General features: G+C 51.5%; 4 protein-coding genes across 4 annotated transcripts; 2 read left to right on the forward strand and 2 right to left on the reverse strand.

Annotated features, from left to right (window-relative positions):
- Positions 1-14585: 14585 nt before the first annotated feature.
- Positions 14586-47107, forward strand: LOC309684968 (olfactory receptor 14I1-like; the record flags this gene model as incomplete). The annotated part of the gene is made up of 2 exons (XM_082500801.1): positions 14586-14913; positions 46494-47107. 2 exons carry the CDS (start codon positions 14586-14588, stop codon positions 47105-47107), a joined length of 942 nt encoding a protein of 313 aa, XP_082356927.1.
- Positions 29364-30299, reverse strand: LOC309684954 (olfactory receptor 6E1-like; the record flags this gene model as incomplete). Its single annotated transcript, XM_082500788.1, has 1 exon — positions 29364-30299. One exon carries the CDS (start codon positions 30297-30299, stop codon positions 29364-29366), a length of 936 nt encoding a protein of 311 aa, XP_082356914.1.
- Positions 38134-39093, forward strand: LOC309684952 (olfactory receptor 8A1-like; the record flags this gene model as incomplete). Its single annotated transcript, XM_082500786.1, has 1 exon — positions 38134-39093. The coding sequence occupies one exon, from the start codon at positions 38134-38136 to the stop codon at positions 39091-39093; it is 960 nt and encodes a 319-aa protein (XP_082356912.1).
- An 11384-nt stretch (positions 47108-58491) lies between the features above and the next one.
- On the reverse strand, positions 58492-59427 carry LOC309684969 (olfactory receptor 14A16-like; the record flags this gene model as incomplete). The annotated part of the gene is made up of 1 exon (XM_082500802.1): positions 58492-59427. The coding sequence occupies one exon, from the start codon at positions 59425-59427 to the stop codon at positions 58492-58494; it is 936 nt and encodes a 311-aa protein (XP_082356928.1).
- Between the last annotated feature and the right edge of the window lie 11222 nt (positions 59428-70649).

Here is a 70649-nt window from a genome sequence, read left to right on the forward strand (position 1 = left end):
TCCTGCACTGTCATTTCTCCTATTAGGAAAAGATTTTTGTGTTTGAGAATCACCTTTCCTGGTCCCATCATCTGACGGGACACCCAGTCGGCTACTGGGAGGGATCTCCTTTACCCCTGCTGAGGGAAGGGATGCACATGAGTCAATAGGCGCATCTCATTTGTCCGTTTGTAGTCCTGGGGCCAGAAGGGGGCTCAGCTCCCTCCCACGCACAGCACAAACCCACAGGAGGTGGGATTCCTCTTGCCTCAGGTCTTCAGGTGTGCACAAAATCGACAGCTACACGTGAGCTCCTTGCCTCAGCTCCCTTGCCGGTTAATGGAGGTGGAGGGCAGGGTTGGGCTGTTCAGACACAACGCCTGGTCACATTTAAGGTGTCGGGGCTGGACGAAGATATGTGCAGGCAACTGCAAGCCCTACTGGAGCAGTTCATAGCGACAGGGCAACTTCTCTTAAAGGCTGCTGGGAATTTCCTTTGGCCAGCTGGAAGGAGAGCTGATGCCCAAATTATGGCCAATGAACATGTCCCCACTCATTATTTTCAGGGCAGCTTTTAGAGTTATTCGTTTGAACAACTGGAGTCATGTGCCACAGGGAGAGCTCGATCAGCTGTGTTCACCAGGTCTCCACTCACTAGATTGGCAGTTGCTTCATGCTCATCTCCACGTCACCTGTCAAAACTAAATGCTCAATTTGATTTTTAAATGGAGGCACACAGAGCTACTTGAGATGCCAACTCTGTCAGGGACAGCACAGAACCAAGAGGAGAGCAATTCCCATTCAGGGTGGGTGTGCGACAGACACCCCAGATGGCATTGCCAGGAATGAGATTTGGAGCATGTGTGCCATTGACTGATACCTTCAGTCAGAGGCATCCTTGTCAGACGCCATCAGTGAGGCAAGGCCTGTCCCTTCTCTACCCAATAGCTGAGGGCATTGCATGGACACAAAGCACATCACACCGGGGTCTTTGCTCACACCAATGATGACAGAGCCGAGGAACAGACAAATCATTTTCACGGTGTGCCTGGAGGCATCTTGTTTTCAAAGAAAGTATCCTCCAAGCACGGGAATGGTTCATGCCAAAACTCAACTGAAACTGAAAGGCGACTCAAAGGCAACAAGATGAGCTGTTTCTACTTCAGGAACAGCTAAAGAAGAATCAGAAATATTGTGGGACAACAGTTCAATTTAGTAAGAGTAGGTGCAGGTAGATCGAGATATTTGACATCCTCTTTGCCTCAGTTACCGCCAGCAAGGTCTCCCAGGCCTTTGTGCTTGGAGGCAGGTCTCTGGAGGAGAACAACCAGCGGTAGATGAGGATCAGGCCAGGGGTTGCTTGAGCAAACTGCACCCTTACCAGTCCCTGGGACCGGAGGGTTTGCATCCAAAGGTTCTGAGAGAGTGTGAGCCTTACAAGAAACCAACCCTGCTCGATGTACAATGGTTCTTCTGGTCAGGAGGAGGGCTTAGGCTTTCCTGTGAGGAGTCTGTGCTCCACCCTTGTGCCACAGCTGAGCTGCTGCAGCCAAAATGTGCCCAGCCAGGAGGAGGTGGATGGCAGGGAGGAGGAGCTGGAGCCCTGTGGCTTGTCATACCACTGTGGTGGGTTCTGACTCAACGAGATGTGGTGGGACAGCTTGCTCACGTGGGGCTCTGCAGGGGAGGAATACAGGCCCTGCTGGAGAGACTGGCAGGAAGGATGAGTACAGGGGATGTCCCCTGTGTTGAGGGGATGCACCCTGTGATCCCCTTCCGTGGAGGAGGACAACCAGCAGTGGCTGGGGATCACCTCAGGGGTTACTTGAGCAAACTCAACCACCATTACAGAAATAGAGCTGGGTCATTTGATCAGATCCCTGACCACAAGTGTTCATACGCCATGACCTCAGAGATTCCACTTTTCGGTCCAGAAGAGTGTGATGCCCCTTGAGGTGTCCTGGAATATCTCCTGCCCCGTGTAGTGTTTTCGGCTGTGATGAGAATCAAAACACCACCTCTGAGTGGAATAATTTCACCTTCAATGCTGATATGAAGGGCAGATGGAGGGACTTCAGCCCTTCCAGGCGCTTTGATGAAGGGATAGGTCTGCAGAGATCCAAAATGAATATAATGGTGGTGTACTGGGCTCCAACACAAAAATTTGGCCTGCTTTGTGCTTTCCACCAGTTGGGGATCTGTCCCTTGACATTGCTTGGTAAAACAATAAACTCCTCTCACATTTGAAATATGGAGGAAAGAGAGACCGCCAAAATAAATTAGGGGCAACATCGGTGCAGAGGTCTTACCATGAAATGATAAGAACGAGTTTGCAATGAGAGAAAAAGGCTGTTCTAAAAACTTCGTGCCTGAATCTAAATGCTCTTAAGTTACAGCGGTCTTATGAAGTAAGAATGAAGAACGAGAATAAAATGAATGATATTTAATTTGTCGTCATCAAGATGGAAGAGAAATTTCAGTGCACGGAACTGTTACAGCACTGAGTGGAAAGGGAAACATGTCCGCTGAGCCCCGACCCGGCAGCTCGCTCACTCTCCTCTCCTGAGGGATGGGGAGAGAACTGGAAGGGTAAAGTGAGAAAAACATGCATCAAGATGAGAGCACTTGAACAGGTGAAGCAAACACCGTGCCCGCAAGAACAGGAAAGTAGGGAATTCATTCACTGCTTCCCATCGGCGGGCAGATATGGTGCCATCTCCAGGAAAGCGGGGCTTCATCATGTGTAATGGTGACTTGGCAAGACAAATCCCATCACGCTAAAGGTTATCCCTTTCCTCCTTCTTGGCCCAGCTTTTATTGCTGAGCACGATGCCCTGTGGTACGGAAAATCCCTTTGGTCAGTTGGGCTCAGCTGTCCCAGCTGTGTCTCCTCCCAGCTTCTTGTGCACCCCTAGCCTACTCACTGGTGGGGTGGGGTGAGGAGCAAAAAAGGCCTTGGGGCGGTGCAAGCACTGCTCAGCAATGACTAAAACATCGAGGGATTATCAACACGCAAGTTACTAGGAAGATAATTAACTCTTTCTCTTAAGAACGCCCTTGTAGAAAGGCAGCCTCATTAGAGGTAGCTTGTCCTGAGCGTGTGATTGCAAAGTGTGTGTTATTGTTTAGGAAAACTGATTATGCTTTACTTTTCTTTTCTTACAAACAGGAAAAGTTCTCCTGCGCCTGGGTGCAGCCAGGGCTCTGAGGAGCGCAGGTGGGAGATGGGGCAATGGAGCTGTGACATCCAGCTGCAGACTTCAGTGGAGAAGTCTGATGCCAGGACCAGGTGTGTCAGTCCCAGGTGGCCAATGTCAGAAATGGGCAGGGTGGGGAGGTGAGGAGCAAAGCTGTCCTACAGTGTCAGACCTCCAGGGACTGCTTCTCCTCCCTGTCCAGACCCCCTGAAGGGACACCCTGTATCCAGAACAATCAGAGAATGCTTCTATCCTAATCATAAGTGATAATCAGGAGTAATACATTATACATTAAAAATAAAAAAAAGACATTTTTCTTAGGTGCACTTTGAAATCTCCTCCTTAACTACACTCTGAAACCTCTCTAATTGGCTGTACAAGTCTTGAAGATTTGAAGAAAATTACAAGAACGATGAACACCTTGTTATAGCTTTCTGTCTTTTAATAAGCCCCACGGTGTATTTGGTGCTGAGTCCATGAGCCTCAGGCACTGAGAGAAGATTGAACAAAGTGCTCCAGAAGTCCAAGTCAGAAGCAAAGTACCTTGAAGCCTTGATTGGCCCCACTGAGGGTCGTTACTGCCAAAGCCTCCCCAGGGACTCGTTAGAGGAGATAACTGGAGGCTGTGGCTGCAGGTAGGCAAAGGCACTGTGCAGGTGGCTGTAATGCTGAGGAACCCCTTGGTTTGGTTGATGCAGCAGAAAGGCCAACCCCTGACCCCCAGGCCCTGGGAAGGCAGGTCCTGCCCCTCACTGGTGACTCAGGGCTCTTCCTGGGGGCAGTGGGGTGTGAGGGTGAGCGAGGCTGAGTGTAGGAAAATTCTGTGACACCTCCTGCCCTCCCAAAAAGGGGCAAGGACAAAACAAAATCCAGAGTCCCAAAAGAAGCACAGAATCATTTAGAATTGCAAAAGACCTTTAGGATCATAGAGTCCAACTGTAAACCTAACACTGCCAAGTCCACCACTAAACCATGTCCCTGTGTGCCACATCTACACATCCATTAAATACCTCCAGTGACAGTGACTCAACCACTTCCCTGGGCCGCCTGTTCCAGTGCTCGAAAGCCCTTTAGCTGAAGAAATTTTTCCTAATACGCAATGTAAATCTCCCCTGGAGAAACTTGAGGCCATTTCCCTCAAGTCCTCTCTCTCATTACTTGGGAGAAGAGACCAACCCCCACCTCGCTACAACGTCCTTCCAGGGAACCGTAGAGAGCGAGAAAGTCTCCCCTCAGCCTCCTCTTCTCCAGTCTGAACAACCCCAGTTCCCTCAGCCGCTTCCCACAAGACTTGTCCTCTAGACCCCTCACCAGCTTCATTGCCTTTCTCTGGACACGCTCCAACACCTCAGTGTCCTTCTTGTCATGAGGGGCCCAAAACTGAGCACAGTATTTGAGATGGAGCCTCACCAGTGCAGAGTACAGGGGGACGATCACTTTCCTAGTCCTGCTCACCACACTTTTACTGGTACAAGCCTGGATGCTGTGGGCCTTCATGGCCACCTGGGCACACTGCCAGCTCATATTCAGCCACCAACATCCCCAGGTCCTTTTCTGCTGGGCATCTTTCCAGCCACTCTGCCCCAAGCCTGTAGCGCTGCGTGAGGTTGTTGTGACCCAAGGGCAGGACCCGGCTCTTGGCCTTGTTGAACCTCACACCATTTGCCTCGGCCCATGGATCCAGCTTGTCCAGATCCCTCTGTAGAGCCTTCCGACACTCAGGCAGATCAACACTCCCACCTTAATTGGTGTCATCTGCGAACTTACTGAGGGGGCACTCCACCCCCTTGTCTAGATCGTTGATAAAGATATTAAAGAGAACCGGTCCCAGTACTGAGCCCCGGGGAACATCACTTGTGACCGGCCGCCAAATGCATTGGACTCCATTCAGCACCACTCTTTGGTCCCGGCCGTCCAGCCAGTGTTTTACCCAGCAGAGTGTACACCTGTCCAAGCCATGAGCAGCCAGTTTCTCCAGGAGAATGCTGTGGGAAAAAGTGTCAAAGGCTTTAATGAAGCGCAGGTAAACAACACCCACAGCCTTTTCCTCATCCACTAAGCCGGTCACCTTGTCATAGAAGGAGGTCAGGTTTCTCAGGCAGGACTTGCCTTTCATAAACCCATGCTGGCTGGGTCTGATCGCCTGGTTGTCCTGTATGTGCTGCATGATGGAACTCGGGATGATCTCCTCCGTAACCTTCCCCAGCACCGACGTCGGACTGATAGGCCTGTAATTCCCCAGGTCCTCCTTCTGGTCCTTCTTGTAGATGGGCACCACGTTTGTTATCTTCCAGTCAACTGGGACCACCCCAGTTAGCCAGGAATGCTGATAGATGACGGAAAGTGGCTTGCTGAGCACTCCCGCCAGTTCCCTCAGTACCCTTGGGTGGATCTCAAGCGGCGCCATAGACTTGTGTATTTCTAAGTGATGTAGCAGGTTCCTCACCATTTCCCCTTGGATTGTGGGGCTTCATTCTGCTCCCCAACCCTGTCTTCCAGCTCAGGGGGCTGGGTAACCAGAGAGCAACTGGTCTTACTCTTAAAGACTGAGGCAAAGAAGGCATTAAGTACGTCAGCCTCTTCCTCATCCCTGGTCACTGTGTTTCCCTCCACATCCAATAAAGGATGGAGATTCTTCTTGGCCCTCCTGGTGTTGATGGTGTATTTACGAAACATTTTTCATTGTCTTTTATGGCATGGCCAGATTAATTTCTAGTTGGGTTTTAGCCCTTCTACTTTTCTCCCTGCATAACCTCATGACATCCTTGCAGTCCAACTGAGTTGCCTGCCACTTCTTCCAACTGTCATAAACCCCTTTTTTCCCCTCAGTTCCAGCCAAAGCTCTCTGTTCAGCCAGGTCTTCTTCCCTGATGGCTCGTCATTCGGCACATGGTGACAGCCTGCTCCCGTGCCTTTAAAAGTTCCTTCTTGATGAATGTCCAGCCTTCCTGGACTCCTTTGCCCTTCAGGACTTCCTCCCAAGGGACTCTGTTAACCAGACCCCTAAACAGGCCAAAGCCCACCCTCCAGAAGTCCCAGGTGGCAGTTCTGTTGACCCCACTCCTGACTTCACCAAGAATTGAAAATTCTGTCATTTCATGATCACTATGCCCAAGATGGGCTCCAATCCTCACATCCCCCACAAGCCCTTCTCTGTTGGCAAACAACAGGTCCAGCGGGGTGTTTCCCTCCTCTGCTCCCTCCCCACCTGTGTCAGGAAGTTATCCTCAACACACTCCAGGAACCTCCTGGGCTGTTTCCTCTCCACTGTATTGCATTTCCAGCAGACATCCAGTAAGTTGAAGTCCCCCACGAGGACAAGGGCTGGCTATCGTGACACTTGTCCCAGCTGCTTCTAGAATATTTCAACTGTCTCTTCATCCTGGTTGGGTGGTCTATAACAGACTCCCACCATGATATCTGCCTTCTTGGTGTTTAACACCTCCCAGTACAGACTGGGTCCTGTCCCAGTACAAAGTGGATTATTTTAACGTGTCCCAGCATAGACTGGGCCCCATCCCAGTAGCAGTGGGATCCCCTGATCCCCTTGGAATGCAGAATGGGCACCATCCAAGTACAAATTGCATCTCCTGGCAACCTCCCAGCACAGACTTGGCCCTTTCAAGTCCAAAATGGGTCCCTTTGAACTAAGCCCAAGAAGACTGGGCCCCGTCCCTGTACAAACTGGATCCCCAATCCAGTACAGACTGAGCCTTCTCACAGTATAAACTGCACCCCTTTAACCCCTCCCACTACAGACTGATCCCTGTGGCAGTACGAACTAGATGCTGTGGTCCCCTCCCAGTACAGACTGGGTTCCCTCCTGGTACAAACTGGATCTCTTGCTCCACTCCCAATACAGAACAGACTGTCAACAAATAGAGATTTAACCCCTTCGAGTACAGACTGGGTCAATGCCGAGTCCAAAATGGACTCCCCGGTCCCCACCCACTACCAACTGGCCACCTCCAATACAATCTGGATCCTCTAACTTATGCCAGGACAGACTGGGCCCTGTCCCAGTCCAAACTGCATCCCCTGATTCCCTCCCAGTACAGAAGGGGCCTTGTCCCAGTATGAAGAGAATCCCTTTAATTCCTCCCAGCGGAGAAAGAGCCTCTTCCTAGTCCAAAGTGGATCCCAGCACAGCTCCCAGTGCAGACTACTCTGTGTACCAGTACAAAATGGATCGCTTTAACACTGCCCTGTACAGACTGGGCCTCATCTCAGTACAGACTGGATCCCCCAGTTTCCTCCCAGTACAGTCTGGGCCCTCTCCACGTAGAAACGGGATCCTCTGAGCCAATCCCAGCAGAGTCTGGGCCTCGTCTCAGTACAAACAGACTGGGCCCTGTCCCAGTACAAACTTTATCCCTTTAGACCCTCCCAGGGTACACTGGGCCACCCTCCCAGTCCACACTGGAGCCCCTGGCCCCTTCCCACTACAGTCTGGGCTCTGTCACAGTACAAACTGGATCGCTCTAACCCCTGCCAGTACAAACTTGGCCCCTCCCACTACAAACTAGTCCTCTTTCACCCCTCCAAGTACAGGCTGAGCACGCTCCCAGTATAAACTGCATCCTCTCATCCCCTCCCAGTACGACTGGGCACTGTGCCATTTCAAACTGGATTTCATTAAACCCTTCCAGTACAGACTTGGTCCCCTCCCAGTAAAAACGGGCTCTGTTTAGCATCATGGAATGGTCTGGGTTGGAAGGGACCATTAAAGGTCATCTAGTGCAAACCCCCTGCCATGAGCAGGGACACCTTCAACTGGACGAGCTGTCTCCAAGCCCCGGCCAAACTGGCCTGGAATGTTTCCAGGGATGGGGCATCTCCTGTCTCTCTGGGCAACCTGGGCCAGTGTCTCACCATCCTCATTGTTAAAAGGTTCTTTATATCGAGTGTAAATTTCTCCCCTTTTAGTTTAAAGCCCTCACCCTCTGTACTATCGCAACAGCCCCTGCTAAAAACTCTGTCCCCAGCTCTCCTGTAGGCCCCCTTTAGGTACTGGAAGGCCACAATAAGGTCTCCCCAGAGCCTTCTCTTCTCCAGGCTGAACAACCCCAACTCTCTCAGCCTTTCCTCACAGCAGAGGTGCTCCAGCCCTCGGATCATCTTTGTGGCCTCCTCTGGACCCACTCCAACAGGTCCATGTCTCTCCTGTGCTGAGGGCTCCAGAGCTGGAGCAGCACTCCAGGTGGGGTCTCACCAAAGCAGAGCAGAGGGGCAGAATGCCCTCCCTCAACCTGCTGGTGATGCTTCTTTTGATGCAGCCCAGGATACCGTTGGCTTTGTGATCTGCGAGCGCACATTGCCAGCTCATGTCCAGCTTTTCACCCCCCAGTATACCCAAGTCCTTCTCGGCAGGGCTGCTCTCCATCCCTTCATCCCCCAGGCTGTATTGATATCAGGGATTGCCCCAACCCACTCGATCCCACTGCCTATGTCATTGATGAAGATATTGAACAGTACTGGTCCCAGTACGGATAGCTGAGGTTCACTTCTTGTCACCAGTCTCCATCTGGACATGAGGCCGTTGACCACTACTGGATGGGACCATCCAAGCAGTTCCTCATCCACCGAACAGTCCACCCTTCAAATCCACATCTCTCCAGTTTCACAGAATCACAGAGTGGTCAGGGTTGGAAGGGACTTCTGGAGATCATCTAGTCCAAGCCCCCTCCTAGAGCAGGGTCACCTACAGCAGGTTGCACAGGACACGCCCAGGCGGGTTTGGAATGTCTCCAGAGTGGGAGATTCCCCCACCTCTCTGGGCAGCCTGTTCCAGTGCTCTGCCACCCTCAAAGGAAAGAAGTTACTCCTCATGTTAAGATGGAACTTCCTACATTCAAGTTTGTGCCTGTTCCCTATAGTCCTATCACTGGGCACCACTGACAAAAGACTGTTCCCATCCCCCTGGCACCCTCCCTTTAAGTATATATAAGCATAGATAGGGTCCCCCCTCAGTCTCCTTTTCTCCAGACTAAAAAGCCCCAAGTCCCTCAGCCTTTCCTCATAAGACAGATGTTCCAATCCCCTCATCATCTTTGTAGCCCTTTGCTGGACCCTCTCCAGCAGTTCCCTGTCTTTCTTGAACTGGGGAGCCCAGAACTGGACACAGTACTCCAGATGAGGCCTCACCAGGGCAGAGTAGAGGGGGAGGATGACCTCCCTCGACCTGCTGGCCACACTCTGCTTGATGCACCCCAGGATGCCATTGGCCTTCTCAGCAACCAAGACACATTGCTGGCTCCTGGGCATCCTGTTGTCCACTGGGACATGCTGCTGCATGTTCCCCCAAAATCTTCTTTCCTTCCAGCTGGACAAGCCCAGCTTTTTCAGCTTCTTCTCACAGCACAAGTGCTCCAACCCTGACCACCTTGGTGGCCCTCCACTGAACGGGACCCAGTTTACCAGTGTCTCTCACGCATTGAAGGGGGTCAGAACCTGGGGGAGTATTCTGGATCTGTTCTCAAATGTGCTGAGCCCAGGGCGGTAATCACTCCCACTGGCTGTGCTCCTGCTCATACCACCCAGGATGCTTTTGGCCTTTGCTGATGGCTCCATGTTTTGCCTAATGAAACCAAAGGACCACCAGAGCCTTTCCTGCAGTGCTGATACCAACCTAGGCAGTCCCTGCCCTCTGTCACTTCAGGCCCTTAGTCAACCTCAGCGAAAGAACTTCAGATCTGTCCTTGTTGGATAACATGATGTTACTAGTGGCCTGTCCTTCAAGCCTGTCTAGGTCCCTTGGGATGGCAACCCTGCCCTCTAATATAGTGTCTGCTCTCCTCAATGAGGTGTCATCTACAAATGCTAGAAAAAAAGCATTTTCTCATCTCCTTTGGGTAATTAAAAGCCCTTGAAACATGGTGGAACCCGACTAGATACATCCCTCTGGGCAGAACACTATGCGTTCACCACGTTCTTCCAAGCCCGAGTACTGATCTCAGTTATTACCCATCTACTTATCCACCCAATCAGACCACAATGTCCTAACTGGACACAAGAACACTGTGGGGAATGAGGCTGATAGCATAGTGTTTGGCGCACAGTCTAGTTGGAGGCCTGTAAGTAGCAGTGCTCCCCAGGGGTCAGTACTGGCCAGTCTTGTTCAACATGTTAATCAACGTCCTGGATGAGGGCACAGAGTGTACCCTCAGCAAGTTTGCTGACATCTGTTGGAAGGGTAACACAGCAGGGCATAGGCAGTCCAGGAGGTTCTTGGATTGTATTGACAACGTCTTTCTCCCAGTGGTAGAGGAGCCAATGAGGAGAGGAGCTCTGCTCGACCTTGTCCCTACCAACAAGGAGGGGCTGGTAGGCAGTGTCAAGCTCAAGGGCAGCCTGGGCTGCCGTGACCATGAAATGATCAAGTCTGAGATTGTCAAGGCAGCGAGGAAGGTGCGCAGCAAGCTGACCACCCTGGGCTTTAGCAGAGCTGACTGTGGCTCCTTGATGAAACTGCTCAATATAGTGCCATGGGATGAAGCGCTGGAGAGAAGAAGGGCCCAAGTAAGCCAGTTAATATTCAAGGTTCACCTCCTCCAAGCTCAGGAGTCATGCATCCCTACAAAGGAGAAGGCAGGCAGAAAAGCCAGGAGGCCTGCATGGATGAACAAGGAGCTCCTGGACATGCTCACAAGTGAAAAGGAGGCCTATAGTGGGTGGAAACAGGGGCGGGAAGCCTGGGAGGAATACAGAGAACTTGTTCAAGCAGCCCGGGATCAGATTAGGCAAACTAAAGCCCAGACTGAACTAAAACTGGCCAGGGGCATCAAGACAAACAAAAATCCTTCTTTAAGTATGTCAGCGAGAAAAGAAAGACTAGGGAAGATGTGGGCCCTCTCCGGAAGGAAATGCAAGAACTGGTCACCCGGGACAGAGACAAAGCTGAGATCCTCAATGACTTTTTTGCCTCAGTCTTCACTGGCAAAGACTGCAGCCACACTGCCCATGATGCAGAGGGCAAAGGCAAGGAGTGGGAAAATGAAGGTAGGTGTAGGTGCCCACTGTAGGTGAAGATCATGTATAAACCACCTGAGGAACCTGAAGGTGCACAAGTCCATGGGACCTGATGAGACACATCCACGGGTCCTGAGGGAACTGGCAGACGAAGTTGCTAAGCCACTGTCCCTCATATTTGAGAAGTCGTGGCAGTCTGGTGAGCTTCCTGCTGACTGGCCAAGGGGAAACATAAGCCCTGTTTTCAAAAAGGGAAATAAGGAAGACCTGGGGGACGACAGGCCAGTCAGTCTCACCCCTGTGCCTGGCCCGATCATGGAGCAGATGCTCCTGGAAACTCTCCTGAGGCACATAGAAAATAAGGAGGTGATAGGTAGCATCCAGCATGGCTTCACCAAGGGCAAGTCATGCCTGACAAAATTTGATACCCTTCTATGAACAGGTAACATAGTCTATGTTACATGTCTATGTCCTTTGGCATGCCAGCCTTTCCTACCAGGGTAGTGTCTGCAAATCCTATGAAAAAGAACACTTGCATCTTCTCCAGGTCCTTAAAAACATGATAAACAGGGCAGGTGGCAGGACAGACCCTTGCAGGAGGTTTCAAGCTAGATGCCTCAATGCAGAGTACCACGCATTGACCACACACCTCTGAGCCAAATCAGCCGTCTGGTTAGTTACCCATCTCCTTATGCACCCATGCAAGCCATGACATCCTAATTCGGGCACAAGCATATTGTGGGGGAAGATGTTGAAAACTTTGCTGACTTCCAACTTAAAAGACCAGCACTGCTCTCCCTGCACTGAGCAATCGTGTTCTTCCATCACAGGAAGCAGAGAACGGTGGGACACAAGCTGTCCTGGGTAAATCCAGGGTTTCAGACACCCACAAATGGGTTCTGAGCGGACACACTCTGGGGCACAGCCTTGAGTTCCCCTGCTTATCCGTTGGCCATTTTTTTAAAAGAGCATGCAATATTTGGATGCTGCCAGTCATCAGAGCGTTCCCTCCCTCAACCTCCATGGCCTTTCAATGGTTATGGAGTGTCATTGGACATGCTGGGACATTAGCTTACCCTGTCATCTCCCTCAGCTGCCACCCCTCCTGTCCCATAGACTGGTAAGGATTGTCTTAGTTAAGGTGACTTGGGAACAATCCACTGCTGGTGGCGTTCCTCCAGATTCCTGCCCCGAGTCACAGAGCCCTGGGAGACCTTGCTGGGGCAGACTGAGGCAAAGAGGATGTAGAGAATCTTTAATATAGCTCCACCCGCTCTCTGAAACTCAGCAGTGGCCACACAGTGGCTTTGTTTCTCCTCAAACTGTTCCTGAAGGAGTAAACACTCATTCTGGTGCCCTTGAATTGCCTTTCAGGCTTAGATTGAATTGTGATCTGGACTACAGCAGAGCTTGGAGGAGGCTGTCCTTGAAGACCAGCTGGACTGAGCTCTGCCACCGTGTCACAGCTCTGTCTGCCACAGGAACGGCTCCAGCTCGTCCTGTCTGTGCCCCTGGCTGAGATCATTGCTGCACGTTTGGGCTGAAGCCCCCCAGCTGTGGCACCAGGCAAGCGGTGACTTGCCATAAGGACTCCTGGTACCAAGAGTCCAAGACCCCGTGTGTGCTACTGATGGGACAAGAAGAGGAGGTACTCATGCCCAGCTCTTCTTCTGCTGGGAGAAATAACACTGCTGGAAGTAAGTGTCTCTGCACAGCTGAGGGAGGGAACATGAGAGATTGCATCAGCCTTTTTCACAGGCGGTTCCCCTGGAGCCCCAGGGACACCTCCAGGGAGCCCAGAGGGGACAGAGAGAGTGCCACCGTGGGCTGGTCCTCTGCTGCTGAGCTGGGCCGGGCTGCTTGGCCGGAGGGAGCTCCTGGCAAGCGGGCAGCGCTGCAGAGAGACAGCTCTGCCCAGGAGCAGGGCTGGGGGCACTGCCTGCAGGCAGAGAGGGGAGACCTGCGAGGCAGAGAGACCTTAAAGGCAATCTGGAGTGGGGGGTGCTGAGAGCTCACTGGGGCATAAATCTTCACCGGCCTCTGTGTGGTAAGTCTCGGGGTGCCGGGAAGTGCAGCTCCAGTTCCTGGAGGGATCTCCTCAAGCTGGTCCATCTGAGAGCTGCTGGGCTCTGTCAGGAGGACTCTCTCAGTTTCTGTGCTGTAGAGGAGGAGGATGTGCTCCAGAGCAGGGCTTCCCTGCTGCCCGGTGAGAGGGACAGGGCCTGAGGGCTGCCTTCTGCTGGGGATGGTTGTGGAGGTGTGCGTAGGGGTGTGCAGGCAGGGTTGTGCAGTGCTGTCCTTGCCATCAGGGTCCCTGCACCCCGGGGCTGTGTGCCGGGGCAGGGACTCTGCCGCCTGCCAGGGTCAGCTCTGCGCCTGCCCGGGGAGCTCCCACGGAGCTTCTGTGGGGAGAAGCAGTGGGTGGAAGGAGCGACCTCTGGCAGGTCATGGTCGTACTGCTGTTGAGAGGGTGCTTCGTGTTTCAGGGCTGCTCACAGCTGTAGATCACTGCAGGACATTCCCAGGGGACGTTTCAAGAAGCACAGCAAGGCAGGGGCGACCTGAAAGGCAAGGGTACTACTGTTCATCCACTCTTCTAGTCTGGGTTCTCTGTGTGGGCAATGGGACATAGAATTTCATCTCTCAGTGCAGGAGGAGGCACTCAACTCCCAGTCTGTTTCCCTTAGCGGTGAATAAACCGTGTGGTGTCAGGAATCACCACTCCGTGGCTCACAGGCAGCATCAGTGTGGCTTTTGCAGCCCCGCAGGTGTCTGCGCTGTCCCCACGGGAGCCTGCCCAGCCAGAGATGTCCCTGGGCAGTGCCCTGCTGCTGGGAGGGGGCTGCAGGGCAGAGCTGAGCACACAGCGGTTGCGATGGGCTCTGGGAGCACTGGCAGGGGGAGACCTGGGCACAGAGCAACAGCTCCTGGCAGGGACAGCTCCAGGCAGCAGAGAGCTCCTCCACCCTTCTGCATCCCTCTGTGCTCAGCTGCACCAGGAGAGAAAAAACTGTGTGGAGAAATGGGCTTTGAAACTGCACTCTCAAAAAAGTCTCTTATTATTTGTTTTCTTCAAGTACATTTTTAGGGAGACCATTCTCCCATGGAGGCAGGCATAAGGAGGGCTACATGTGTAGAGACCAGCAGGTCACTAGTGGGCAAACCAGTGCTCCCGACTCTGCTCTAGGGCACACAAAGCCCTTTTGTCCCTCAGGGCTCAGCAGGGTTCAGGCTAAAAGGATGGGAAAGAGAAGGCTTTCTACCCCTTCAAAGGAAGGGCCCTCAACAGCAAAATCTGAATGAAATTCTTACAAAGAAAGAGAAGTCATTTTAGAGGAATCTTTTTGGGAAAAAGCACAGGAAAGGCTCAAAGAAGTCTGCCTTAACTTGTCAATGTCTTCCACTCCATCAGCAGGTCCCTGTGCCCAGAGTGAACAGCAAATGTCCAACAGCAGCTCCATCACCCACTTTCTCCTCCTGGCGTTTGCAGACACTTGGGAGCTGCAGCTCTTGACCTTCGGGCTCTTCCTGGGCATCTACCTGGCTGCCCTCCTGGGAAACGGCCTCATCATCACCGCCATCACCTGCGACCACCGCCTCCACACCCCCATGTACTTCTTCCTCCTCAACCTCTCCATTTTGGACCTGGGCTCCATCTCCACCATTGTCCCCAAAGCCATGGCCAATTCCCTCTGGAACACCAGGGACATCTCCTTTTTGGGGTGTGCTGCACAGGTTTTTATGCTTTTCTTCTTGCTTGGAGCAGAGTGTGCCCTTCTCACTGTCATGGCCTACGACCGCTACATTGCCATCTGCCATCCCCTGCACTACGGGACCCTCCTGGGCAGCAGAGCTTGTGTCCGCATGGCAGCAGCTGCCTGGGGCAGTGGGTTCCTCAATTCTCTCCTGCACACGGCCAATACATTTTCACTGCCCCTCTGCCAGGGCAATGCCGTGGACCAGTTCTTCTGTGAAATCCCCCACATCCTCAAGCTCTCCTGCTCACACTCCTACCTCAGGGAAGTTGGACTTCTTACATTAAATTGTTTTTTAGCTTTTGGGTGTTTTGTTTTCATTGTAATGTCCTATGTGCAGATCTTGAGGGCGGTGCTGAGGATGCCCTCTGAGCAGGGACGGCACAAAGCCTTTTCCACCTGTGTCCCTCACCTGGCCGTGGTCTCCCTGTTTGTCAGCACTGGAGTTTTTGCCTACCTGAAGCCCCCCCCCATCTCCTCCCGTTCCCTGGATGTGGTGGTGTCATTTCTGTACTCGGTGGTGCCTCCAGCAGTGAACCCCCTCATCTACAGCATGAGGAACAAGGAAATCAAGGATGCATTGTGGAAACTATTTGAATATAATCTACTTCAGATTAATAAGGTTCTCCTTATCCCACAAGGACTCACACTGTATCTCAAAAAAAGCCAGCACTAGCATTTCGGCATATGTATCTTTACTTTTCCTTTTTTTGAGAGAGAGTTTTGATCTTGCCTTGCCTTGCCTTGCCTTGCCTTGCCTTGCCTCGCCTCGCCTCGCCTCGCCTCGCCTCGCCTCGCCTCGCCTCGCCTCGCCTTTCCCTTTCCCTTTCCCTTTCCCTTTCCCTTTCCCTTTCCCTTTCCCTTTCCCTTTCCCTTTCCCTTTCCCTTTCCCTTTCCCTTTCCTTTTCCCTTTCCCTTTCCCTTTTTTTTTTATTTTGCATTTCTTTGTTCTTCTAGACTTGTGATATTATTGGTTTTGGCCTCATTCCTCTTTTTCTCTTGGCACAAAGGCCACATGCACATTTGCATTTGGGCTACTTCTTTACATAAACTCAATAAAGAAGGCAGCAAAAAATTAGTGGTCTCAGCCCCATCTCTACTGCCTCTGAGTCGGGGCTGCTGCTTCCCCTGAGCCAATGCCAAGGACAGGAGCAGGAGACAGCCTTTATGGTGCTGATCTCTCCTGACATCCACACTGTCCTGCGGTGCCATTGCATTTCTACTCCTCCTAAAGTCTCATGTTACTTGTGACAGTCCTGTTGTCTCTACAGTGGCATTCTTGTTGCTGCAGGCAGGAGCAGTCCGTGTGAACAACTGCGTCAGAGTTGGCCTCCCTGATGGAACCACGGTCACTAAAGGGATTTTTCAAGGCAGGGTTAGAAGTCTGGACGTGTCTTCCAATGCACCCAGGGAGCTGCTCCCTTATAAACACTGTCGCTCTTCTGGTGTTCTTGATGGGTTCAGGAGGACAGGCTCAGAGTCCCAGGGGGATCTGTGAGGGCCCAAGGGCTGGGTGAAGACCTCCCTTCGTGTTGCACATGTCCACTCAGACAGCAACTGGTCTTTGACTTATCGACTGGCGCTGCCCCACCAGCAGTGGGGCTGATGACAGATGAGGAACTGGGAGGTGCATGGAGAGCTCAGGGGATCTGCATGGACAGTGTGTGAGTCTGAGTGGGCAGTGAGCGGTACCTCATAGAATGAGTGACCATCCAAATTTGAAAATGTCAACCTGTGGAGCCCATGGGCTAAGAAGGAAACTTCGAAGCAATGAGAGGCTGTGAGGACCCAGTAGGAAAAGGGACATAGGACTGGAGAGCGGTTCAGGACACCCTCTCGGAAAGCCTCAAAGGCTGGATCTAGTGCAGCCCTGTGCTGTCCTTTGTGCCATTGGAGACACCCTTTGGTCCTACTCAGCCCTGTCCTCTCTTCCTGAGCCAGGAGGGGAGATGGAACGGGGCTCAGAAGCAGTCATCCCTTTCTGGCTGGGTCTGCTGCCCACCCTGACCAGTATGCCCAGTGCAGGCTCACCTCATGGCCCCAGGGCACCACAGCCCCCTCCCTCTGCACAGCAGCACCACCAGCTCAGGGCCATGCAGGGAGCACAGGGTGGGAACCAGGAATGTCCACCTGGGGAAAGGATCTCTGGGGAGAAGGGGTGTCCAGGGCGAAGAGCAAGGGAGCATTTCTGTGCCTTCAGGGAGGAACCCATGAGAAGGAGAAAGCTCTTTCTGCAGCACCCACTCGGGGCAGGCTGCTCCGTCTCTGGAGCAGGACTCTTGTGCCGGCCTGGGGAGAGGGGCTGGCACTGAGGGGGCAGAGGCCGCCTGTTGTGGGCACCTCCTTGGCCCGAGATCAGGGCTCCTGCAGGTTCACGGACCTCCATGTCCTCCTGCCACATGCAGCCTCCAGCCCCGGGGCTGATGGGGAGGCTGAGAGCCCTCTCTGTTCCCCAGCAGCTGCTGTGCCCTTCAGAGGAGCTGTGGCTGTGGGGGGAGCAGCCAGAGCTCTGCAGCACCCTGTGGTGGGCACAGCCATGGGGCCAGCCCAGAGGGGGCTGCTTTGCGGGGCTGGGCTGGGGAGAGGGCAGGGGAGTTGGGGAGAGCCTGGGAGGGGCTGGGCTGGCCTTGGACGTGCCCAGGAGAGGACACACACCCACTGGAGTGTGTGGTGCAGAGCCAGGTCTCGTGGCAGGGAGCTGAGACATGCGGGTGCAGGAGAGAGGAGGCCGGTCTGTGCCCTCGGTGCCATGGGCAGACTGGGAAGGTGCCCAGGACATTCGTTCACCCCCAGCCTCTCCCCTCGGCTCCTTCCAGCACTGGCCACTCGCCCCTGTTCATGGGGGAGGTTTGCTCTGTGGCCATCTCCTGCCTGAGTCCTTGATAGGCCAGCAGAAGGCACATGGCCTGAATGCCAGTTGTGAGGGTGTGTTGTGGTTTGGGCCGCACTGGGCTCTGAAAGGAAAGACAGACGCTCTCCACCACCTCTGTCTCCAAGGAGAGGAGGGAGACAGAGAAAGAGACACTTGGGTTTAAAAACTAAACTACTTTAGTGAAAATATTAAGAATATAATAATAATTAAAAAGGAAATACTGTTATAGATACACTCTATGTAAAGTGTATTGAGCTCTCTGGATGATGATGACATCATCGTCAGGCACTGGGAAAGGCCCAGAATGGACTCAGTGGTGGACGGGAACTAGATTCCGGATCTGGATTCAGGAACACATGGATCGGGGTCAAAGGCAGATGGACAGAGTCCTCCTCAGACGTCGGCCATTGCAGAAAGGGGGCTGACCCTCTGACCATTCAGCTTTTACACTGAGCATGGGGCAGATGGGGTGGAAGATCCTATTGGTCAGTTTGGGGTCACCTGTCCTGTCCGCACCTCCGCGCAGGTGGGACCCCTCTACGCTCTTCTGCTTTTGACCCTCCAGCGTGGCACATAACCAAGTGAGCTGCCCTTGGCTGTTATAGCAATGAGCGTAAGCGAGAGCCTCTCTGCACACCATTGCGGTATTGTGACTCTGGAAACAGACACAGTCTGAAGAAGGAGCCGTTAATTTCAGAGAGTGCAGCTAGTTAGAAGAGACTTCACTGGGAAGTATAATTACGGAACAGAAAAATGGTTCTGTTTTACCTCAAACTAGGACAGACAGGGATCTTCAGAGCCTGGGTGGGTGCAGCTACACAAACACAGATGTCTTCAGTCACAGGGACACAGACGCCTGGTGCCCATGCAGCTGCCCTGACAGCTTCCCAAGGGGCTCTGGTCTCCTGCAGGTCGCGTGTGACATTGGCCTGTCCCAGACAACACCTCAGCTATGTCGGGGCCTCTACAGGTGGTCCTGGATGTCCATGGTCAGAGAGCTGAAGTCTGCCAGGAACATGATCCTGTGTATTTAATCTCCTGACGCTTTCCACCTGTCCTGACAAAATGACCGGGTCTAAAGGCACCTTCTCAGCAGGCCATCCGGACCGATGCCCTTCCCATTGCTCTCCAGTTTCCCCTTGCCCTTACTGCTCGCTCAGTCTGATCCCTCTCAACTACCCAGGTGCTGCTTGAGAGTTAGAAGCCCGCCCTTGTCTTTCAGCAGTCTGAAGGGCTCTTCAGCCAAATCCTTCCGTGTGTTTATACCTATCATTTCCCATCAGTCTCTCTCCAATACTTCTAGTGACGACGATGACCCTCGCTGGAGGAGTTTCACCAGGTTGAAGAAGCCCACCTGCCTCAGCGTTCCAACACAGGGCATGTGCTCTAGGCCCCAGGCCTCAAAACCAGGAAATTCCACCTGAATTAAGAAAACAGGTTGTGGCACCAAGGGTGCAGGACACTGGCCCAGGCTGCCCTGAGAGGCTTTGGCGTGTCCATTCATGGAGATATTCAAAACAGACCTGGGCATGCTATTGAGCAACCTGCTCTGGCCGACTCCCTTTAGGCAGGGGATTGAAGTAGATGATCTCCAAAGACCTCTCTCAATCTACACGGTACTGTGAGGACATGAAAGTCAGTGCCCATGACGTCCTTCCTTCATGAGTACCAGACAGCCCAGCAGCAGGCCCATGGTTTGGATATGGAGGTCAGCACTGAGTGCCTGAGAGGCCAGCACCAGCCTCATGGGTGAGCTTGGTGTTTGCAGGTCCTTTCTGCCTGAGTCCTTAACAGGTCAGCAGCAGGTATGGCCAGGATGCCAACTGTGAGGGTGTTGCTGCCAGAGAACCTGAGAGACCATGAGCAAGCTCAGAGGTGTTGGACGTGGTGTGTTTCAGAGCACCTCTTAGGGCAGCAGAGGGTTGATGACCTGGCTTGGTACTCGTGAGGTCCCAACTATGGAACATGTCAGCAGCAGGAGTGTGTATGTAACATACAATATGTGCATGACAGCATGTATGGAACATGCCAGCAGCAAGAGGTTGCTTGTGAGGTCACCACTGCTTGGACACTGGACTGGCCAGTAGAAGGCCCGTGACCGGGATCTGTGTTTGTGAAGTCATTTCTTTGTGAATATCTTTTTAAGCAAGGATCAGGTTTGTAGCTGTGTTAGGTGCCTGTGAGGTCTCTTCTCGGAAACTTTCCTGGACTCTTCCCTAGGCAGTGGGATGCCTGCAGTAGTGTTCCCAAGGTTTCAGACAGCTTTTGCCTTCTCAGCAGTGAAATGTCTCTACTTTTCTCTCCCCTGAGTTGGGATTCCTGGACTCACTGGAAAGACGCCCAGCAGAGCCAAGGTGCCTGGTCCCCTAACCCCTGTCCTGGATGGGGGTCATGATGGGAGGTGTGGCACTCAGCATACTGTGTGGTCCCCATCACTGCCTGGTGGGCTTGTATCCCCCATCCTCTGGAAGCCATTCTATTTCCTGCAGCAGCAGGAGCCCTTTCCCATTGCCCCTTAGATGGTTCTGTCAGGCTCCAAGCCCTTCCCGAGATCTACACTGGGACACAGGGGCTCCTTTCTCTTTAGTCCCCACCCATGCACACCACAACCTGGACGTCAGATGAACACGCAAGGGTGCATAAATGTGGGAGCAGTGTGACCACCACATCGGCAAAGATGTTTCAAGGGTGCACCCAAACCCTTGGCTCAGGATTTGCCTTCCCGGGGCCTGGGGCTCAGGGCTCGGCCTTTGTGCTTCAGAAAGCCAAGGCAGGGTTTTCTCAGCCGCGCAGCTGCCCCCACAGGGCCTTTGCCTACCCACAATCATGGCCTCCAGATGTCTGCTCGAACGAGTCCCTGGGGGTCTTTGTCAGTAACCACCCTCAGTGGGGCTCAGTCATACTTGAAGGTGCTTTTTCTCTGCTGACTGTGACTTCTTCATGAGAGGTTTGTGCAATCTCCTCTCAGTACTTGAGGTTCAAGGGCTCAGCAGCAAAAATGCCATGGGGCTTGTAACAGTGAAGAAAGTTCTGAAAAAACATGTCTCTTCCTGCCATTTTCTTCTACTGTTGTACAGTTAATTGGACAGTTTCCCAGTGTACTTATGGAGAAAGGTATCAAAGGGCTTCTAAGAAAAAAGACTGTTTATTTTCAAAATGGAGGAGAGGCTATAGCTGCACTCTCTGATTGATGTTGATCCAGGGTCTCTCCTGAGGAGATCTGGACTGGTCAGAGAAGCTGTCCCTTGAGGTCTGACACAGCATGGACAACCTTGCTCCGCTTCTCCCCAACCCCACCACGTCTCTCCTCAGCCACCTGGGACGTTCCTCCCTTTGCCTCACATCACACTTCTCCACCGCAGCCTGCAGCTGGAGGTTACAGCTCCTTTGCACCAGCGCCCACTGCTTTCCTTAGAGACCTGGAGGCACAAAGGCAAAGGGGGACTTGTCCTTATTTCTAACAAACCAAATAACAGTTATAAGATTTGCCTCACAAAACACACTCAAAAACTCTATGTCAAGTACGAGCTGTCCCCAATGGGGTTCACCTTCCACAATGCATAACCATGCAAAAAATGATTTAGACAGATGGAAATTATAAAATCAACAAAACTAAAGAGGTTCCTGAAGACTGATAGCCACAGATTTTGGAAAGACCCACAAGCTTTTAACTGCCTGAAGCTCAAAGCTGCAACTGGATTCTTGAGAGGTGTCTGAATGATCGAAGAAGAAGGGGAAGAGAGATCTAGAGAGCAATCACAAGTGCTTCTGTGCAGATGCACTGCTGGAAAGGTGCCTTCAGACATGGTTGGTTTAGTTAGGAGAGGTGGAAATAAGTGAAGGATGAGGGAGATGAAATTCAGAGCCTGAGAGAGGGAGTCCTGACAAAGCAAATAGAGGGGAAGGTCCATAGGTCTCCTCTTGCTATCAATGCACATCCTGAAAACTCCTGAATTCGATCTCATGGGAAAACATTGACACTTTATCAAAAGTATTCACTTGATTCAGCTGATGAGGTTATGCTCTTACACGATGGTTGGGATCTGGGCTTGGTCATCCTGCTTGACGAAGCACATTGAGGGCTTTAACAATGATCTTCACATTTCATTTTCCTACAACTTCCCACTTCACCAGCTCCCAGGGATGGCAAATTGTCTGCTCATTCCTTCCATGGTCTCTTCAGTGAGGGACGTCAGCAGGGCCTGCCAACACCCTCAGAAACCTCCAGGTTTGCTGCTTCTCCAGAAGCTTGGTCAGCCTTTCAGGAGCTGCAGTTCAGGAACTCGGCACCAGAGGGCTCATTCCCACAAAAAACCACCCGAAGGAACCAAGTTGGGGCCTAAATTTCCTTTAGTCTTCAGGTCTGATGTGCCTCATTTAAGAGATTTTGGGAGTGTAGCCAAAGTGAAAAGATGTCAAAGCAGAGAGACAAAGGGAATAACATGTTTGATTTTAACTAGCCACTTTTGCATTATTGTCAATGCACTTGGCTTAGAGGAATGACTTCAAGTAGAGTCGGCACCATCCAGAGCCATATGGATGGACTGGCACAGCCCCTGCACCATCCCTTGCAGGAGGCACCCCCCCTCTCCTAGGCTGAGGCGTGCATTCAAGATGCAAACCTCTGCAGTGCCCACTTGTCACAGGCCTCCCGGCAGAGGCTGACTCATTCCCCATGACCCTCCAAGCCTGCATCAGCTCATTGGGCTTTTGCTCCCCAGAACTGCAACGCTCCAGCCCATGGCAGCTTTGGCTTTGACACCCTCCCTCCATGCTGGGCCAAGGGTTCCCAGTTCCTCCTTGGCAGCTGCCCCTGCTTCCACCTCCTGCCTGCTGCCTTTTGGCCCTGGCGCTCACTCACTTTACACCAGCAGCCTCCTCAGAGGCATGTTTCTCTTCATGGCTATTCAGAGAGATCCTTCCTGCCCTTGGAGGAGGCTGTCCTGTAAGGCCTATGAGATTCCCTGAGCTCCTTCACCCTTCAGAGCTGCTTCCCAGGGCACCGCTTGTGTCAGTCTCCCACGCATGTCAAAGTTGTCTTCTCTGGAGCCCGCCCATCTATGCTCTGCTGCTGGCCTTCCTCACTCCTCTTTGGCACCTGGGACACCACTATTTGCTGGTAAAGACCGCCAGGGCTGACACTGTTGATCACACCCTGACCAGCTCTTCCATGTTGGCCAGTACCTGGTCTAGGTGAGCATCACCCTTCCTGGCCCACCTGGCAGCTGTGATAAGAAGTCATCCCAAGATCCTCCAGACTGTTGGCACCCTGTTGCTTTGCCTGGCCACTGAATGCCAGGATACTTACGGTTCTTCATGGGAACCTGCTCATGAACCTGGAGGCTTCTCTGGGTAGATGTCAGAAGAGTTTCAAAGGTCCCTTATGGAGGCTGAGTGCCTTTCTTACTGGGATCATCACAGACCAGCACCTCCTGGTGAAAAAAACACCCTTGGATGCAAACTCTCTGGTCCTACGCACTGGTAAGTGTGCAGTTGGCTCATGTGAACCCTGGCTTGTTCCCCATCCACTGCTGGTTGTTCTCCTCCGAAATCCTGCCTCAAAGCACAAAGGCCTGGGAGACCTTGCTGGTGGTAACCGAGGAAAAGAGGACATCAAGTATCTCAGATCTATCTACACTTACTCCTACTAAATTCAGCAGTGCTGCTACATTATCCCTTGGGCTTCTTTAACTGTTCCCGAAGTAGCAAAAGCTCATCTTGGTGCCCTGGAATTCCTTTTGAGTTTCAATTGAGTTTTGATATGTACCATTGCTGGGCCTGGATGATGCTCTCCTTTAGGACAAGATGTATCCAGGCACACTGTTCAAGTTATTGGTCTTTTCACCAAGGGAGTGAGTGAAGATGCCTGTGTGATGCGCTTCATGTCCATGCAACGTGTGTCACTGTGGGATAGAGAGGGGTCAGACCTTGCCTCTGAATAGACCTGGTGGCTGATGCCTCTGACTGACGCCTCTGAGTGACAGCATCAGACAACAGAACAGACACCAAATAGCACTCTCTGCGATGCTGTCTGGGGCATCTGTGATGCATCCACCCTGAATGGGAACTGTTTTCTCGTAGGTCCCGTGTGGTCCGTGCCAGCCTTGGCATCTTATGTAGCTCTCTGGGCCTAGGTTTGAACATGAAATTGAGTAGCTGCCCCGAATTCTGTCAGGCAATGTGGGGCTGAACAGGGGAACAATGCCATTATTGTCACTGCAGATCTCTATGATTAGAGAGAGAACACAGAAAAGAATATAGGAGTTCTCTATCATAGGTTCTATGATTCTGTGGTTCTGTGAAAGGGCGGTCGATTGGAAGCTTGCTGAACACCTGGGGTCAGAAGGTTGTGTCCAGAGATACACAATCCATCTAGAGGTCATTTACTACGTCTGTACGTGGGGAGTCGACACTGGGACCAACACTCTTTAACAACTTGGTTAATGGCCTGGATGGTGGGGCAGAGTTCACCCTCAGCGGGTTGCAGATGATATGAAACTGAGAGGAGTTGCTGCTACACAAGATGGTTGTGCTGCCCTTCTGAGGGACCTCAGCAGGCTGGAGAAAGGAGCAGAGGGGAACTTCACCAAGTTCAACAAGGGGAAATGCCCAGGCAGCAGTAACACCATTCAGCAGTATATGTTGTAGAATCATAGAATCATAGAATTGCTGAGGTTGGAAGGGACCTTTAAGGTCATCAAGTCCAACCATTAACCTACCCTGACAAAAACCACTTCAAAACCATGTCCCCAAGTACCAAATCTGCCCTTTTTATAAACACCTCCAGGGATGGTGAATCCACCACCTCCCTGGGCAGCCTATTCCAATTATAAAAACCCATTCAGTGAAAAAGTGTTTCCTAATATTCAGTCTAAACCTCCCCTGACATAACTTGAACCCATTTCCTCTGGTCCTATCACTTGTCACCAGGGAGAAGAGGTCAGCCCCCACCTCTCTACAACCTCCTTTCAGGTAGTTGTAGAGGGTGATAAGGTCTCCCCTCAGCCTCCTCTTCTCCAGGCTAAACAACCCCAGATCCCTCAGTCGTTCCTCATAAGATTTGTCCTCCAGACCCCTCACCAGCTTTGTAGAGCTTCTCTGGACACGCTCCAACACCTCAATGTCCTTCTTGTAGTGAGAGGCCCAAAACTGAACGCAGTACTCGAGGTGGGGTCTCACCAGGGCCGAGTACAGGGGGATGATCATTGCCTCAGTCCTTCTCACCACACTAGTCCTGATACAGGCCAGGATGCTGTTGGCCTTCTTGGCCACCTGGGCACACTGCCGGCTCACATTCAGCCGGCTGTCCACCCAGGTCTTTTTCTGCCGGGCAGCTTTCCAGACACACCACCCCCATCCTGTAGTGCTGCAGGGGGTTGTTGTGACCCAAGTGCAGGACCCGGCACTTGGCCTTGTTGAACCTCACACCATTGGCCTCGGCCCATCAGTCCAGTCTGTCCAGATCCCTCTGCAGAGCCAACCTACCCTCAAGCAGATCAACACTCACGCCTAGTTTAGTGTCACCTGCGAACTTACTGAGGGTGCATTCGATCCCCTCATCCAGATCATTGATAAAGATCTTAAAGAGAACCGGCCCCAGCACCAAGCCCTGGGGGACACCACTTGTGACTGGACACCAACTGGATTGAACTCCACTCACCACCACTCTCTGGGCATGGTCGTCCAAACGTTTTTTTACCCAGCGAAGAGTACACCTGTCCAGGCCATGAGCACCCAACTTCTCCAGGAGAATGCTGTGGGAAACAGTGTCAAAAGCTTTGCAAAAATCCAGGTAAATAACATCCACAGCTTTTCCCTCATCCACTAAGTGGGTCACCTTGTCATAGAAGGAGATGAGGTTTGTCAGGCATGACCTGCCTTTCACAAACCCATGCTGACTGGGCCTGATCACCCTATTCTCCTGCATGTGCCATGTAATGGCCCTGAGGATGATCTGTTCCATGACCTTCCCAGGCACCGAGGTCAGACTGACCGGCCTGTAGTTCCCTGGATCCTCCTTCCTGCCCTTCTTGTGGATGGCTGTCACATTTGCCAACCTCCAGTCAGCTGGGACCTCCCTGGTTAGCCAGGACTGCTCATAAATGATGCAAAGTGGGCCGGTGAGCACTTCCGCCAGCTCCCTCAGTACCCTTGGGTGGATCCCATCTGGCCCCATTGATTTGTGTACCTCCAGGTGCTGAAGCAGGTCCCTCACCATTTCCCCTTGGATTACAGGGGCTTCATTCTGCTCCCCATCCCTGTCTTCCATCTCAAGGGTCTGGGCACTCAGAGAACAACTGGTTCTACTGCTGAAGACTGAAGCAAAGATGGCATAAAGTACCTCAGCCTTTTCCTCATCCTTGGTCACGATGTTACTGGTCCCATCTACTAGAGGACAGAGATTATCCTCAGTCTTCTTTTTATTGCTAATACACTTATAGAACCTTTGTTTGTTGCCCTTGACAACAGAAGCCAGGTTTAGTTCTAGCTGGGCTTTGGCCCTTCTGATTTTCTCCCTACACAGCCTCACTACCTCTTTGTAGTCCTCATGAGTGGCCTGCCTTTCCAAAGGCCATAAATCCTCTTTTTCTCCCTAGGTTGCAACCCTAGCTCCCCGTTCAGCCAGGCCGGTCTTTTTCCCAAACGGCTTGTCTTTTGGCACAGGAGGACAGCCTGCTCCTGCACCTTTAAGACTTCCTTCTTGAAAAACATGCAGGCTTCCTGGGCTCCTTTGCCCTGGAGGACTGCCTCCCAGGGGACTTTGTCAACCAGGCTCCTGAAAAGACCCAAGTCTGCCCCCCGGAAGTCCAGGGTAGCAGTTCTGCTGACAATTATGATAGATGGGACTCCTCGTTTTGAACGACAGAAATTCAACAGACCTCTTAAAGGAATAGTTCATCACTTTAGAGAATTATATTTTTGCGTGTGTGTGTATATATACATTAGAAGACAAATATAACAGTAATTTGAGTGAGACTGCACTTTTAGAGGACTCTAGTGTCTGAATTTGTGACTATATTTACTTTATAGCCAGCTGTGGTGTGTGGGTTTCGAGGTCTCAGCGTTTTCGAGCTCGCCCGGTGCGGGGACCTCAGGAGGGAGACCTCAGCACTTGACCCAAGCTGCCACCACGGTTATTTCATACCATGAGCGTCGTCACATTCAATATAGATTAGAAAGTTTGCTGCAAAGTTCATTCTCTCCCTTGATGGCTGCCATCCTGAGAACTTCTTCCCCAGTGCCAGATCCCCCAGCCCTCCCCCTCCTCCCGAAGCTGTAGCGCTCGCAGTGTCCCACATTTACTGCACAGCTTCTGACTGATATCGTTGGCTGAGTGTAGTCTTTGTATATTTTGTATTGGTATCTGGATCCATATTGGTTCTTTGGTGTTAGTAATGTAAATTATCCAATCTTTGTCTATTAAATCTGTTGACATTTCCACCCATGTGTTTGCTTGTTTTTTGCCTGATTCCCCTTCCTGGGTGGGCAGGGGTCATCGGGTGACAGAGTGATTGTCTAAAGGACCATAAATTGTGAGGGGTTTCTCAAACCATAACACAGGCACAACTTTATGGTGAGGCTCTGGACTTGGTTTCTTCTTCCCCAGTGCTTGGGGAAGCCGGGAGGTGGTGTGCGGTTTTCCTACACTCAGCCTCGCTCACCCTCACACCCCACGGCCCCCAGGAAGAGCCCTGAGCCACCAGTGAGGGGCAGGACCTGCCTTCCCAGGGCCTGGGGGTCAGGGTCTGGCCTTTCTGCTGCATCAACCAAGCCAAGGGGTTCCTCAGCATTACAGCCACCTGCACAGTGCCTTTGCCTACCTGCAGCCACAGCCTCCAGTTATCTCCTCTAACGAGCCCATGGGGAGGCTTTGGCAGTAAGGACCCTCAGTGGGGCCAATCAAGGCTTCAAGGTACTTTGCTTCTGACTTGGACTTCTGGAGCACTTTGTTCAGTCTCCTCTCAGTGTCTGAGGTTGATGGACTCAGGGTCAAATACACCATGGGGCTCGTTAAGGTACAGAAAGTCCTAATGAGCTATTTCTCTCCCTGTAATTTGCTTCAAGTCTTCAATAGAGCTAATTGGAGTTCTTTCATACTATAATATAGAAGGAAGATTTTAAAGAGAACCTAATAGAAAATATTACTTTTTTTTTATTTCAAAGGGTTTTTTTATCAACAGTTCAGTTAGAGAAGAGGTGATAGAAGCAGTCAGCAGTTGATATTGATGCAGAGGGTCTCCTCAGGAGGTCTGGACAGCCAGGAAAAGCAGTCCCCTGAGGTCTGAGACTGTATGGACAGCCTTGCTCCTCACCTCCCCTTCCTCCCCATCCCTGTCATTGGCCAACTGGGATCTGCATCACTTTTCCTTACCTCAGACTTCTCCACTGAAGTCTGCAGCTGGGTGTTACAGCTCCATTGCACCATCTCCCTCCTGCGCTCCTCAGAGACCTGGCTGCACCCAGGCGCAGGAGGAGTTTTCCTCTTCGCAAGCAGAGAAAAGTAAAGCATGATCAAGTTTGATAAACAATAAAACACCCTCTGCAACCAGATGCTCAGGACAAGCTGCCTCTAATGAGGTTGCTTTGCTACAAGGGATGATCTTATCAGAAATGCTGTAGATGGACAGGTACAAAAAGAGAGATATAAACGTAGTTACAGACTTGGCTAAAGGAGATAATTAGACGACGGAAGGACAGGCAAACTTGTAACTCCCTAAAGCTCAAAGCAGCAGCTGGATAGGTGACAGGAATCTGAATGACCAAAGAGGAAGGGCAGGAGAAAAGTGGAGTGCAATAGAAAAGGCCTTTGTCGGGACAGTCTGCATCTGAAAAGCTGACTTTAGAAATGGTCATTGTATATAAACAGGTGATACATGTCTGAAATTAAAACCACTTTATTAACAGGCAGAATAGTGGCAATGAAGTCACATGGCAAGATCTATAATTCTGTGGAATATAATTTTTGAAAGGTCACTGGATTTGTAGAGGTCTCGTGAGGGAGGACAATCAAGTGTTGGACCCAACTTTGAAGGAGGCCAAAAGTGCAGCTCAGGGAACTACTGGCCCAGAAAGCCAACCACATCCTGGGCTGCATCAAAAGGAGCGTACCCATAATGTGTCCTACAGCCCTAGGCAACAATCCCCGTAGTCCAAATGGTGATCCAGAGAGCTGCTCTCTGTGATTCATCTTGATGGGTTTCACACCTGGGGCTGATGGCTGTTCCAGGGCAGCCCTGGAAGGAGCTGAGATGAGATGTTCCTTCCTCAGGAGTCTGTAATTGGGGTTTCCATCTGCCACTGTGCCTCTGTGCTCTTCTCGATTTCTGGAGATGAGCTCTTGATGAGCTGGTGGCTCTGCTGTGGTGGGTCGGGGAGCAGGACATTAAGTGAGTTACACCCCTGACATTGCTTGTGCCTTCTTCCGTTGCAGATGAGCTTCTTATCACTCAACCTAAAACAATCCAATGAGAACATAAATCTCCTGAGACATCTGTGTTTGGCGGTTACATGCATATTCATTGGTATTATTTAACATAGGAGAGCAGATCATGGGAGTTGCTGTCCAGAAAGGCATCGTGATTGAGGGAAAAGCTATCGTGTTGCACGGGCAATGGCTTCATTCAGGGCCAGTATCACAGCCTTGTTTCTAAGACTGTAGATGAATGGATTTAAGAATGGGTACAGGACAGTGTTCAGCAAAGCTACCATTCTGTTTGCCTCCAAGGAAACATCTCCTGAAGGATGCACATAGAGAGCAATGCAGCTCCCGTATACAATGGCCAAGGTGGTGAGATGAGAAGAACATGTAGCAAAGGCTTTTCTCCTGCCGGAGGCTGCTGGGAGGTGTAGAATACAGGAAAGGATGCCTATGTAAAATGCCAGAGTTAAACATAAGGAACTGAGAATGACAAACGATGATAAAACCGAGTCTATTTTCCAAATCAGGCTGGTGTCAGAGCAGGACAATTTGAATAAGGGGGAGTTGTCACAAAAAAAATGATGGATCTTGTTTGAGCCACAGAAAGTCAGCTTGTAGAGGAGGACCGGACGGTAAGTCAAGAGTGTGATGCCCATGACCCAAGCAGCGAGAACCAAGTGGACGCAGAGCTGAGGCTTCATGATGGCAGTGTAACGCAAAGGCTGGCAGATGGCAACATAGCGGTCAAAGGACATGACAACAAGTAGAACAAACTCTGTACAGCCCAGGGCAAAATAGAAATAGGATTGGGCAAAGCAGCTGCTTAGTGAGATTGTTCTCCTACCAGAACCCAGGATCACAAACAATTTGATGCTCGTGGAGGACGTAAACCATATTTCCAGGAAGGACAGGTTGCTGATGAAAAAGTACATGGGGGTTTGCAGGCGGTGATCCACACACACGAGGAAAATGATGGTTGTGTTCCCCATCACTGTTGTCAGGTATATGAGCAGAAGGACCAGAGAGAGAAATAGCTGTAGTCTTTGATCAAGCCCCGAGAAACCCTCGAGGATGAACTCAGTAACTGCAGTTTCATTTTCTGGTCCCATGCTGAATTTCAGTTCGTCCTGCTGAGACAGGAACACGGCACAAAGCCAAGTGTGATAATTTCATGGTCTGGATGACCAGGTCTATCCTTCCTCTTCTACGCCTTTGCTTTCCTGCAGTCTTCCTATAGGACACAGAGATAGTCCTCCAAGCATTTCTCACACCCTGGCTTTTATGTTTTACATTTCAGTTAGAGTCCCCAGAGTATTTGTCGTCTTCTTTCTACCTTTTTCAAACACTCACAAAGGGTTCTTTCTGCAGAACAGAAGATTTTAAAGGGGCTTTTAGCCATTTCAGCCCATTCCTGGGAAATTCCAAATTCGCTCAGACCTATTGCAAACATCTGTCATACCTATGTGCCAAACTCATCTCTTCTATTGCACAAATGCTAAACCATCAAATCAAATCAAATCAAATCAAATCACAGGAACACAGGAAGTTCCGTTCAAATACACGGAAACAGTTCTTTACGGTGAGGGTGACAGAGCACTGGAACAGGTTGCCCAGGGATGTTGTGGAGTCCCCTTCCCTGGAGATTTTCAAGACCCACCTGGATGCAGTCCTGAGTAATGTGCTCTAGGCAATCCTGCTTTAGCAGGAGAGTTGGACTAGATGATCTCTAGAGGTCCCTTCCAACTCTGATGATTCTGTGATTCTGTGATTCTGTGATTCTGTGAAATCAAATCAAATCAAATGTGTATGTTGAAAGCTCTTTTTTGTACTTTTCAGTACTTGCCTTTTTGGGCTAGGAATCCCTGAGGATTTGTTGATTTCAAAACAAGTAATATCAAGCACCTCTTTTGTAATCCCCTGCTCTCTTCCACAGATTCTGGCTCTCTGTTTCTTCAGGAAAGGGGGAGGGGGTGGAATAGGGACCACATAGAACTTGTCTTCTTCAGTATTCTAAATAATGATTGAAATTTACCATGGTTCCACACACTCTGTCACACGGTCTCCTCTGACATTCGTCTGTGCCGAAATGCAGTGCTTTCCAAACAGCGGCTCATTGCTATTACTACCAAATGTCCTGACCTAAATGCAGGGCGAGAGAAGAGTGTCTGGAAGAGATTTGTAATCTTTCTTTGGCATGCCAGTTATGGGTTGGGAGGACCCAGCCTCTAGCATTTTCTCGTGTCTCCATTGACTGTAGAGGGAGCCTTGGGGAAGCAAGTTCTCATAGGCACCTGCAACGAAGTACATGAAACTCATTATTCGAGTCTCAAATCTCTGACTCATTAACTTAGTGGGTTTTCTTTTTTTACATCAAAATACACATCTAACAGAAGAAAGCACAAGAAAAAATAGCGCATTAAAGACTGATGTTTTTCCCTTCATCTTTGCATTTGCTTTTAGACATAGAAAGAAGCAGAGCAGATGACCCCCCAAATTAGGATGATTCAAAATGGAAGGGGAGGAGAGGGAGGGGAGGAGATGGTGGGTTTGAAGCAGGGATGCAAAGCTTCTCCACAGCCTGTGTTGTCCCCGCAGGCTCTGTCCCAGGGCAGAATGGGTAGCACTCACCCAAGGAGTAAAATGGGAAGTTCAGTATAGGGCGGTGCCCCATGCTTGCATGGACATTTGAGCTTAGGGCTCAGGCTTGTCTTAGAACCCAATCGCCCGGCTTGTTCTTTGCCTCTAGTCTGGAACAGGGTAATTTCTGCACTGGCTGTGCCTGGAAAACTTTCTGAGGTTAAACCACTGGCTGGATGCGGCTCAGGCTCAGTCACCTACAGCAGGATGAGCATAGTGAGTCAGTGAATCAGAGGTCACAGTCCCAGTTTCCATTTTCTGGGTCAGTTCAAACACCCAAAGGGTTGTGTGTTCTTACTCTGTTGGGTGACACCTAAATTATATGAAAATAAGAGGAGAGAGCAACGCTCATGTTTCATAGTAGCTGGTGCCCACGCGGGCTGCTCCCAGCAAAGGCACAATGCCGCAGAAGAAGCAGTCTCTACACTGGGCACAGAGGGTCCGATGGCATACAAGTTTGTGGCCTGAGCATGGATAGAGTTGTCATTCCCCAGCAGCTAAAGATGAGCATGGAGCACAACCAGGAGTTCGTAAGGACAGAGTAGTATGAGGGGTTGCAAATGGCGCTGCAGCAAAGGAAACACATCACAACACATAGGTTAAACTCAGCTGGGCCCAGGAAGACAGAGGAGAAGGTCTGTGACTTGTAAGCAGCACAGAGACTGCCAAACATGTTAGGAGAATGACCAAAGTGAACCAAATGGCCAAGAAGGACAAGGTGCTGAGGAAGGGATCCATGGGGGTGTGGTACTAGCGGCAGAGTCAAATGACGGCAATGGTGACAATGGTGACGGCAATTGGAGTCCCCTTCCCTGGAGATTTTGAAGACCCGCCTGGATGCAGTCCCGAGTAACGTGCTCTGGGCAATCCTGCTTTAGCAGGGGAGTTGGACTAGATGATCTCTAGAGGTCCCTTCCAACTCTGATGATTCTGTGATTCTGTGATTTTGTGACTCTGTGATTCTGTGACTGCATTCCCCGTGTCAGCGAGCAGATAAATCACCAGCAGCAGTGTGAACAGGAGGACTTTCCACTCTGGAATGACTGGAAAGGTCTTCAGGAAAGATGTGGTATGGTTGTGAGGATCCATTTCTGTACCCAGTCAGTTGAATGCGTGACAAGGGTAACTAATACCTTGTTGTGTTTTTGACCCTTCCTTCCCTTTTCTTGGGCTTCCTCTTCCTTCTTGAAATGGGAGACCAGAACTGCCCTCTGTAAGGATTCTGCTTTTCTCTGTGTTTTTACCCAGTGGCATGAGACAAATATTGATCCAGCCCACTTGTCTTCAGACTCAGGAAATGCCTCTCCAGCCTTGCTGGCTTGCATGGGTATTCTGGACTGCCAGCTAGGAACTGATATTTCTGGCAAAAGCTGTATGAATTCTGTTACATTTCTCATGGTGGTGTAGCTGGGCATCAAGCCTGTGCACGTGTGCAGCCAGAGCTCTTCAGTCATTAATCCCCTGGGTGGTCCAGGGACCCTCCCAACTCATCATCTACATCGGCAAGAGGAGACACTGGTCTGAGAGAGGGGATTGACATGGAACCAAAGGATTGAGTTGAGTCACCCCCTTCAAAATTAACCAGCTCCAAAATGAGCCAAAATGAGTCACCTTCAGAATTAACTGCTGGACATGGCAGTGTTAGGTTAACAGTTGGACTCGATGATCTTAAAGGCTTTTTCCAACCTCAATCACTCTATGATTCTATGATCATTTCAGAAGCATCTCTTCTACAGACCCACGCAGCCATTGCAAAAGTCTCCTTGCAATTTCCCTTTAAGCCTTCCCTTGACTAGGATGCCTACAGCACCATAATCCGTGTATTGCTATATACATCCTGAAATCGGCACTCTCGGATAAGTCCCTGTTGTGTGTAGCCCTGGAAAACTCCTTTTGAGTGTAAAGGAAAACAGAACCAGCAGGAAAGTGGTTTGGCAACAAAATAGGAAAACAGAGCAAAGTGGGGAAAAGGGACCGTGTGAGTGGAAACAGGTTTCTAGTCAGCAGGCTTCTCTGATGGAGCCCTGCAGTAGCCTGTGTCCCGTGTTCTCATTGGAGCCGATTTCCAACTACCTTCTGTGCGGGCGCATCCTCTGTTCTTAGTGGGCATGTGTGAATGGCAGTGAACTTCAAGCTGGAATCACCGGTGAGGAGGATACGAGGTCTGTCTTCCAGCAACTGGAGCAGGGCTGCAAACATCCTGGACTCCAATGCCCGGGTGCAGGCAATGAGGAGACCATGAAGACCAGGGTCCAGCAGCTGGATAGAACCAGTGCCTAAGGCAGACCTGGGTCTTCTCCTAGAGAGACTCATGGGCTGGAGAAGGCTGACTGGCTCTCTCCTGCCCTCTGCGCATGGCTCACAGGGCCCTGCTGACCATAGACCTCAACGTTGCAAGAGCTGAGGAACTCCTGGAGGAACAGCATGGTACAACTTGGCAAAATGGGCTCTGAGTCCTTGCTGGGCCTAACTCTCCAGACTGTACCTGCACCGCTTGATCAGGACACGCTTCTTCAGCTGCCACCAGCCTCAGGTAGGCACCAGTGAGGACCCTCAGCTCCCTTCAGTCAGGGGAGCGGTGTCTGGAAGCAAGCTGTCTTGTAGAGGAAAAAGGTGGCCAAGGTGTCTGGGAGTCACTATCAGAACCCAAGTGGGAAAGGAAAAAATGCTCTTGTTTTTGACAGAAAAGCTCATCTGGAGTCAAAGCATGGGTCAGACCTTAACTAGAGCCAAGAGTGAACGTAAATATCATCCAGGAAAAAATTCCTTCATGTGCACTGGCTCAAACCAGATCACTCACAGAATCCCAGGATCACACCGGTAGGGTTTTGGAGGGGGTCTCTGGAGATTGTCTTGTCCCACCAACCTGCTAAACCCCCCTTCAACTAGTGTGCCTGAAGGGTGGTGGGATCTGCCGAGGGAGGGCTGCTCATGGGCCCCTCGTCCCCCCGCTCTGGCCTCACACACATCGAAAGCCACCAACAGCTGGGGCACATCTGGAGCAAGGCTTCATGTGTGATCAGAGATGGATCTGCAGAGACCCCCACCAGGAACGGCTGCAACCTTACAGTTACAAAAGGACTCTGTGAAGAAACCATTAGCCTTGGTAACTACATGGTTCCATTCTTATGATGCAAGTGGATGGAGACCTCTCTTATGAAGAAAGGCTGAGAGAGTTGGGGTTCTTCAGTCTGCAGAAGAGAAGGCTCCAGGGAGACCTTACAGTGGCCTTCCAGTACTTAAAGGCGGCCTACAAGAAAGCTGGAGAGGGACTTTTTACAAGGGCATGTAGTGATAAGACGAGGGGGAATGGCTTCAAACTGGAAAAGGGGAGATTTAGATTGGATATGGGAAAAGAAATTCTTCACTCTGAGGGTGGTGAGACACTGGCACAGGTTTCCCAGAGAAGCTGTGGCTGTTCCATCCCTTGAGGTGTTCAAGGCCAGGCTGGATGGGGCCTTGAGCAACCTGGACTGATGGAAGGTGCCCATGACAGGGGGTTGGAACAAGATGATTTTTAAGGTCCCTTCCAACTCTAACCATCCTAGGAGTCTATGATTCTATAACCTGAAACGGGAGATTCTGACCTGGAACAGGAAGAACATCAGACAGACAGACACTGGAACAAGTTGTCCAGGCAGGCTATGGAATGTCTACCCTTTGCAGTTTTCAAGACCCTACTGGGACACAGCCCTGACCACCAAGTCTGACTTCACTGGAGACAATGCTCTGTGCAGTTGCTACCCTAAATGATGTCCCAGGGTCTTTCTCTCCCTTTGCACTCAGAGGAGAGACCTGAGGGGTCCACCTGTCATGAGGAGCAAGTCAGCAGAGCTTAACCTAAGTCAGCTCCCTTAACCTAAAGCTGGAGCCAAGGAGAACCCTGTGCACCATTCCTCTAGGAGGGTGGAGTCCTAACTGTCACTCTAGATCAGCAGCTGAGCTCACTTTAGCCCCCAGCAAGTGAAGCACCTTGGCCTCTGGGGAAGGTTTGGGTTTCCTCTCTCCTTAAAGGGCAGAGCCTGGCACCCCTGTGGGGGACTTATCCTGTCCCACATTCCCAGTCTCCTCAGCTTGGAGGAAATCACTCCTTCCTCCCCAACAACCATTCGTGGAGTCTAGAAGGAGATCTGTGAGGAGCATCTCATTATAGTTCTGCTCCGTGAGCTGGAAGAGATCACGGCTCATTCCCCGGCTTGTTTCCCCACCTCCGAAGAGCACAGAGGTCCAAGGGAGGGCAGCTCAGGGCTTTCATCCCCCCGGGGCTTCACTTGCACAGGGCTCACTTTCTGTGACACAGAGAGTTGAGCTGCAGCAGGAACCTTCAGGAGCCTCTTCTATAAACCCGGGAGGCACTGCAGAGAAGGGGATATTCAGGTGCTGCTGAAGACTCTCAGAAGGAGATGGTGACAGGTGAGTGCAAGGACAGAGCAGCGACTAAGCCATGGGTCAGGGTCTGCAGGCAGAATTGGAAAGGGGAGGATGGAATGTGGAAGAGGCAGGAGATAGCCCCCGACCTTGCCTTTCATGCTCCATTCCCCTCAGAGGAAGGGCTGTGACATCCTGCTGGGGACTACAGGTAGGTGCTGGGTTTGCTGAGGTGGGTATCATTAATGTGCCAGTGGCTCTTTGCACAGCGGCCACTAGGAAGTGGGACCATGTGTCTTGGTACAGCCCTGTCCTGCACGTCTTCTTATTCCAGCTCACTCTTTCCTCTGGATACCCTCCCTGGGTCCTTGACACCACTGAACAGATACAGGCAGCGTGGTTGTCAGTGCAGAGACAGAGCTGCGGGGCATCAGCTGATGGGCACTCGGACACCTCCGTGGACATGAAGAGGTTGGAGAGGAGGGTATGGGGCCAGCGTGCCAACACACGTCCTTTAATGTCTCAACTCTTATTCTCTCTCTGTCTCTTTCTCCATCTTGCTTGTGTCTTAGGGCTTCACCTCAATGCCTCAGCTCTCTCACAGCTGTCTCTCAGCCATCCGCATGGGGTGTGATTTACTGAGAGCACTGACTCTGGGGCACCCTCCCCATGGAAGCACCTTCTGGAACAATGCATCCCAGTGTAGGTGCACTGAATCACTGAGTCAAAGGGCTCCTCCATCCCAGGAACTCTCTGGGCTCTCCAGGTGCCTGCCTTGGCCATCTCCAACTCTGTAAAATGTGTGAAGTTTGAGGCAGAGCATCATCAGGGACAGTGTTTTGTCTGACCCGAGTGTTATGGAAGCCCGGAGAGGTGGTGTGGGCTTTCTCTTTCAGCCACAGGCGTTCCCTGGGCAGGCAACCAGGTGTGTATCAGGAATTTACTGGAAACCTGTGCTTCATGAGGATCCTGCACCGCCTCAGCCCCCACTCACCCCCAGGACACTCTTGTGTCTTCATTGCAGTGCTGAACAGGGAGCCCTGAGCACTCAGGTGGCAATGCTGAGGTCCAGGTGCTGCGCTGCTGCAGGGAGGCAGCCCAAATGCACCCAGAAATGTAAGGTGAGGAGGAAGAGATGTCCAGCAAATGATCGTCACCCCTGTCTTTTTTGCCTCCTCCTTGTGCAACATCGCTTTTCCTCATTTGGCTTAGAACCTCAGGGACCTCTTCTCTGGAATCCCGTTTTTCCCACCCTTCTCTCCCAAGTTCATATCTGCTTGTGAGTGTCCTGGCTAACAGACCCTTTGCAGTGCCTTCAGCTACCAAGCTAGTAAGTCCTGGCCACTCTTGGTCAGTGGAAAGAGATGGCCTGTCCAGGGACAGAATTGCGTCATCAGAAAGCAAATGTTTCAGGGAGTTGAGACCTCTAGCCCATTCTTCCTCAGTGGAAAGAACCTCCTCGGTGTCCATTCTTCCTCAGTGGAAAGAAGCTGTCTATGGCACGATGCGTTCCCCTAAAGGCTTTTTTGCATGATGGAGTTTTCCTCTCTGGCCCATCTTTCTGTTGCTTGAAATTTGGCTAAAACCTATGCTGGGTACTCCTGGCAATAACTTCACGCATCACAATCTAATATGATCAAATGAACATTCTCTTTCATTCCACAGAAATAGGCACCTCGATGCGGCAACTCACCTCTCTAATCAAAGGAGATTCTTCAAAGAAGAGCAGTTTGGCCCTCTCAAAGAACCTTTTCTTGCCCTTTCGCCAGGAATGATGCCCCTAAACCAAGTCGGAATTCAGTCAAATGGGGGAAAACCTCCATGTTGTCTCTGGCAGTGACTTCTTCCCAGTTCATTTTCACAAAAATCACAGAAACACATGCCCTTCCCCAGGTTCCCTTCCTGCCTCATGGGGAAAAGAAAGTCCTACAGCACCTCATGGAGAAAGAAGAATGGGACAACCAGACCTCACCAGTGGTGTTCCTCCTGCTGGGATTGAGTAATGTCCCCAAGCTTCAGGTGCCTCTCTTCATCCTCTCTCTCATGATCTACATGGTGACCATGTTTGGCAACATCCTCGTTGTTGTGCTGGTGGTGGCACATCGGCATCTTCACACTCCCATGTACTTCTTCCTGGGGAATTTATCCAGTGTAGAAATCTGCTATACCTCCACTATCCTGCCCAGGCTGCTGGCCAGCTTCCTAACCAGGGACAGAACCATTTCTGCTCAAGGCTGCATGACGCAGTTCTTTTTCTTTGGCTGTTTTGCAGGTGCCGAGTGCTACCTGCTGGCCACCATGTCCTATGATCGGTACTTGGCCATATGTCAACCCCTGCTCTATGCAAGCCTCATGAACTGGAAGCTCTGTCTCCAGCTGGCGGCTGGGTCCTGGCTAGCGGGATTACTGATGTCTACCATAGTCACTGGACAATTTTCCAAGTTACCCTTCTGTGGTCCCAATGCAATTGATCACTTCTTCTGTGATTTTGCCCCGTTGCTAGAGCTCGCCTGCAGTGACACCACCGTGCTTAGACTGGTGACTTTCATAATCTGTTTTCTGGATGTAGTCGTCCCGTTTGTAGTCACTTTGGTATCCTACATCTGCATCATAGCTGCGATCCTGAGGATTCCGACCACCATGGGGAGGCAGAAGGCCTTCTCCACCTGCTCCTCTCACCTCATGGTGGTCACTGTTTTCTATGGCACCCTCGTCGTTGTCTATATGATACCCAGGACAGCCTCACTGAGGCAGCTCAATCAAGTGCTCTCCTTTTTCTACACCATCCTCACGCCCATGGTCAATCCTCTCCTCTACAGCCTGCGGAACAGGGAGGTCAAGGGGGCTCTAGGAAATGCACTCAGAAAAACTGTGGCCTGCGTCGAGAGCTCATACTAGTTGAGATCCACCAGGAAGACACAGGTTGTGGGTCTCCTTTGACCAAGCATGGACAATTCGTAAGTGCATATTTTGTGTCCCAGGTCCATCTTTAGAAGTGCAGAATCTGTGGACTGGTTGTGGAATGAGAAGTGGGAGAGGGGAATTTGTGTCTTAAAGAAATACAGGTCTGGTGTTGAAGAGTGTCAAATCTTCCCTGGCTTGCTTCCTTCTTTAAAGTAAACACGATTGTGATCCTGCAGGTGGGAGCTGTGAAATGCCACACCTGCCCAGGAGTGGGAGAAAACTTACGCTAAACATGCTGTTTCCTCTTCCGTTACCCAGCCAAGCTGAGGGCTGCCATTCTTGCATGCCTGGGACTCCTCAGGGCACCTCCCTATTGGCAGTGAGAAGTGGGCAGCTGAATCAAGCCCCGCTAGTGGACACGTCTAAATCCCAGTAGATGCATGCCAGCCCTCGTGTTCTCTGGGCTTCCTAGCAGAGGACAACTGTGAAAGCTAGTCTGACAGGGTCACCCCCCCGAAAGAAAAACCAAGATCCATCTTCAGAAGACAGGCAAACAAGCTGGGTCTTGGCTTCCCAATGTTTTAACACAGCAATCATCACTTTCCCCCCTCTTTCCTCCTCCTAATCTGCCTCCCCCTCTCCAACCCTCCTCTCCCAATGTCTTTACTTTTTTGTTTCCCACTGGCTGACTGAGGTATGGCAAACTCAGTCCTCCTGTTTTCTTCTTTCTTGCATGAGAGAACAAGGTCAGCTCCTGAGGCATGACTGAGTACACACACCCCCAGCAGCGGGCATGCCCCATTTCCTGCCCTGAGGCATGCACACAAGATGGAAATGTCTCCATCATCCCTGATTTGCGCAAGGGCCTTCGGCCCTGACATACTGCCACAACACGCTTATTCCTCCTCCAAGCACAGACGAAAATTCCTTCTCACTTCCAGGCTCAAATCACAGTTGCAAGAATTTGCTGCCCTTCAGAAGAGGCCTTGAGCTTCTTGGATCTTCTTGGTGCTCATGGCAATGTTCTTGGCTGCCTCCAGGGTTGATGGGCTTCTTGTCTATAGCAAGGACATTATGACAAACTTTTAGGAAATGTTTGCTTTTCTGTCATTCCGACATATAGAAAGAGTAGACATAGAAAAGAGTGAAATACACGGAAATGGATGCTGAGCTAAGGGACAGTAAGAACCAGGTGAGATACCCCCATAGCTGTGGCTTCCTGGCAAGAAGTCCATCATGCAAAGGGGCTCCAGCCTCTGCCGCTCTGGAGTGGGGAATCAGCAGTGTCCATGCCACCTGGGGACACATACAGTGACTTTTGAAAGACCACCCTTCCTCTGAACTGCGTTGGATTTGTTCTTGAGGATGGGGTATCACGGCTCACGCTGCAAATACTGATTTCACTGGCATTGCCCAGAGCGGATGTCCAAGATGCAAACTGCTGCATTTAGATTTAGGCAAATTAATGTTTGTTGGAGACTTTGGATTGTTTTTTTGTGATTGGTGGGGCTTTTGCTTGTTTAGTTTTGGGGGAGGGTGTTACATTTTTTAGATACTGATAGGGAACTCACACAACCGCCTGAAGGATTGTTGGAGGATTACTGACAGAAGGCCCCGCATTTCTTGCATCTCAAGGCATGAGATGCCAGAGGCCAAGGGAAAGATGGTTTGGGCACTACCTGGGGATTTGGGGAACAGATACTCGCTCCCCTCTCGCAGCACCCTGCTCTCCTCAGTGAGGGCTGTGAGAAACTCTGCCAACCAGGTCTGAACTCACATTTGTCTCAGGTAACTTATGTCTAACTGCAGCCAATGTGGTCCAGCCAGCTCAGGATTTGAGTTTCCATTGGAGGACAAATCATTTCAATTCACACTTCTTTTCCATCTTCACTCTGACACTGAATGTTGTGTGACACAACTGTCCTGGCTCTCCGGGCAGGATGGGCAAAAGTTTGATACCTGAACGGGAACTTTTGCCCTTGCTGGAAATAGGAACGCAGCAGGCTCGAGCCAAGAGACCCAAGAAACAAAACTTCCCATAGGGCCAACTAATGAAAACGTGCCACAGGCTGTGGGACCTTCTCTTTACTGACAGAGAATTAGTGAGTCTAGAAAATACAGCTTCACCTATTTTCCCCTCTCTCTTTGTAACTTGGCTCTCAGAATTTATGTAGAATAGAATCATGGAATCATAGAATCATGGAATCATAGAATCATGGAATCATAGAATCATAAAATCATGGAATCGTTTAGGTTGGAAGGGACCTTTAGGATCATCGACTCCAACTGTTAACCAAGTCCACCACTAAACCATGTCCCTCAGCACCACCCCTACATGTCTTTTCAATACCTCCAGGGATGGTGACTCAACCCCTTCCCGGGTAGCCTGGTCCGATGCTTGATAACCCTCTCAGTCAAGACGTTTTTTCCTAATGTCTAATCTAAATCTCCCCCAGTGCAACTCAAGCCCAATTCCTCTTGTCATATCGTTTGTTACTTGGTAGAAGAGACCAAGCCCCACCTGGCTACAACCTCCTTTCAGGTAGTTGTAGAGAGCAATAAGGTCTCCCCTCAGCGTCCTTTTCTCCAGGTTAAAAACCCCCAGTTCCTTCAGACACTTTGAATCTGCTTTGCCACTTTGAAACTGTCTCTGAAAAACTAGCTCAGGATACGTTTTTTATATTTGATTGAGCCCCAATTAATGTGCTGCATTTAAGTGAGTTTCCATACCTGGAGCAGCTTTGCACAATGTCTGCTCAAAGAGGAGAAATAGCTCAGCCTGCAGTTGGAAATGGGTGAAGCTGGGGGCAATAAATGTGTTGCTTCAGATAATATTTGGTATGCATAAAATACAAAAAGGTTGTGAAGGTGAATGGGCAGGAAAGAAACAGAAAACTGGTCACCCAGTGGGGCTCTGCAAGAGGAGGATGGAGCTGTACATAACATGAGGCCATGCAAGTGGGATCAGCATGAAGAGAAGACAACTTTTGTAGGGAAGATGTTGCAAGGGAGTACCTTGACACCTTGACTTCGCCCAACTGCAAAACAGAGTTTGGGCATAGGGCAGAAGTGACGGGCAGAGTTGTCCTGTGCTAAAAAGACTTCTCTGAGAGAAGGCTTGTGGGATTTTAGTTGGAGAGATTTGAGGCAGTCCTTTCAAGATCTAAGGTGGCTGAGGTTTGGAAAGAAGGAAGAATCAGAATGCATCTGAAGGATAGTTTGGAATTAGTTGTACTATCTTTTCTCTCTCCTATAATGTAAAGATTACAATAGTGTCCTTAAGTCATCCATGCTCCATATCTTTGTTCCCTCCTTTTATGAAGAGAGGGAGGTGGAATAGGGGAGTAGTTTCTCAGGCCGACGGACAGATCCCAGGTTAGTGAAAAGGCACAAAGGCAGGCAAATCGGTAATCACACCAGAAGATTACCTGCGTTTCCATTCTCGGAAGTCCGAGCTGTGCAGCAGAGAGCTCAGAGCTGCCTTCATCTGCCCCGCATTCCAGCATGGAAAATGAAACTAATCTAGTCCAAAGGTTGGGTTTGATTCTCTTCACATCCTAAAGCACCACATGGGGCTGGAGACAGGCAGGACACCGAAAAAGGAATCACACTTCCCCACTTCCCTGGACAAAATCTTAGGTGCTTGTGGGAATCTCAGGAGGCGTGGCATACCGATTTCTGGGTTCAACGAGCTGGTCAAATGCCTTGTCCCCGTGTCTGTAATGGCGTCTTTGATGTGTGGCTCTCGTGTGCAGACTCTGCACTGGGACGCTGCTGTGTCTTGAGCAACCTGCTCGACCTCAGAGCTAGCCCTGCTTGGAACTAAAGGTCGATGTAGAGACCCACTGATCACAGGACAGTTCCACCCTGAATTGTCCCATGAGCATCTGCTGTAGCCACCCTCACATCCAGGCTCAGGGAAGGGCTGTAGGGAAAGGGTTTGCTGGTGTCTGTGGTCCAGCCTCCCACCAAAGGGTGGGAAATCGCCAACCTCAGACTCTGGTCGGCTGTGACTGTGGAGCTGAAACCTGAAAACCTCCAAACATGGAGATCAAAGATCCTCTGGGAGGGTCCCGCTGCGGTGCAGCACCACCCTCCTACTCAGTTTTCACTCTTATGTCTTCCAGGGCATTATAAACATTTCAAACAGGGCAGGTTATGGTATCGACCCCTGCAGGACCCTACTGGCGAGATACCTCCAGACATAGTACCATGCAGGAACCACGTGCCTCCAAGCCCAGCAGTTCAGATCGTATTTTACCCACCTGCTTATCTACCCATGCAGATTCTACTGTCCTCAGTTAGAAACAAGCTGGGGGTGATGCTGAATGCCTTTCTGACTTCCCAGTAAAAGTTACCGCTCTCTCTGCCCAGAAATCCTGTCCTTTCAGCACAGAAAGCAAAGAGGATGGCCAGGTGCGATCTGCTTTGGGTAAATCCCGTCACCTTCTGTTTCAAACACACAGAAGAAGTCCCTGAGTGGACATGCTCTGGGGCACAGCCTTCAGCTCCCCTGCTAATCCTTTGGGGCATGCACGTTTTGGGCGCTGCCAGTGAGCAGACAATTCCACCAGTCTCCGTGATCTTCCAAAGACAAAGCAGAGTGACCACTGTGACACTGGCTGCCCTCTCAGCTCCCTCAGTTTCCACCTCTCCTGTCCATAGACTGGTAAGGATTGTGTTTGCTCGAGGACTTGACCCCAGCCGTTGCTGGTGCTTCTCCTGCAGGTTCCATCCTTGAGCCCGAGGCCTGGGAGACCTTGCTGGGGCAGACTGAGGCAAAAAGGACATGGGGTATTTCAGATCTATCAGCACCAGTTCTTATGAAACTCAGCAGTGGCCACACAGTGGCTTTGTTTCTCCTTGAACTGTTCCTGAAGGAGTAAACACTCATTCTGGTGCCCTTGAATTGCCTTTCGGGGTTAGATTGAATTGCCAACTGGACTGCAGCTAAGCTTGAGTCCTTGAAGACCAGCTGGACTGAGCTCTTGCACAATGTCACAGCTCTGTCTACCACAGGAACGGCTCCAGCTCGTCCTGTCTGTGCCCCTGGCTGAGATCATTGCTGCACGTTTGGGCTGAAGCCCCCCCAGCTGTGGCACCAGGCAAGCGGTGACTTGCCATAAGGAATCCTGGTACCAAGAGTCCAAGACAGTGTGTGTGCTACTGATGGGACAAGAAGAGGGGGTACTCGTGCCCAGCTCTTCTTCAGCTGGGAGAAATGACACAGATGGAAGTAAGTGTCTCTGCACAGCTGAGGGAGGGAACATCAGAGATTGCATCAGCCTTTTTCACAGGTGGTTCCCCTGGAGCCCCAGGGACACCTCCAAGGAGGAGCCCAGAGGGGACAGAGAGAGTGCCAGAGTGGGCTGGTCCTCTGCTGCTGAGCTGGGCCGGGCTGCTGGGCCGGAGGGAGCTCCTGGCAAGCGGGCAGCGCTGCAGAGAGACAGCTCTGCCCAGGAGCAGGGCTGGGGGCACTGCCTGCAGGCAGAGAGGGGAGACCTGCGAGGCAGAGAGAGCTTAAAGGCAGTCTGGAGTGGGTGGTGCTGAGAGCTCACTGGGGCAGAAATCTTCACCAGCTTCTGCGTGGTAAGTCTTGGGGTGCCGGGCAATGCAGCTCCAGTTCCTGGAGGGATCTCCTCAAGCTGGTCCATCTGAGAGCTGCTGGGCTCTGTCAGGAGGACTCTCTCAGTTTCTGTGCTGTAGAGGAGGAGGATGTGCTCCAGAGCAGGGCTTCCCTGCTGCCCGGTGAGAGGGACAGGGCCCGAGGGCTGCCTTCTGCCGGGGATGGTTGTGGAGGTGTGCGTAGGGGTGTGCAGGCAGGGGTGGCCAGGGCTGTCCTTGCCAGCAGGGTCCCTGCACCCTGGGGGCTGTGTGCCGGGGCAGGGACTTTGCCAGGGTCAGCTCTCCGCCTGCCCGGGGAGTTCCCACGGAGCTTCTGTGGGGAGAAGCAGTGGGTGGAAGGAGTGACTGCCAGCAAGGCAGATGCCTTCTGTTGCTGAGATGGACCCGTGTGGGTCAGGGCTGCTCGGGATCCCCATCACCCCCAGGACATTTGCAGAGGGCCCTTTTGAAGAAGGACATCGAGGCACCTTTCCCCTGAAAGAGAACAAGTCTGTGCTGTGGGATTTCTCCTCTCAGCTGCTGGGTCGGCAGTGGGTGGTGAGAATGGATTTCTCCTTTGTGGAGAAGGCACAGAGACCCCCGTTCTCGATAGCACTTCCCTGAACCCCTCCTGAGCCCCCGCACACCCAGAGATGCCCCCGGGCAGCGCTGTGCTGCCAGGAGGGGTCTGCAGGGCAGAGCTGAGCACACAGCGGGTGGGATGGGCTCTGGGGCACTGGCAGGGAGGAGACCCGGGGGCAGAGAAGCAGCTCCAGGCAGGGGCAGCTCCTGGCAGCCCAGACACAGGCAGGGACAGAGAGGGAGCTGCTGCCAGAAGTGCTCAGGCAGGGGGGATCCCGGCACCTCCCGCCATACCCTGACCTTCAGACAACTTCTCCGCAGCAAGCCTCTGCTCTCCTCTCCCGCCCACCCCACAGCCACAGGGTCCAGAGCCCGAGATGCCTTCTCGGCAGCTGCACCTCCAGTCCAGGAGAAGTGTTTGTGTCCTACAAGTGATGCACAACATAAAAGCAAGTGCCCTGCAGTGTTTCTGTCTGGAGATACTGTCACTGAGGAGAAGGCTTCACTGCACGCCTGTCTGAATCGCTCTCCTTACTTCCTTTTTTCAGAGCACAGACGCATTTCTCCTCGTTTCCCCACCCCTCTGTTTAACTCTGCATCTCAGGAGTTGGGGTGGGGGTGCGGGTCAGCTTCTCTTCTGCCTCTGACTCTGGGAGTCCTGCCCCAGACATGTCCTCATGGAATGTAGGTGACGGACTAGTATTTTCCGTGATAAGGGAGTGTGTCATTGAGTTTGTGGGGTTGGGAATGAGCTGGGTCATTCCTCATTCAGCTGTGGGAGGGGGATTTCTGTGAGGAATGGCATGGGGATTTCCACAGAGAAGTCTCTCCCGGTTTGTCACTGCCTTTTCCCCCTTGGACAGGTCCCCCTGCCCAGAGGCAGCAAATGTCCAACGGCACTTCCATAACACAGTTTCTCCTCATGGAGTTTGCAGAAACACGGCAGCTGCAGCTCTTGCACTTTGGGCTCTTCCTGGGCATCTACCTGGCTGCCCTCCTGGGAAACGGCCTCATCATCACCACCATCGCCTGCGACCACCACCTCCACACCCCCATGTACTTCTTCCTCCTCAACCTCTCTATTCTGGACCTGGGCTCCATCTCCACCACTCTCCCCAAACCCATGGCCAATTCCCTCTGGAACACCAGGGCCATCTCCTATGCAGGATGTGCTGTCCAGCTCTTTTTCTTTCTCTTTTTTATTTCAGCTGAGTATTTTCTCCTCACCGTCATGGCCTATGACCGCTACATTGCCATCTGCCATCCCCTGCACTACGGGACCCTCCTGGGCAGCAGAGCTTGTGTCCGCATGGCAGCAGCTGCCTGGGGCAGCGGGTTCCTCAATTCTCTCCTGCACACGGCCAATACATTTTCACTGCCCCTCTGCCAGGGCAATGCCCTCAACCAGTTCTTCTGTGAAATCCCCCACATCCTCAAGCTCTCCTGCTCACACTCCTACCTCAGGGAAGTTGGGCTGATTGTGTTTAGTGCCTGTTTAGTCTTTGGGTGTTTTGTTTTCATTGTGGTGTCCTATGTGCAGATCTTGAGGGCAGTGCTGAGGATCCCCTCGGAGCAGGGACGGCACAAAGCCTTTTCCACGTGCCTCCCTCACCTGGCCGTGGTCTCCCTCTTTCTCAGCACTGCCATGTTTGCCCACCTGAAGCCCCCCTCCATCTCCTCCTCATCTCTGGACCTGGTGGTATCATTTCTGTACTCGGTGGTTCCTCCAGCAGTGAACCCCCTCATCTACAGCATGAGGAACCAGGAGCTCAAGTATGCCCTATGGAAACTGGCCCAATGGACGCTGTTTCACCGACAATAACCTGCCACCCCTTCGCTGCACATTGCCCAGGGCATATCTTAGATCATGACCCTAATTTTTCTCTTGTCATAACCCTGCTGATTGATATTTTTCTGGGTTTATACTACTTGTGTTTGGGCTTGATCCTACTGGGTCTGACCCTTGCACAACACTGAGTCAGATGTGGCCGGTCAGGTAACAGCTCTTATATGAAACAGGATGTCTCAGGTAGAATAGCGAGAAAAGGGAAAAACAGGGAAAAACAAAACATTGGCGGAGATAAATATTTTTTAATAGAACAGTAACAGAAAATAAAAGCAGTAGCAGTAGCAGTAACAACAACAATAATAATAATAAGTATAAGTATATATAGAATAAAGTGATGCAAAATATATTACTGTCAACACCCAATGATCATTTGCCCGCCTGTCCGGAGAAGTGATCACCGATTCCTTCTCCCAAGCCGACTCCCATTTATATACTGAGCATGACGTCTATGGGATGGAACATTCCTTTGGCCAGCTTGTCTTGTCTGTGCCCCCCCACCTTCTACGGGACGTTGAAAAAGTCCGTGACTTAATATAAGCATCACTCAGCAACAACTAAAACAATATGAGTTAACAATGTTATTCTGATAGTCAATCCAAAACACAGCAGCTACCAGGAAGGATATTAACTCTATCCCAGGCAAAACCAGGACAGCGTCCGCCCCTTATTCTATACCATCTACCTCATGCCCAGGTCTTACACTTTTCCATAAATCACCACCATTTTCCTGTCTTTCATATATGTATATATGCACAGAGATATCATTCCCTTAGTCCATGGCCCATCCCACTGAAATGTCCCTTGAGTTCATTTAGTCCATGACTTTGGGCTCCATCTGTTGTAACTGTCTTTCCCGGCAGGAGACGTGGTGTGTGGTGTTGACTTGTTGCGTGCTGCATCTGGAGCTCGCAGCTGGTGTAGCCGGCATGGCCCATGCCCATCATCTGTGGGTTGAAGATGTCGATCTCAAGACAATTCCCAAGTGCCAGTTGCTGCAGCCACTTCTGGTTCCATCACTTCTGCACTTTGCTCAGTTTCATCAAAGTTCATTCTTCGTTAATTTAGGTCACTTTCACTGCAATGCCATAGATAGAGCATATAGCAACCGTATCAGTGATGACATATAGTGGTAATTTAGCAATAAATATCATATCATTTGATTCATTGGCCATTCTCACCAAAATCAAATCCCCTTGAGGAACACATCGATCATCCCCATCCTCCTGCATCATCCACCAAGTGCAGTCAGGGCCTTAAAAAAAGCAATCCCACAGATAGTTTTGCCTTTGCTTGTGTCAGGAATAACCCAGACTGTCTTCCCGAACATATTCAGATCCTCAAATGTTCCCTAACCAGGTGGCCTTTGCTAAATGTGTATCCCGACTTTTGAAGGTCCCACCACCCATGGCTCTCAGCGTAGTTTATAGCAGTCCGTTGTATTGTTTCATTTTCCCAGAGGCTCGTGCATGGTAGGGGATGTGATACACCCGCCCAATGCCATGCTCTTTGGCCCAGGTGTCTATGAGGCTGTTTGGAAATGAGTCCCACTGTCTGACTCAAATCTCTCTGGGGTGCCACGTCGCCATCAGACTTGCTTTTCAAGGGCCAGGATAGTTGTTCAGGGCGGTGGCATGGGGCAGAGGGTGTGTTTCCAGCCATCCGGTGTTTGCTTCCTCCGTTGTGAGCACGTGGCGCTTGCCTTGGCGGGTTTGAGGGAGTGTGATAGAACCAATCTGCCAGGCCTCCCCATTTTGATATTTCAGCCAACGTCCTCCATATCAAAGAAGCTTTAACCGCTTGGCTTGCTTAAATGCAGCACACGTTTCACATTCGTGGATAACCTGTGCAATAGTGAATGTGATCAAGTCCACCCCCTGGTCACAAGCCCATCTATATGTCGCATCTCTTCCTTGATGGCTTGAGGCGTCATGGGCCCACCAAGCTATGAATAGTTCACCCTTACGTTGCCAGTCCATGTCCACCTGAGCCACTTCAATCTTAGCAGCCTGATCCACCTGCTGGTTGTTTTGATGTTCCTCAGTGGCCTGACCCTTGGGTACGTGGTCATCTACATGATGTACTTTCACAACCAGATTCTCTATCTGGGCAGCAATGTCTTGCCACAGTTCAGCAGCCCAGATGGGTCTACCTCTGCACTGCCAGTTGCTCTGCTCCCACTGCTGTAACCACCCCCACAGAGCATTTGCCACCACCCATGAATCAATATAGAGGTAAAGCACCAGCTGCGAGGGGGCTCACAGCCGGTCCCGGGTCACCCCTGCGCCTGTGATTTCACTTTGGGGCACATTCCAGAGCCACCAGACAGGCAGGGGTTCGGAGATGATATTGGAGGGAGGGCACGGACAAAGCGCTGTAGCACCTCCAGGAGAAGCACTTTCCACTGCCACAGGCTGTGACGTGGGCGATAGCTTGGCTCCCAGCGACACTCATCCTCACCCAGGGAGAGGAAGATGAGTGCTGTGCTTTGCACCGTCTTCAGTGAGCTTTGCCTGGAGGAGAGACTCTGCGATGTGGTTATCAGCGTGGGTGGCATTGAGTTCAGTGGTCACAAGAACATCCTCTGTAGCTGCAGTCAATACTTCAGGTCAGTGCTTGGAACAAGAGGGGATGGGGACACACAGCATTTCCCAGGCTGTGTCACGCTGCCTTAGTGTCTCTCCAGTGCTTCCCTCAGCACTGAACCTCTTTTCCAGCACTTCCCCACAGTCCTGGTGCCTCCCTGGACACTGGAATTCATCCCCAACCCAAGATATCACAGCAGCGCTGGAAGCGGTGCCTGACGAACCCCCAGATGCGGTGCAGGGCTGGAGCGTGGCCAGCCGGGCTTGTCTGCCGTGGGGCGGGAGGTGTTCCTTCCCCACACAGCGCCATTCTCTGGTGGTCTTGTTGAAGCAAGGAGGGCACTGGCCCTGTGGCTCTCTGTGCACAGCCGGAGGCGGTGACTCCTTGTTAAAACAACCGGCTCGTAACACATGAATTAATAAACCCCACGGCCTCCCAGCGTGGCTACTGCACATGCCCAAATTGGTGCCCCGGGAAGGAGGCACACAGGATAACGGGGTCCAGGTTTAATGCAGAAAGATCCTTTTCCCCCAGCACTGCTTTGCTTTGAAAAAAGCCCTGAAAAGGGCTTTGTTTTCCACCCACTGGAGCAATGCCGGGAACGTTGTCTATAAAATCCCCGGCACTTCACCTGAAATGATGCGGCTCATTATCGAGTACGCCTACACCGGCACAGTACCGGTCACGGCCGACAACGTTGAACGTTTGCTGATAGCGGCCGACCAGTTCAACGTCATGGGCATCGTCAGACTGTGCTGCGAGTTCTTAAAGTCCCAGCTGTGCTTGGAGAACTGCGTCGGCATCTGGAGATTCACCGAGTATTACTACTGCCTTTATTATTGACTTTATTATTGACCTGCGAGAAGACGCCCATGCTTTCATCCTCCATCACTTGGAGGGGGTGACCAGGGTGTCAAGAGAGTTTCTGGAGCTCTCCGTCAACGAGCTCCAGCGCGTCCTGCAGAAGGAGCAGCTCTGTGGGAAAGAAGGGGCCACGTTCAAGGCCATTATGCAATGGATGGCTCAGGGCCCGCAGAACAGGAGGCAGAAGGTTGCAGTCTTGCTGGGCAAGGAAGAGTGGAATGGGGGACAAAGGGCATTTATTTAAAAGAAAGAAAGTCTAGGTTATTCTTAGCTTAGAAAAAATAAACTCAGCATTTTTGACAGTAAGGACTTTGCTTGAAACTTTTGAAATCCTGCCTTCACAAGGGTATAAATTTGTAGTTCATATTCACTGTACATACACACCACTCACCCAAATCCCATTGCTTGTTAGCACGTGCATGGTTTCCGAAGGCACACACACTGACACTGACACTGAAATCCTTGCCCAAAAGAGTTTGCAAACCACCTGTTCCTTTCGACTGGGCTCGAAAGGGGGACCATCTTGCATAGGGGAGGATGGCACATCGCTCTCATGTTCTTGAGGCAGTCCTATTCGAGTCATGGTTTCAGTCAGAGTCCTTCCTGAATGATCATTGCCTGGGAGGACAGCACCATAAAGGCAGTCAAGTGCCTTCTGGGCCACCTCTGGGGACAATTCTCGGCCTTCGAGGATAACATCATGAAAACTTTCCAACTGCCCATGCTGTCCCAGGAGAGAGACTGGGACACAAAGTATGGAATTACACGAGTGATTCTCTGTTCACGAGCACGAGTGGTCCCATTCAAATTGGGACACCCCAAATGCAGTTTCACACATGGTTCTTATACCTTTAGAGCATTCAGGTACAACACAATTTGAGTGATCGCTACTTAACACACACACACAGGCTGCTGTTTGGCAAAGCAACTCTCATGCTGTGGCATCATCATCCACATGCTGCTCTCCTAATGGAGACGTCCCTGGAGTCGGTCTTGCTGCAGTTCCTTATCTCTGATGCCAGATCAGGGGAGGGTTTCACAGGGGTGTCAGAGGGGCTGGGAGGCTGGTGTCATCCGCGCAGTGCCGGAGCATCCTTTCTTCTTCAGGCTGGGGGCTGTCTTCTCCTCCCGACAATGAGCTGGGTCCTGTAGTCATGCTGACTGAACCATGGCTATGCAGTACGCAATAGAAATGCTGTATATCTTAAGAAAGTTCATACAATTTCATACTCTAAAGAGTAATTGTTACAATAGTTCGGGAATGAGATTTTCCTAACAGTCCCTCCTTTTCCTTTCACCGTCAGGGTCACACTATACTCTTCATTATTTAAGTCGTAAGTCAAGTTCATAAGGTAATACACACCCATCTAATTAGAAAGCAAAACAAGAGAGTGAATACAACAACCCAAATCCTTTCAGTTCACAGTCCTGTTCCTAAGTCTGGGAGCCAAGAGGTTAGCCACCCAAAGAGATTTAGGGGAGATCCCTGCCCTATTTTGTGTAATATTTTTAAATGAGTCTTTCTCTTGTTTCTCTCAGTTTTGTTTTTCTGGTCTTGACTGACATAAAAACCCCAGCAGCTCTTATTCAAGAACGCACCTACTCTGTCCTGTACTTCTAAAGGGTGCTCTAGAGCTAAGCCATTCTATATTACCATTTTTGATAATAATTTGATTTCTTCCTCTAAGGCTGTCATACTGCCTGACCTCATTAATGGCTTTTTCTAATTCTCTTGACACATTTGCAGTAGCCCTTTCTAGTTTTGCAGTCCCTCACTGTGGGATAAAAGCTATTACAGACAGGTGGAACTCAGTGCCACATTATCAAAGGCATTTATGAAAGGCAGGTCCTGCTTGACTAACCTGATCTCCTTCTACAACGTGGTCACGCGCTCAGTGGATGAGGGAAAGACTGTGGATGTTGTTTACCTGCGCTTCATTAAAGCCTTTGACACTGTTTCCCACAGCATTCTCCTGGAGAAACTGGCTGCTCATGGCTCGGATGGGCACACGCTTTACTGGGTAAAAAAATGTCTGGAAGGCCATGCCCAGAGAGTGGTGGTGATCGGAGTTAATTACAGCTGGCGGGCGGTCAGGAGTGGTGTTCCCCAGGGCTCAGTACTGGGGCCAGTCCTGTTTAACGTCTTTATCAATGATCGGGATGAGGGGATGGAGCGCACCCTCAGTCAGTTTGCGGATGACACCAAGCTGGGGGGGAGTGTTGATCTGCCTGAGGGTAGGGAGGCTCTGCAGAGGGTTTCCGACAGACTGGACCCATGGGCCAAGGCAGACTATAGGAGTTTCAATGAGGCCAAGTGCTGCGTCTCACACTTTGGCCACAACAACCCCTGCCAATGCTACAGGCTTGGGGAGGAGTGTCTGGAAAGCTGCTCACAGAGAGGGACCTCTGTTGTTGGTTGATAGCAGCTGAACATGAGCCAGCAGTGTGCCCAGGTGGCCAAGAAGCCCACCGGCATCCTGGCGTGTATCAGGACTAGTGTAGCCAGTAGGACCAGGGAGGTGATTTTCCCCCTGTACTGGGCACTGGGGAGGCCGCATCTTGAGCGCTGTGTTCAGTTTTGGGGCCCTCACCACAAGAAGGACATTGAGGCACTGGAGCGTGTCCGGAGAAGGGCATTGAAACCGGTGAGGGGTCTGGAGCACATATCTTATGAGGAGCGGCTGAGGGAACTGGGGTTGTTTCGCCTGGAGAAAAGGAGGCAGAGGGGAGACCTTATCGTTCTCTAAACATATCTGAAAGGAGGTTGCAGAGAGGTGGGGGTCCACCTGTTCTGTCAGGTAACAGGTGTTAGAACAAGAGGAAATGGTTCAATTTGCACCAAGGGAAGTTTCAACTGGATATTAGGAATAATTTCTTCATTGAAAGGGTCATCAGGCATTGGAATGCGTTACTCAGGGCGGTGGTGTAGTCCTCATCCCTGGAGGTGTTCAAGGGTTGTGTAGATATAGTGCTGAGGCACATGGTTTAGTGATGGGCTTGTCTGTGTTAGGGTAATCATAGAATCATAGAATCATAGAATCAGTGAGGTTGGAAGGGACCTTTAAGATCATCAAGTCCAACCGTTAACCTACCCTGATAAAAACACCACCACTTCTAAACCATGTCCCTAAGCACCTCATCTACCCTTTTCTTAAACACCTCCAGGGATGGTGAATCCACCACCTCTCTGGGCAGCCTATTCCAATGTTTAATAACCCTTTCAGTGAAAAAATGCTTCCTAATATCCAATCTAAACCTGCTCTGACATAACTTGAACCCATTTCCTCTTGTCCTATCACTTGTCGCCAGGGAGAAGAGGTCAGCTCCCATCTCTCTAAAACCTCCTTTCAGGTAGTTGTAGAGGGTGATAAGGTCTCCCCTCAGCCTCCTCTTCTCCAGGCTAAACAACCCCAGATCCCTCAGTCGTTCCTCATAAGGTTTGTCCTCCAGACCCTTCACCAGCTTTGTAGCCCTTCTCTGGACACGCTCCAACACCTCAATGTCCTTCTTGTAGTGAGGGGCCCAAAACTGAACACAGTACTCGAGGTGAGGCCTCACCAGTGCCGAGTACAGGGGGATGATGACTTCCCTAGTCCGGCTCACCACACTATTCCTGATGCAGGCCAGGATGGTGTTGGCCTTCTTGGCTGCCTGGGCACACTGCTGGCTCATGCTCAGCCGGCTGTCCACCAACACCCCCAAGTCCTTTTCTGCCAGGCAGCTTTCGAGCCACTCCGCCCCCAGTCTGTAGCGCTGCATGGGGTTGTTGTGACCCAAGTACAGGACCCGACACTTGGCCTTGTTGAACCTCATACCATTGGCCTCAGCCCATCTGTCCAGCCTGTCCAGATCCCTCTGCAGAGCCAATCTACCCTCAAGCAGATCAACACGCCCACCTAGCCTAGTGTTGTCTGCGAACTTACTGAAGGTGCATTCGATCCCCTCATCCAGATCATTGATAAAGATCTTAAAGAGAACGGGCCCCAGCACCGATCCCTGGGGGACACCACTTGTCACTGGACACCAACTGGATTTAATTCCATTTACCACCACTCTCTGGACACGGCCATCCAGCCAGTTTTTTACCCAGCGAAGAGTACACCTATCCAGGCCATGAGCAGCCAATTTCTCCAGGAGAATGCTATGGGAAACGGTGTCAAAAGCCTTGCAAAAATCCAGGTAGATAACATCCACAGCTTTTCCCTCCACCACTAAGTGGGTCACCTTGTCATAGAAGGAGATCAGGTTTGACAGGTTTTAATGATTGGACTATGGGATCTTACAGGTCTTCTCCAATATAGGAGTTTCTATGATACTGTGATTCTGTGATGATGGCCCTGGGGCAACCTCGCCGGGGTGTCCAGTGGGCACAGGCACAGCCCAGACCCTGCTCGTCTGGTCCCTCATGTCTCTCGCAGGAGCCCGGCTGTGCCAGGACACTGCTGTGTGTCCCCACCCTGCACACTCCCACACTTCAGCTCTTCCCTGGGGTTTTCCTCTCTGGGGCACTTCCCATCCCCACCAGCCCAGACACTCCCTGAACCTGGCTATCTCCTGCCCTCTCCCCAGCACAGACCAGCAGAGCAGCCTCATTGGGACTGGTCCCACAGCAGGATGTGCAGGCCAGTGAGACTGTCCACCCAGCCGGCATGCTGAGGAGACTTCCACCCCAGGCAGCTTGCAGCCCCCCCTGCCAAACGTCCTCCCAGGATGGCATGAGAGAATTGGCCCAGGGCACCCTCAGGAAGGCCCTTTGGCCCCAGGGACAGGCAGCCTGCCCCGAGCTGCCCCACTGCAGCAAAGGGTTCCTCTTGCCATGACTGCCCTGCACACACTCGGTGCCCTGCTCTTCTCCCGCCACAGCCCATCTCCCCTCAGAGCCTCTTCCCGAGAGAGCTCATCCGTGCTGGCCTGGCCAGCCGTTCCTGCACCCCTCCCCAGGCGTCCCACAGCCCCCGAGCTGGTGGTGCAGCTCTGCAGAGCCGGGGGCTGTGGTGCCCAGGGCCATGCTGGTCAGGCTGGGAGCCAGACCCAGCTCGGGTGGCTCCTGCCCCCTCCACCTCAGCACACAGACACGGCCCCTGCACCTCCAGAGAAGTTCTCGGAGAAAGGATGTCAGACAAACAAGTCAGTGCAGGGTCCTTCAGTTTTTTAAAAACAAAGAGAGAAGAGCTTCTTATTTACACAAAGTCTGTGGTTCCGACAACACAGACAGATCCTGACATAGCAATAGGATAAAGGATGATTCTTCACTTTTATTGACAGCATTAACAAAACCCAGAAAAGCTAAAAAACAAATAAATGAAAGGAAAAAAAGTACTAAAGACAATCTGGGCCTGTAATGTGTTACATCATGTGTGATATGTAGAAGATGGGCAGTTCATTGCTGCTTCTGCCAAGATACCAGTCATCAGTTTCCCCAGGGCATCCTTGAGCTCCTGGTTCCTCATGCTGTAGATGAGGGGGTTGGCTGCTGGAGGCACCACTGAGTACAATAATGACACCAACAGGTCCAGAGATGGGGAGGAAATGGTGGGGGGGTTCAGGTAGGCCAACATGGCAGTGCTGATGAACAGGGAGATCACGACCACGTGAGGGAGGCCCGTGGAAAAGGCTTTGTGCCGTCCCTGCTCAGAGGGGATCCTCAACACAGCCCTCAAGATCTGCACATAGGAAAAGAGAATGAAAGCCAAAGTCCTGAATGCTAGTAAGACACTAAGCACCAGAAGCCCAACTTCCCTGAGGTAGTCTGAATGTGAGCAGGAGAGCTTGAGGATGTGGGGGATTTCACAGAAGAAGACAAACAGCAAGGCCCGTGTAGCATATCCTGCATAAGAGATGACCCTGGTGTCCCAGAGGGAATTGGCCATGACTTTGGGGAGAGTTGTGGAGATGGAGCCCAGGTCAAGAACAGAGAGGTTGAGGAGGAAGAAGTACATGGGGGTACCAAGAAGACCGAGTGGATAAGGTCCTCTATAGACAGATTGGAGTAGGCTCACATTCACAAGCCCTGGTCCTCAGAGGGAACTTCAGCCACCTGAAGCATCTGTTGGAGAGAAAGCACAGCAGCGCATAGGCAATCCAGGAGGTTCCTGGAACACATTAACGATTACATCCTTCTCCAAGTGACAGCAGAGCCAATGAGGAGAGGTGCCATGCTGGACTTTGTCCTGACCAAGAAAGAGGGGCCCATGGGGAATGTCATGGTCCAGGGCAGCCTTGGCTGCAGTGACCTTGAGGTGGCAGAGTCTGGGATCTTTAAGGTGGCTAGGAGAGCGCACAGTAAGCTCTCTATCCTGGACTTCAGGAGAGCAGACTTTGGCCTCTTCAGGGATCTGCTTGGTGAATTACATTGGGACAAAGCCCTGGAAGGAAGAGGGGCCCATGAATGTTGGCTAATATCCAAGCGCTACCTCTGCCAAGCTCAGGAGCAATACATCCCGGCAAAGAGGAAGTCAGGCAAAGACACCAGGAGGCCTGCGTGGATGACCAAGGAGCTCCTGGTCAATCTCAAAGAGACAAAGGAAGCCTAGAGAAGGTGGAAGCAAGGACAGGTAGCCTGGGAGGTATTTTCTGAGCAGCCAGGGATCAGGTTAGAAAAGCTAAAGCCCAGGTAGAGGTGAATCTGGCCAGGAGCATGAGGGGCAACAAGAAAGCCTTCTATAGGTATGTGGGTGACAAAAAGAAGACTAGGGAACACGTGGGCGCACCCAGGAAGGAACCGGGAGACCTGGTCACCAGGGACATGGAGAAGGCTGAGATACTCAACGACTTCTTTGCCTCAGTCTTGCCTGGAAAGGGCTCTAACACTGCCGTTGTCCTCTCCCAGGCACTTCCCAGCACTCCCCAGCCCTCCCCAGCTCTGCCCACCTCCCCTGCCCTTTCCCCAGGACAGCCCAGCCCAGCAGCCCAGTCTGGGCTGGCCCCACAACACTGCCCGCTGCAGGCTGATGCAGAGCTCTGGGCACTCACCGCACAGCCCCAGCTCCTCCCAAGGGCACAGCAGCTCCTGGGGGGCAGACAAGGAGGTCAGCCTGCCCATCAGCCCCGGGGCTCGTGCTGGTGCCGAGGAAACGAGGAAAGAGTCTAGTCACTCTCTGCCTCTCCGGAATTCATGTTGTGCGTGATCCCCACCCCTGACTGAATTTGCCCCCTTCTCTCCCCAGTCAGCCTCACTCCCCAGGACAGCACAGCAGTCCTGGCCCTGGAGTTCCCTCAGGCACCTCCTGCATCTCCCCACTCTCCCCTCCCTGTGCCTGATGAGGCCCTGCTGACTCCCTCGGCACTGCAGCGTCCTTGTGTGTGGACACATTGATTCGGTGCTTTATATTAGTGGACTTGACGTTTGAGGGTATTTCACCTTCAGAGTCTCCATCTGTTCCAGCGCAAGGGCACGTGTCGAGTCCCTAATCCTGCCTCTCCTCCCCCTAAAAAATGCATTTCCAGAACATTCTGTATATGCCATCAGTCCTGTCATACATGAAGAAGACTGAGGAGATAATGGGAGTCTCCCCTTCCATTGGGCACCAAGAAGAGCGCTTTTAAATTCAGAATATTTGGTGCAGTGGAACCCAATAGTACCATCAGCTTAGCTTCAAAAACGTTGAAAACTTAAGGAGAGGAGACTCATTAAAAGACCAAATAATTGAAAATGTTCTTGGAAGGAACTTTGGAGGAACAGTCCATCCTTCAAGCACTGCACTTGGGAGATGCCCTTTTATTGAAGAGCTGTTATCTGTCAGGCCACACCTGACTCTGTGTTGTGCAAGGGTCAGACAGAGTAGGATCAAGCCTTAAGACAAGCAGCGTAAACTCAGAAAATTATCTATAAGCAGGATTATCACGAGAGAAAAAAGCAGAATTGCAGCCTAAGATAAGCCCTGGGCAATGTGCATGGAAAGGGTAGCAGGTTATTGTAGGTGAAACAGCGTCCATTGGGCCTGTTTCCGTATGGCATCCTTGAGCTCCTGGTTCCTCATGCTGTAGATGAGGGGGTTCACTGCTGGAGGCACCACTGAGTACAGAAATGACACAACCAGGTCCAGAGATGGGGAGGAAATGGAGGGGGGCTTCAGGTGGGCAAACGTTCCAGTGCTGATAAAGAGGGAGACCACGGCCAGGTGAGGGACACACGTGGAAAAGGCTTTGTGCCGTCCGTGCTCAGAGGGCATCCTCAGCACCGCCTTCAAGATCTGCACATAGGACACCACAATGAAAACGAAACACCCAAAGGCTAAACTGGCACTAACCACAAGAAGCCCAACTTCCCTGAGGTAGGAGTGTGTGCAGGAGAGCTTGAGGATGTGGGGGATTTCACAGAAGAACTGGTGCAGGGCATTGCCCTGGCAGAGGGGCAGTGAAAATGTATTGGCCGTGTGCAGGAGAGAATTGAGGAACCCACTGCCCCAGGCAGCTGCTGCCATGCGGACACAAGCTCTGCTGCCCAGGAGGGTCCCGTAGTGCAGGGGATGGCAGATGGCAATGTAGCGGTCATAGGCCATGACGGTGAGGAGAGAATACTCTGTTGACATAAAAAAGAGTACAAAAAAGAGTTGAACAGCACAGCCAAAGTAAGAGATATCCTGCGTGTTCCAGAGGGAGTTGGCCATGGCTTTGGGGAGAGTGGTGGAGATGCAGCCCAGGTCTATGAGGGGGAGGTTGAGGAGGAAGAAGTACAGGGGGGTGTGGAGGTGGTGGTCACAGGCGATGGCGGTGATGATGAGGCCGTTTCCCAGGAGGGCAGCCAGGTAGATGCCCAGGAAGAGCCCAAAGTGCAAGAGCTGCAGCTCCCGTGTGTCTGCGAACTCCATGAGGAGGAAGTGGGTGATGGAGCTGCTGTTGGACATTTGCTGCCTCTGGGCAGGGGCACCTGTCCAAGGAGGGAAACAGAGTAAGTCAATGCAGACTTCTGTAAGAAAAATGAAAGCCATTTCCCGTAGGCTCTGTCTCTGTTGCATACACTCCCTTTTCATTTTCCAGGAGACCTTCCTCACCTACATGGCTGGAGCTCTATTTGGTGTTGGCTGCCTGTGCCGTGAGGAGCAGGGTGCTGCCCACTGGCTGCCGAGGAGTCAGCCCTGCTCTGCAGCAGGGAGTTCATAGGGAGGGTGGTGGCAGGAGCCAGTCCTGGTGTTCTGCTTTGGCTGAGGAACCCACACCTAATGCAGATGGGCTTTTCAACATCTGAACTCTCACTGCTATGGAACAGGAAAAGCAGAAGGCAGTTGGAGAGGTTTGGGGTATTTTAAAGCTCCCCCATCTCACCTGGGCAGTGTTCTTGGATGTCAGAAACCCTCAGCATTTGTGCTGCACTTCAGGAGAACAGAGTGAGTGCTGTGAGACATGAGGATTGCCTGGGGCAGAGAGCAGAGTCAGGGGAGATGGTTTGTCCCTCCATCTTGCACCGTCATGAGATGGAGGGGGATCACCCTCTTCTATTATGCAATCAGACACTGCTGAGAGCAGAAGGATCCATCTCAGACTATGAAATGTCTCACCCTTTCTCAAGGTCTCAGCAGCCCACCTTTAGCCAAGGACACCCACGGCTCATTTCACCCACCCAACAGCATTTCCTCAGTCACAGAGTCTCTGTGTTTCTCTGTAGGGCTTTCCGATAACACAAAGGTGCTATGGGACAGGTTGGCATCCTGGAGGGCAGCTCACAGCTTCCATAAACACCCAAAGGACTTACCCAATTTTGGGGATCTCAGTGAGAGATTTTGCAGGGGCTAAAGAGCAGGTGCCACAGATCCCAGTGAGACTGGAAAGGGGATGCTGGTGCTGTCTGTAGCCCCCAGAGCTGGAAACCAAAGACACAGACTCAGGAAAGCTCCTTATCTCTACAGGGTCCCTCCTTTGATCTTTCATTTGAAAGTCCTCTTGGACATGTGCCACTGCCCACCCAGCCAACGTAGAGAAGAAACAGCAAAAGAAATTTACCTTCATATTAAGGAAACTCCATCTTGAAAAGTCCCTCCAGGAATGACCAGAGGTCATCTGGAGGTGTAAAGAGCCCTGACCCACACAGCACCCTCTTCAAAGCAGAAGGACATTGCCCAGCCATGGGTCACTCCTTCCACCCACAGCTTCTCCCCACAGAACCTACGTGGGAGCTCCCCGGGCAGGCGGAGAGCTGACCCTGGCAGGCAGCAGAATCCCTGCTCTGGCACACAGCCCCCAGCTGCAGGGACCCTGCTGGCAAGGACAGCCCTGACCACCCCTGCCTGCACACCCGCCTTCACAGCCCTTCGACCGTTCCTGGGAGAAGGCAGCCGTCATGCCCTGTGCCTCTGATGGTGAAGCAGGGAAGCCCTAATCTAGAGAATGTCCTCTTCTTCCACAGCAGAGAAGTGTGAGCGTCCTCCTGAAAGATCCCAAAGGCTGTGGGAGGTGCCAGCTGTTGGAGATCTCTCCAGCTACTGCAGCTGCTCTGCTTTGGGAAGAGTTCTCCCCCCACTCACCCTCAGCATCCTCCCTCTCCAGACTGCCTTCAACCTCTCTCTGCCTCCCTGCTCTGCCCTCGCTGCCTGCAGGCAGTGCCCTCAGCCCTGCTGCGCTGTGCAGAGGAGCTGCTCCTGGGCAGAGCTGTCTCTCTGCAGCGCTGCCCGCTTGCCAGGAGCTCCCTCCGGCCCAGCAGCCCGGCCCAGCTCAGCAGCAGAGGACCAGCTGTGGCTTTATCTGCCCCAATCCCTCGAGGTGTCCCTGCGCCTCCAGGGCTGACAGCTCCTCCAAGGCAGCGGGGTCTCTCCTGGGGAGCAGAGTTTGAAGCACAATGAAGTCATCACTGACTGTCTCTTTCTGAACCCTGGACGGACTGATTCCTGCAGTGGGAATTGTCTGCCAGGTTGTGCAGACCTACAGGAGGTGTCCATGTTCCCCTCTGGAAACCCCCATTCCTGCCCCATTGCCAGGCAGGGCACGGAGGCAGTGACGGGCCAGGGATCATTCCCACCGGTGCAGGGCAGGGATTGAGCCAAGTCAATGAGGCATCTCAGCTCTCAGCAGTGTTCCTGAGGCCGGAGGGACATTCAGCTTCTCCAGTGCACCGCACAGACCCACCAGAGGGGGAATTCCTCTTGCCTCACCTCAGCTGCCCTAAATCGGTGTGAGCTCCTTCTCTGAGCTGCCGTGTGAGTAATGGAGACAGAGGCCAGGAGGGAGCTTTTCCAATGCAAACACCGGGTGACATTTGAGGTGCCAGAGGTGGTTCAGGACACATGCAGGGAACTGCAAGCTCTAATGGAGCAATTTTGAGAGACAGGGCAGCATCCGTGTGCACTGGTGGGGAATCCCTTTGGCCAACGGAAATCATAGAAGATCACAGAATCACAGGATCACAGAATCACAGAATTGTAGGTGTTGGAAGGAACCCTCAGAGATCGTCTAGTGCAACCCCCCTGCCAAAGTAGGGTCACCTACAGCAGGTTGGACAGGAATGCAGCTGGGCGGCTTTTGAATATCTCCACAGAAGGAGACTCCACAGCCTCTCTGGACAGCCTCTTCCAGTGCTTTGGTGCCCTCAAAGTAAAGACATTTTTCCTTGTGTTCAGATTGAATTTCCTGTGTTCAGATGGAATTTCCTGTGTTCCAGTTTGTGCCCGTTTCCCCTTGTCCTGTCACTGGGCAGCACAGTCTGGCCCCATCTTCTTGACACCCTCCCTTTAGATATTGATAAACATTGAGGAGATCCCCTCTCAGCCTTCTCTTCTCCAGGCTCAACAGACGCAGCTCTGTCAGCTGTTTCTCATAAGAGAGGTGCTCCAGTCCCCTGAACATCTTTGTAGCCCTCTACTGGACTCTCTCCAGTAGTTCCCTGTGTTTCTTGCACTGGTGTACCTAGAACTGGCTACACTACTCCAGATTCGGCCTCAGCAGGGCAGAGCAGAGGGGAAGGATGAGTTCCCTTCAGCTGCTGCCCACGATCTTTTGTAATGCACCCCAGGAGACCATAGGCCTTCTGGCCCACCAGGGGACATTGCTGGCTTATGGTCAACTTATTGTCCACCAGGACTCCCAGGTCCCTCTCAGCAAAGCTGCTTTGCAGCAAGTGAACCCCCAACCTTTACTGGTGCATGGGGTTTTTCCTCCACAGGTGCAGGACCCTACACTTGCCCTCGTTGAACTTCATTATGTTCCTCTCCACCCAACTCTCCAGCCTTTCCAGGTCTCACTGACCGGCCTGCCGTTTCCTCGGTCCTCCTTCTTGCCCTTTTTGAAGACTCGCGTGACGTTGGATTTCCTCCAGTCCTCAGGCACCTCTCCTGTCCCCCTGACCTTTCAAAGATGGTGGAGAGCGCCTTCGTAATAACATCTGTCAGGTCCCTCAACACTCCTGGGAGTGACCCATCAGGGCGCTGGGTGTCAAGTTTGCCTAAATGATCTCTAACCCGATCCTCCTCGACCAAGGGAAAGTCTTCATTTTCTCAGATTCTTTTTCTTCACTCCAGCGTCTGGGATTGCTGAGGGCCAGCCTTAGCAGTAAAGACTGAAGCAAAGAAGGTATCAGTAATTCTGCCTTCTCTGCATCTTCCGTCACCAGGGCACCCACCTCATTCAGTAGCAGGCCCACATTTTCCCTGGTCTGCCTTTTACTACTGATGTACTTGGAGAAGCCCTTCTTATTGTCCTTGACATCCCTGGCCAGGTTTAATTCCAAGTGGGCTTCAGCCTTCCTCGTTGCATCCCTACATACTCTCGCAATGTTTATATACTCCTCCCAAGTCGCCACTCCGTTTTTCCACATTCTGTAAACTTCTCTCTCGCACCTGAGTTTTTCCAGAAGGTCCTTGCTTGTCCATGCAGATTTCCTGCCTCCTCTGCCTGATTTATTACTCATAGGCATGCACTGATGTTGAGCTTGGAGGAAGTGGACCTTTTCTATTAATCAACTCTCCTGCACCCCCCTTCCTGCCAAAGCCTTTGCCCATGGGATTCCTCCAAGTATGTCTTTGAAGAGGCCAAAGTCAGCTCTCCTGAAATCCAGGCTTGTAATTCTTTTTGCCCTGCTTCATCCACACAGGATCCAGAACTCCACCATCTCATGGTCACTGCAGCCAAGGCTACCCCCAGCCTTCACATCCCCAACTAGTCCTTCTTTATTTGTCACTAAAATGCCCAGCAGTGCACCTCTCCTCGTTGGTTTCCCCACCAGCTGTGTCAGAAAGTTCTCATCAATGCTCTGCAGAAACTTCCAGGACTGTGTGTGCCTGGCTGTGTTGTTTCCAGCAGATATCGGGGTGGCTGAGGTCCCCTGTGAGAACCAGGGCCTGTGACCATGAGGCTATTTCCAGCTGTCTGTAGAAGGCCTCATCAACTTCCTCTTCCTGATCTGGCGGTCTGTAGTAAACACCCACAGCAGTGTCTCCCACATTTCCCTGTCCCTTAATTCTTAATGATAAGCTCTCAACACATTCTTCATCCAGCTGCAGGCAGAGCTCAAGACATTCCAGTTGCTCTGTCCAGTTGCTCTGCTGTGCCTCCAGCAGAGAACCCCTCATCTTTTTTTTTTCAGAAGCAATAGAGTGTCTGTTTTCTGCTGCACAGCATTCAGAGTGTAACTCATTACAGGCCCAGAATGTCTTCTCAGGTTTTTGCTGGGTGTGTGTTTCTTTGTTTTTCTTGTTATAATGTTGTGCTCAGCAAAATTTTATTATTCTTCCCACTTCTAATTCATTGTGTACCTGTAGAATTTGACCCACAGACTGTGTAAATCAGGTGCAGTGCTCTCTGTGTATTCAAACAAAAGAAAGGACCCTGCAGCGACTTGTTTGTCTTAGATCCTTCCTCTGAGACCTCTGTAAAGACACAGGGCAGTGCCTGTGTGCAGAGGTGGAGGGGAACGAGTCCCAGCACAGCAGCACTGCCAGGGCGCACCAGCCTCAGTCTTGCCAGAGCTGCTCTCTTGCCACTTCCACACCCTCATTTGGAGCCCTTGTGTAGGTGTAAGGCCTCAAGGGTCACAGTCCTGCTGTGTGGTAGTCCTGTGACTGCAGGCAGGGACAGGCCATGAGCACTTCTGTGATACAGCTGACCTCTATAACGGCATCTCCATCATGACAGGGGATGTCCTCAGCACAGTGCTTGAAGGCTTCGGTCTTCTTCCAAAGTTGCTCTCAAGAACATGCCCAAGGAATAGACTCTAAAGAGCCTTGTTGCTTTGTTTGTTCTCTTTGGGCTCAGTGCGATGAGATTGTGGTCCCAGGATGGCCTTCTAGGGACTTAGGGCTGGTTCAGGTGTTGCTTGTTGGTGGCCAGGGCCCATGCAGACAGTGAATGGTCTCCAACAAACCTGCCTGGGGCTCTGCAGCAGTTCATAGGGCTGATGGCAGAGCAGCGTTTTTCTGGAGGGACTTGGGAGCTGCCAGAAGAGCACAAGGGATCTGCAGGGACAGCGTGTGCCAGGGAGTCAGCAGTGAATGGTGCTGACTGAGCACGAGCTTGTCTGTTGTGGTGTCACCCACAGACAACACACCAAATCTGTGTATGAGCCTGCAAATGAGAGCTCTGCAGCCGCGAGGGAGACAGATGGCACAGGGAAAGGAGTCTGGCAAGTGATTCATTTTACCCTCAGTGAACTTTCACAGACTGGATCCAGCGCAGCACCCAAACACATCTCACAGCACTGGAGTAAGGCACAGTACCTCTGAGCACCTTCCATGGCCACATAAGAGCCTGTGTGGGAGGTGCTCAGTGGCAGTGACCACCATCAGCTGGGTCTGCCTCCCAGCCTGACCAGCACAGCCCAGCAAAATCACCCCATTGGTCCTGGGCACCACAGCTCACTTGCTCTGCAGAGCAGCATCACCAGCTCGGGGGCTGTGGGGACCATGGGGACAGGGTGCAGCAATGACTGGCTGAGCCAGCACAGGCGTGCTGACCTTGGGAAAGGCTCTGTGGGCAGGTGGGATGTCCTGGGAGAAGAGCAGGGAACGGTGTGTGTGCAGGGGAGACATGGAAAGAGAAACACTTCGCTGTGCCAGCTTGGGCCAGGTTGCCCTGAGGCTGGGACAGCAGAAGCTGCCAGAAGAGCGCCGGGGCCAGGACTCTGTGCTTTCCTGGGGAGCGCTGCTGGTAACGGGGGCTGCGCGCTTCCTGGGATGGGATCTCCAGGACATGACAGCAGAAGAGACACTGCTACTTACCTCCGTTTCCTCCTTGCTGAAGGGCCCAACCAGACCGGGCTGCTCTGCTTGGCTGAGGAGAAGGTAGAGGAGTGGGGATTTCTGGGAACGGACTGGGACGGCTGGGCTCAGAAACGCTGGGGAGGGAGAAACACCAATGTACAGCTAAAGTGCGTGAGCGTGCAGGGTAGGGGCACACAGCAGTGTCCTCACACAGCCGGGGCTCCTGGGAGAGACACACAGGAGCAGCAGAGCAGGGTGATGTCTCTGCCTTTGTTCATGGGACACCCCAGGGAAGCTGCCCCGGGGCAATCGTCACAGGGCAGCCACTAACAAGCACCGTTTCCAGCACTGCCCTCTCACCCAGCTCAGAGAGGTTGTTCTTCCCTCCACAGAGGGACATTGAAAGACGAGGTGTGAAGACCATGTTTGCGTTGTACAGAGGAGACAGAAGCATACACATTGCATGTGGGTGGTAAGATGAACCCAAGTGAGCACAAACGCCATCACCTGTTCTTAGGGGTGCCATGAAGGACTGTGGGACAGATGGTGTCTTGAGGTCACTTCACCTGGAGAGTAAGGTCCCCTGGGAAACCCCCATAATGCAGCACTGGAATGTGCATCCTTGAACTGAGGTACCCCTTGTTCATTTTTCACGATTTGGGGCATCTCAGATGAGTGAAGACCAGGGGGACACACCACAGGGCTGAGGTGCCGGCCAGCCTCTGGCACTGGCAACAGGAGGCCAGGGAGACACTATGACTGCTGCAGTGCTCTGCCTCTGCCTATGGAACGGAAGGACTCGTGTCTCCAAACACCCCTGTGTGTAGAAGGAGTGCACGAGGCCAAATGAGGTGGGGACACCTCACAGCCCTGACATTTGTGTCTGACTCCAGGAACAACCCCCACTATCCCAGTGAGGTTCATCTCACCTGCCTTGGACAGGCTCATTACCAATTCCTCTGTCTGCTATGTTATCCCTCCTTGGCTTTCTGGCCAAGAAAGGGGAGGGGGACAATCAAACCTCCTTGATGCAGTTTCCCCTCCTGCAAATGGGGAACATCACCAACACTTTGACAAATCTCTTCATCCTCTTTCATGACTTGCCCTGTATCTTCTTGCCTTAAAAGGCTGCCAGGCTCTTGTTGTGCATGATGGGAGGAGGAAGGCCAATGGGCATCAGCTGAAAAACATGAAGAAAATCTTTCTCCCCATCAAGATAGTCAAGCACTGGAGGAGATCTCTCAGAGAGCTTATGTCATCTCTTATTCATATTTCTTATTCCATATTTCATGGAATCATAGAATGGTTTAGGTTGGAGGGGAATTTAAAAACCATCTACTTCCAACCCTACTGCCATAGTCAGGGACACCTCCCACTAGACCAGCTTGCTCAAAGCCCCATCCAGCCTGGCCTTGAACACCTCCAGGGACGGGGCATCCACCACTTCCCTGGGCAACATGTTCCAGTGTCTCACCACCCTTGGAGTAATGAATTTGTTCTTAATATCTAATCTCAATCTCCCCTCTTTCAGTTTAAAACCGTTACCCCTCATCCTAGCGCTACACTCCCTGAAAACAGTGCCTCCCCAGCTCTCCTGTAGGCCCCCTTTAGGTAATGGAAGGCCACAGTAAGGTCTCCTTGGAGCCTTTTCTTATACAGGCTGAACAACCCCAACTCTCTCAGCCTGTCTTCAGAGGAGAGGTGCTCCAGCCCTCTAATCATCTTTGTGACCCTCCTCTGGACTCACTCCAACAGGTCCATGTCCTTTTTCTGTTGGAGGCTCCAGACCTGGATCCAGTACTCTAGGTGGAGTCTCACAAGAGCAGAGTAGAGGGAAGAATCACCTCCCTCGACCTGCTGGCCATGCTGCTTTTAATGAAGCTCAGGATGTGCTTGGCTTTCTGGGATGCAGGCACACATTTCTGGCTCATGTTGAGCTTCTCATCCACCAACACCTCCAAGTCCTTCTCCTCAGGGCTTCTCTCTATCCATTCTGCACCCAGCCTGTATTTGTGCTTTGGTTGATTTCCTCTTGCAACTCTAAACTTCAAACATTTTTGGTGTTGTTATTCTCTTTGCTTGGTTTTGTCTTGTTTTAATAAGTGATTTCTCAGCGATTTTGTGTGCTGCCTTTGTTTGCAAAGGCAAGTGATCATAAAATTGGGGTGGGATACAGTGGCAGGGACACGGGAGCGAGGTGCCAGTGTAGGTGCCTGGGACCCTCTGCCCAGGCTCCAGCTGCAGCTTCCCAGGGGCTCTGGTCTCCAGCAGCTCCTCTGGGACAGCGACCAGGCCCAGGCAGGTGCTTCAGAGACACAGGGTCCTCTGGAGGTACCACTGGGTACTGATGGTCAGACAGCGAAGCGCTGCCTGGAAGCCTGAGACATTTTGACATGTGTATGAGCATGACCTCATCACCTAAAACAAGAGAATACTTTTAATAAACATTTGGTGTTCTCCCATGAGATGTAGATGAGGAGTTTTCAGGATGTCCATTGACAGAAAGATGAGAGCTACTGACCTTTCCCTCTCTTTGCATTGTCAGGACTCTCTCTCTCAGCCTCTGAATTTAATCTCCCTCACCTTTCACGTATTTCCACCTACCCTAAAGGAAGTGACCATGTCTGAAGGCACCTTTCCAGCAGTGCACGTGCACAGAAGCACTTGTGATTGCTCTCTACATTTCCCTTCCCCTTCCTCTTTCATCATTAGGAACACCTCTCAACAATCCCACTGCTGCTTGGAGCTTCAGGCAGTTAAAATTTGTCTTTCAGTAGTCTGTTGAATTCTGTGTTTAGGACATCTCTTCATTTGTTCTTATTATTTCCGTAAGAACAGGTTCAACAAGGCTTTAGGTTCAACAAGGTTTCAGGTTCAATAAGACCAACTGCCAGGTCCCGCACTTGGGTCACAACAACCCCACAGACACTACAGGCTTGGGGCAGAGGGGCTGGAAAGATGCCCAGCAGAAAAGGACCTGGGGATGTTGGTGGACAGCCACCTGAATATGAGCTGGCAGTGTGCCCAGGTGGCCAAGAAGGCCAACAGCATCCTGGCCTGTATCAGGAATAGTGTGGCCAGCAGGACTAGGGAACTGGCCATACCCCTGTACTGGGCACTGGTGAGGCCCCACCTCGAGTACTGTGTTCAGGTTTGGGTCCCTCACTACAAGAAGGACATTGAGGTGTTGGAGCGTGTCCAGAGAAAGGCAACGAAGCTGGTGAGGGGTCTGGAGGACAAATCTTATGAGGAGCGGCTGAGGGAACTGGGGTTGTTTAGCCTGGAGAAGAGGAGGCTGAGGGGAGACCTTATTGCTCTCTACAGTTTCCTGAAAGGAGCTTGTAGAGAGGTGGGGGCTGACCTCTTCTCCCTGGTGACAAGTGATAGGACAAGAGGAAATGGGTTCAAGTTATGCCAGGCAGGTTTAGATTGGATATTAGGAATTTTTGTTTCACTGAAAGGGTTATCAAGCATTGGAATAGGCTGCCCAGGGAGGTGGTGGATTTGCCATGCCTGGAGGTGTTTAAAAAAAGGGTAGATGTGGTACTTGGGGATATGGTTTAGAAGTGGTTCTGCCAGGGTAGGTTAATGGTTGGATTTCATGATCCTAAACGTGCCTTCCAACCTCAACAATTCTATGATTTTATGATTCTATTCTATGAAATCCATGCTGATGTTTCTTGGACATGTTCTTCTGTTATCGGTGCCCAGAAATGTCACCAAGGAGGGCTCTGACTGATGGCACAACACTCCTCACCAAAGTGAGCTTGGACAGCCAGTGGCTCCCTGGGTTGCACATTTGGACTCTTTCAAAGACAGGTGCTACACTTGCTTGTCCTCTCTCACCAGAGACCTCTGCAATCCCATGACCTTTCAAAAGGGATATTCCAAAGAAATATTGATCTTCCCCTGTAACCTCATTACCACTCTTCTCCCTGTTACACACTGTGTGTACTTTCTCTAATCTTTCAGATGCTTACCCTTCTCCTGGGACAATGTTCATTTCTAAAGTCATTTTTGCAGATGCAGACTCTCTGGGCAAAGGCCCTTTCCATTCTTCGCCCGTTTTCTCCTCCCCTTACTCTTTCTTCACTCAGATACCTCTCACCTGTGCTGCTGCTTTGACTTTCAAGGAGTTCAAAGCTTGCCTGTCTTTCAACAATCTAATTGTCTCCTCAGCCAACTCCTTAATTGTGTTTATATCAGTCTTGTCTATCTACCTTCCTAAACTCTTTCTCATAAGAACTCCCTTGTAGAAAGGCAGCCTCATTAGAGGTAGCTTGTCCTGAGCGTGTGATTGCGGACTGTGTGTTATTGTTTAGGAAATCTGATTATGCTTTACTTTTCTTTTCTTACAAACAGGAAAAGGTCTCCTGCGCCTGGGTGCAGCCAGGGCTCTGAGGAGCGCAGGTGGGAGATGGGGCAATGGAGCTGTGACATCCAGCTGCAGACTTCAGTGGAGAAGACTGATGCAAGGACCAGGGGTGTCAGTCCCAGGTGGCCAATGTCAGAAATGGGGAGGGTGGGGAGGTGAGGAGCAAAGCTGTCCTACAGTGTCAGACCTCCAGGGACTGCTTCTCCTCCCTGTCCAGACCCCCTGAAGGGACACCCTGTATCCAGAACAATCAGAGAATGCTTCTATCCTAATCATAAGTGATAATCAGGAGTAATATAGTATATCCTTTAAAATAAAAAAGACATTTTTATTAGGTGCACTTTGAAATCTCCTCCTTAACTACACTCTGAAACCTCTCTAATTGGCTGTACAAGTCTTGAAGATTTGAAGAAAAGTACAAGAACGATGAACACCTTGTTAGAGCTTTCTGTCTTTTAATGAGCCCCACGGTGTATTTGGTGCTGAGTCCATGAGCGTCAGGCACTGAGAGAAGATTGAACAAAGTGCTCCAGAAGTCCAAGTCAGAAGCAAAGTACCTTGAAGCCTTGAT

Source organism: Vanellus vanellus, assembly GCF_965231255.1.
Source record: "Vanellus vanellus genome assembly, contig: HAP1_SCAFFOLD_110, whole genome shotgun sequence".
In the NCBI taxonomy this organism is placed as follows: domain Eukaryota; kingdom Metazoa; phylum Chordata; class Aves; order Charadriiformes; family Charadriidae; genus Vanellus; species Vanellus vanellus.